This window comes from Pteronotus mesoamericanus, unplaced genomic scaffold, assembly GCF_021234165.1.
Source record: "Pteronotus mesoamericanus isolate MK-2021 breed Mesoamerican mustached bat unplaced genomic scaffold, CSHL_Meso_final scaffold_167, whole genome shotgun sequence".
In the NCBI taxonomy this organism is placed as follows: domain Eukaryota; kingdom Metazoa; phylum Chordata; class Mammalia; order Chiroptera; family Mormoopidae; genus Pteronotus; species Pteronotus mesoamericanus.
In genome coordinates this window covers 36,580,063-36,652,151 of record NW_026555308.1, presented here as the reverse complement: position 1 = coordinate 36,652,151, position 72,089 = coordinate 36,580,063, and the positions used below count along the sequence as shown (strand labels likewise).

Sequence of the window (72,089 nt, the reverse complement as noted above, 5' to 3'; positions counted from 1 at the left end):
CATCCTGCAAAGCAAAAGGTCACTTGTTCAATTCCCGGTCAAGGCAAACGTGTGGGTTGCGGGTTTGGTCTCTGGTTGGGGAGCATAGGACAGGCAACCAATGAATGTTTCTATCTCATGTCAATGTTTCTCTCCCCTCTTTCTCCTCTCCTTTCTCCTCTCTCTAAAAATAAACAAAATCTTTTTTAAAAAGTTATCAAATGATACGATAGGCACAAAACTAAAGATGACAAGATTAGAATATGAATTGAGACCTCAAAGACATTAGACTTGAACGGAAGAGAAGATAGCAACAATTTAGATGTAAGATGCTGAGATGTAGTGTGTGTAAACACGTAGATGGTATTTTGTATCAACCACTCCACGAGTACTTGTCAATGCTTTAAAAAATAAATAAATAAAAAATAAGAAACAGATAATTGCTATGGTATTGGTGATAACAAATTTCTCTAAAACTTAATTCTACCCGAAGGAGAAGATTTTCCAGAGGACACACATTTTGGCTTTATGTTTGTTTGCTTTGCTTTGTTTTAATTTTCTGCAAAAACTTTAGTCTTTGGGGGGGAGGAAGTTCAAGATTTTTTAAAATTTATTTTTCAGTTACAGTTGGTGTACATTATTATATTTGTTTAAGGTATACAATATAGTGACTAGACACTTACATACTTTATGAAGTGATCATCCCAATAAGTCTAGTACCCACCTGGTGCCATACATAGTTCTTACAGTATTATTGACAATAATCCCTATGCTGTACTTTACAGTCATAAAAAGAATGAAATCTTATCATTTGCAACAACATGAATGGACCTAGACAGCATTATGTTAAGTGAAGTAAGCCAGATAAAGAAAAATACCATATGATTTCAGTTCTGCATAGGCGATGCCTTTTGATTTCGTTTGTTTTTGCTGTTTTATTTTATTGTATTTTTCCATTACCATTTAGTCCTCTTATGTCCCCTTCCCCTCAGCGATCACCATGCTGTTGTCCATGCCCTGAGTCCTTTTTCCTTTTTGCTCAATCCCTCCACCCCCTCACCACCACCCCCGCCCTAGCTGTCATCTGCTATCCATCTATGAGTCTGTCTCTATTTTCCTTGTTCAGGTTGCTTATTAGATTCCACATGCAAGTGAAATCATTGAAGGGAGGTTTAAAGAGCATTCAGAGCAGAACCAGTGCCACCTCCTGGAGGCCCAGGCCGTCCAGCGCACCACACACCCTGCCCCTGGTGAGGCTGCCCTTTAAAGCCGCAGTGGCCTTGACAAAGGCTTTGAAATAAAGTCAACAACAAATGATTGTATAGGGCAAAGCGATGCTCTCGCTGACATGTTACCCTGAAAAGAGAGGCTGACAGTTTGAGGGGGAGGGGGAGGAGGTGGGCGTGGAGAGGAAGCAGGCTGATGAGTGGCCTCCTACTTGCTCCTTCTCTTGGCCCTGCCATCCTCACCTTTCCCTTGCTTAAACAAACCAAAAAACTCTCACCTGAGAAAATTGGGCCGATTTTCCAACCACCCAGCAGAAGCAAAGACAATTCGTAAAGAGCCTCAGGAGCTTAGAGGAGAGGTATATGCTTGGCATTGCCCTTTCTTTTGCTAGCTTCGTTGCTCATCTTTTATTCATGTCTCCACTACAGTAAGGCAAGCCTTTGATTTTTATTTTGATGTACCTCCATGTCCCACACACCAAGAACATGCTTTCTAGCAAAATGCTAGGTCTAATACATTACCATTAACACCAAACAAATTATTTGATAGCACCCCTTACAAAGGAATTTTATGTGCATATAGAAGCACTTGCCTCCCAATCATCTAACTGGGGTCTTACCTGAGAAAAATATCACCATTTCAGGTATTCCTGGGAAATTTTGAGAATTAAGTTTCTCTGCAGTGGGGAATCCCATGAACATTTTGGTTCTGTTACATTTCTACTGTAATGTTACTTGTGCCGTTTTTAGATCTCTGTGGAACTGTGAGCCCCTTTTCAGAAGAGACGATGTTTTATTCATGGTGAAAAAGCAGTAAGTATTGATAGAAATAGAGAAACATAAAGCAAATGTTCAGGTGTCTTGTGCCAATGACCTCAGCCCACGATGTAGGGCACCTGTAGGTGGTTCTTATTCCCGCAGCTGGCTTCTGGCATCTCTGTGCCTGGGGGCTTCTGGCCATGGAAGCATGTCAGCCCACATGTGCACAGGGGCCAAAGTACAAGGAGTAATGTCCCTGTGAGGGAGGAGAGCTGGTGGATAAACATCCTAGCTTTCTGACCCTCAGTGGGACAATTCAGAGCTACACTCCAAACAATTTCTCATGTGGTCCCCAGCAGCAGGGTCTAGCAACATGTTAGAAGCTGCTTTCAAATCAAGATTTTCTTAGGAGTTCACGTATTTTGCAAAGTCAGGAGCTGTGTATGGTCAGATCCATGAAGTCCTAAGGTCAGGTAGGTACAACATATATGCGTGATATAATAGAAATGCTACATTTAGGGTTGGGCCCGAGTAGGTATGGAAGACACAACAAAGGTACACAAAACGATGACCCAGACCTTAAGTTGCCAAACTCTTGTCCTTCACTTATTTTTTTCTATGGCCTTATGAAATATTCTCTAAAGCCAGCTGATGGGAAAGAAGGAAAAAAAACACGCCTGGTTCATGGATGGATCGTGAAAATGGACTGCTACCGTACTGCAGTGCTGCTCAGGAAACCCTCCTGGTGGGGAGAACTCTGGAAGTGCATAGTCATTAAATTTGGGGGCGGGGGGGGGGGGGACGGGGGGGAGTGGCCAGAAGTAAGAATATTCAAGATTTCTAAACGGTGGCAACTGGCCAGGTTGTTTAGTCAAGGGCCGGGAAGGAGCAAGAGAACAATATTTGAAAACAGAGACAAAGAGGTTTGGAGAAGGGTGGATCTTTGTTATTCAGGTCAGTGCCTACCTGACCACCCACTGTGAGAAGTTACACAGAAAGGCTCATCCCATGCATGCCAGCGAGCCCCGTCCTCAGGCGCACCAGCATCTGCAAAATAGGTCCGTGAATGGAGCAGTCATGAGGGATGGGGGCTATGCTTAGGCCCATAGCTTGGGCACCTTCTTATTAAGCCAAGTCTTCTTACTCCCACTACTAAATGTCAGCGGTAGAAACTAATAATGAACTGCCAATATGGTGCATCCCTAAAAAATTCCAGTAAGTCACTTGGTGGCAAGATGATTTCATTGGGTCTCTTCTATTCTAGATGGGACAAAAATTCCTTCTTACTGGTGTTGATCTGTATTCCAAGCATGGGGTTTTCCTTCGTTGCTTACACTGTATGTACCAGCACCACTATTGAAGAGTTCTAGAATATCTGATTTACCAGCATATGCTCCCCTATAACATCTCCTTGGACTAAGCAAGGGACCAACTTAAGCAATGCAATGATGGACGCATTACCACAGGATCCAGGGGTCCTATATCATTTACCACTCCCCTGAGAAGGCGCCAGCCTGAGAGCGTACTGGAATCTCCTCTTAAAGACAGAGCTAAGGTACCAACTTTAGAATAACACCCACAGCGTTCAGGTGCAGCCATTCAAGATGAGCTATAAACGTTGAATCATTAACTACCATGTGGCAGTATCTCCAGTTGTTAGACTACATGTAAGTGTGAGTAACCTCTTGCGCCATCACTTTCAGTGAGCCTCTTGCGTATTTTGGGCTTCCTGTCCTCAGAACTTCAGGTTCTACAGGATCAGAAGTTGTATCCCTGGGAGTGAAATATGTGTACCAGGGCACACGGTGAAGAGCTCTGATGAAGCTGAAGTTACCACAGTGGCCTGATCTGGGAAAAGGAACAGGGAAGTCAGACTCTGCAGGCCCGAAGGTCTGGGTCACCCCATCGGACAGGCAGACTACCATAGAAATGTTAGCCACCGGCAAGGGGACTCACAAAGGAGCAGCCTGTGAGGGAAAGGAAGAGCATCATCCCAGCTTGGGGAACAGCTACAGCAGTGTCACACCAACTGAACTGCTGCTAAATCCTGGAATTAGGGATAAGACCACAAACCATCCTGCAGAAGAAACAGGGCCCGAGTAAATTCAATATAGGGCACAGGGGTGTGCAATATGAAGAATGCACTGTCTAATGTATAAGTATAGTGAATATAGACAATGTTGTCCTATAATTATGGAATGTGATAAACATCACTACAACAGCAATCATATTACAATATATAAGTGTATCAAAGTAATACATTGTACACTAAATTTGTATAATGTTATATGTCAAATTATTCAAGAATAATAAAAATGCACTATAGAAGATGTATTTGTGCTCTCCCATATCTGCCTGACACACCCTAGAGGTCATCTGAAGACCTTCCCGCAAGGCCCATAGGCTTCCTGTATCTGGCTGCCTCACGGCACCTCTGTTCCGGGTGTGTGCTTGGCTCTCACTTGTGGGGCCAGCCAGAAATACCAGGGAGTGACTCTCAACCAGAGAGGGGAGTGGATGGAGAAGTGGATCATGACCCCAGGTTTCTAACGTCTTGGTGAAGAAATTCTGAGTTGTGTTTCATGGTGTTTCTTAGAGGGATGTCAATAAGACTGAGCCCCAGTCACCCCCACAAAGTAACCCATTACCAATGCAGCATAAACCACTTTCTTCCTTTTCTGGTTTCACTTCCCCTTTCCCTCCCAATGCTTGCTGGGATCACTTCCCAAATCACTTCTTACACTCAAATCCTTGACTGAGTTCTACTTTAGGGGAAACCCAGCCAGATTAAGACAAAAAGAAAATGAAAGAAATTTTGGTATATCCAACTTATAGAATAATATGAGGCCAATGAAAATAAGTATACAGGAATATGGAAAGACACATGTGTTACAACGTTAACTGAAAGAAATTAGTTTGTCTCTTCTGATTACAACTACAAGCAACTGAAAGCATCACTTATGAAGGGAATACGTAAGATTGATCTTTGCTTTGTTGGGACTGAGGAAACAAAGTTTTCCAAAGAGGGAGAATAGCATTCAAGGGCTAGAGTTCTAGTAGATTAGGCTGACATTTAACCACAGTATGTTTTGACCTGTGCAGCAGGGTTACTCTCAAAGTTCTCGTCAATCACCATGACAGGCAAAACCACACTCTCCCTGGGGAATGCCAGTCCCTTCCCCCGAAGCTGCTCACTTGCTCACAGAGAAGGCTGGGAAAGTTCCACTGATCCACTGTAGTGGGAGAAAACCCAGAGAGGAGAAGTCAGACAAACAATGTACAATCCATCCAGTTTGAAATGCCTGACTTCACATTGGGATATTCAATAGCAAAACTCATTACCCCAAGGGGTACCGAGCAAGCCTGACCTACTTTAAAAGAGTCTAACAGGATTGAAGGTGCCCAAGCCACAAGAATGACCTCATTATGGCCCCTATCATTGAAAATTTTCTGTTTTTTAAAGTATATTTTATAGATTATGCTATTACAGTTGTCCCATTTCTTTCTCCCCTTTATTCGCCTCTGCACTACAACCCCCTCCCCCCAGCACCCCCTCCCCCTTAGTTCATGTCCATGGGCCATACATATAAGTTCTTTGGTGTCTCCATTTCCTATACTATACTAACCTCCCCACATATATTCTGTATCTACAATTTATGCTTCTTGTTCCCTGTACCTTTTCCCCCATTCTCCTCCCTCTCTCTCCCTGCTGATAATCCTCCATATTATCTCCATTTCTGTGATTATGTTCTTGTTTTAGTTGTTTGTTTAGTTTTTGTTTTTGTGTTGTTTTAGGTTCAGTTGTTGATAGTTGTGAGTTTGTTGTCATTTTACTGTTCATAGTTTTGATGATCTTCTTTTTCTTAGATAAGTCCCTTTAACATTTCATATAATAAGGGCTTGGTGATGATGAACTCCTTTAACTTGACCTTATCTGAGAAGCACTTTTTCTGCCCCTCCATTCTAAATGATAGCTATGTTGAATAGGGTAATCTCGGTTGTAGGTTCTTGTTTTTCATCACTTCGAATACTTCATGTTAGTCCCTTCTAGCCTACAAGTTTTCTTTTGAGAAATCAGCTGATAGTCCTATGGGAACTCCTTTGTAGGTAACCATCTCCTTTTCTCTTGCTGCTTTGAAGATTCTCTCCTTACCTTTAATCTTGGGTAATATAATTATGAGGTGCCTTGGTGTGTGCTTCCTTGGGTCTAACTTCTTTGGGACTCTGAGTTTCCTGGCCTTCCTGGAAATCTATTTATTTTGCCAAGTTGGGGAAGTTCTCCTTCACTATTTGTTAAAATAAGTTTTCAATTTCTTGCTCTTCCTCTTCTCCTTCTGGCACCCCGTGATCTGGATGTTGGAACATTTAAAGTTGTCCCAAAAGTTCCTAAGCCTCTCTTAATTTTTTTTGAATTCTTGTTTTTTCATTCTGTTCTAGTTAAATTGTTTATTTCTTCCTTCTGCTCCAAATCTTTGAGTCCTGGTTTCCTTACCTTCACTATTGGTCCCCTGTATATTTTTCTTTGTTTCACTTTGCATAGCCTTCACTTTTTCCTCTATTTTGTGACCATACTCAACCATTTCTATGAGCATGCTGAGTACCAGTGTTTTGAACTCTGCCTCTCATAGGTTAGCCATCTCTTTATCACTTAGTTGTATATTTTTCTGGAGTTTTGATCTGTTCTTTCTTTGGGCCATATTTCTTTGTCTCTGCATTCCTGTTACGTTGTAAGGGGGGCAGACTTAGGTATTTGCCAGGGCAGGGCCACTCGCATTGCCGTGTTGTGGGGCTCTATGTGGGGGAAGGGTCAGAGAGGGAACAACACCTTTTGCTTGGCTCTCCACCAGCTTTCAGTCACTTTGCCCAACACCCACAAGCAAATTGGGCCCTTCTGGAGCTGATTCCCTTCTGGTGGGTGGATTTGTGTACATTCTAGGACCCTGTGGGTCTCTCCAACGAACTCTCCTATAAGGCTGGGAGTTTCTTCTGCCACCTGAACCCACACAGGTTTTAACCTCCAGAGGTTATGAGGCTTTCTTTTCCCGTGCTGGAACCCTGGGCTGCACAGTCTATCTCACTCCCCAGATGTTCCTCCTGGTTTATCCACACATGAATGTGGGACCGCCTGGTCCTCCAGCTGCTGCCTTGGTGTGTCCTCTCCACCTGCGCTCCCTGCCTGTCTCCACCCCTCCCACCTGTCTGGATGAATGTTTCCTCTTTAACTCTTTGGTTGTCAGACTTCCATACAGTTCAATTTTTTGTCAGTTCTGCTTGTTTTTTGTTTTTAAATTTGTTGCTGTCCTTCTTTTGGTTGTGCAAGGAAGAAAAGTATATCTACCTACACCTCCATCATGGCTGGAAGTTCTGTCATTGAAAATTTTCCTTTTTAACTGAGAGAAAACAGATTAGTGTATGTCATAGGCCAGACCATAAATGAAAAAGATTTAAAGATTTATGACATAAAACATAAAATGTCAGGAAGTAAAATATACTCTAAAAAGAAAGTTGAAAGCTGAATAATAAACTGGAAAAAAACACTTGTATGTGGCAAAGGGTTAATATCCTTCATAAATAAAAACAGGAGACAGATGGTGAATAATCTTTATTCATAAGATTCACCAATATATTTGCCCTGAAAGAGACTGTCAGCTCTCAGCAGATATTTGAAATTCTAGGATGACTTAAGAAAAAAATTTTAATGCTTTAATGGTAGAAAGAAATCAGCATTTATCAATGGCAGTGGAACTGCTAGAAATTGGGGAGGAACGACGAAAATGCCTGGGCTTGCTTGCCGTGGTTTTACATCAGACAAAATCAGGAAAAGGAAGTGTTACACTGGGTAGAAGGGGCATATTTAAATATAGGACATCCTAAAAGTTAGTCCTTTCCTATGGGGAAAACAAGTAATAGAGGAATCATTCAATAATAGCTCCATCTTTAATAAGCTAATGTTTTGACAGGTCTACAGATCTGTTTGTTTTGGCAAGCTTGGAAATGATCACAAAATAAAATACAAGGTAATTATTGATAAAAAATAAAAACAACAGCACAACCCAAGAACAAAGGACATCAATACCTCATGCTCCTCAGGGACTGCTAACCACGTGGAAGCAGATTACCAACACTGTTACTGGGGATCCCGGGAAGGTTCCAGAGGATCTCATTAGCTTAATATCCCCCACTGAAATTCAACATTGGAAATGGAATTCATTGGATCTCAAAGGCCTTTGGTTTCTTATGCAAATAGCGACAAAGCTATTAATCTGGAGACATTTCCAATGATCACCTTTTAGGGAGAGTGTTTTTCAATTTATCATCAGGCCCCAAGAAGAACTGAGACTGGAGAGGTAAGGCCCCTCAGAGGGGAAGACCTGGGAGAGCAAATGCACATTTCTATCAATTCCGGTTGTGTCAGCAATCGTTCTTCCTGGGCATGCGTACCTACAGGCATGTCTGAAAAGCATGCAGCTAGAAAGAAAACGTCTCCAGATTCCAGAGTTAGTTGACTGCTGGAATATGATTTGCTGGCTTGGATTAAGACCCACCTGAGGACATAAGGTCCAGCTGAGACAAAAAATAGACAGGCACAGGATGTCTTAAGAGAGCCCCTCCCACCAGCCTCCCCAGCCTCCCCAGAATTTCACAAACCCACTGTTTTAAAGAAGCTTCCCCCAGATGAATCACCTGCCCCTGAGGAGGGTTTCCACGTTCAGCGCAGCCACTGCACACCCTTCTCTTCATTTGCCTACCATGCTGGCTTTTAACAGTGAAAACTGTTGGTCACAAATGAGTGAGCTCCTTAGGAAAAGCAAGAAAGCTTTTCTGAGGAAAGAAAAAGAGAAAGCTTGCAGAGCCTCCAGAGGCTGAATGCCTCAAAAGACGTGCTCTGCACTGCTTTGAACTGAGCCTCCTAAGCAAGTGAGCATCTTCCTCACATTAAACCACCTCCCACCAGCCAAGGAATAGTCACTGTCTTCTGGGGATATCCCCGCAGTTCCAAAACCAACAACACTCATTCTTTACCACCTACCAGTGTCAGGCACTGTGCAAGGTGACTTACATGCATTTAATCTCAATTTACCTCTATGTTGGGTGTGGGCGTAATTGCCACTATTTCACCGAAGAAGGAGCTGGTGTTCCTAGAACTCGAGCCTCTGCCCAAAGTCAGCAAATGGGGTGGAGCCAAATGACGAAGGGGAAAAAAAGCGAACTGACACTAAAGCTGGGGCCTCTTCCATTTTATCACTGTACTCTTAGGTTCATGAGTGTGAAAAAAGATGCACCTAAACTGGGCTATGCTCCACAAAGTCAACTTCATAGAGAAACTAAGTTTACTTGTGAAATCCTTGCCAGAGGAAAAAAGAGAGACGAGAAGCGGTTTCTCCACTAACTCGATACCATCACTACATCCATTCATTTGACAAGTATTTATCAAGTTCCTACTATGTGCTAAAGACTACCCTAGGTGCCAGGGACAGCCTGGATGGGGATAGGCAAAATTCCTAACCTTATAGAGTTTATATTTTATTAAGGGAGAGAGATCACACACACACAAAATATATCATGACAGGTGACAAGAATGGCTTATTTGTATGGAAAAAAAAACTGACAATAGGGAAAGGAAAGAGGATGAGTGGTTTTGGAAAAAGTGGCCAGGGAAAGCCCTCTTAGGAGACAGTACTTGCACGGCCCTGCTGAAGAGAGCAGGAAGTGCCCACACAGCGAGGGAAGGGCATGCAGACTAAGGAAACACAAGTGCAATGCTTGCGGGGGTTGGGCGGGGGGGTGGCGGGCGGGTTGTCCAGTTCCAGGAGCAGCCAGGCTGGTGAGATAGGAATGAGGTGGGTGAGGGGCGATGTTAGAAGATGACTTCTGGGAAGCAGCCACGAGCCAGGCCGTGTAGCCAGCCTCAGAGTCCCCCAGAGCACATATGAACGCACAGGTAACCGGCCACCCTCGCAGTTTCTGCTTCAGTAGATGGAACCTGAGAAAAATGTGCATTTCTACCAAGTTCCCAGGTAATATGATGCTGCTGGCCTGGGGATCACACTTTGAGAACCACTGACGTGGAGGCTTGCAAGTCATAAGACTTCGAATTATGTTCTAAATGTGACAGGAAGCCCTTGCCGGGCGGGGGTGCCTGAGCAAGGGATAAAGGAAACCTCCCTGGAGCGAGGGTAGAAACAGGGAGCCAGCTGGGGAGCAATGACAGCTCAGGCAGTTAGAGGGATGCTCTTGAATGAGGGTGGCTGGGGGAGTAAAAATGGGCAGATTCAGAATATATTTTGAGGTAGGACTGATAGCACTTGCCAGTGGACAGGTGTGTGTGAGAGGCAAAGAGGGAGAGCAAGCGACGACTCCCCGGTTTTAGACTGACCTCCTGGGTAAACAGCAGAGGCACTGGCTAAAATGGGCAAGACGGGTCTGCGATACGTTTTTTGGTGTGTGGCGTTCATGAGTTATCCAAGCAGAGCGGTGAGCAGAGAAATAACTTACACATCCCAAGCTCAGAGGGAGGCCCAGGCCAGAGGTGTAACTGAGGGAGGCGTCATTTCACAACCAGCACAGCGCATACAGGGATGGGGCTGGATGTGATCACTAGACAGTGAGCGCGGACCCGCAGCAGCCCAGGTACAGGGCCCTGAGGCACGCCAAGCAGACGGAGGGCGAAAAGCCTGTTTTCTAAAAGGAGAAACCCAGGAGCATATGAAGTTGCGGAAACTGAGAGAAAAAAGAGTTTCCCTGAGAGTGACCTGACTGTGGTAAGAGGGTAAGAAAAGGATCACATGTGTCCACTGGATTGGGCAGCCTGCACAGAGGTAGCACTGGGTAGTGGAAGGAAAATGAGGTGTAAAACATAGGAAGCAAGAAACTAGTCCATGCAAAATTGGTAAGTATCAATCAGCAGGATATTCATTCTCATCAACACATTGTCCAAATGGAAGTTCTCTCCTGTCAAGAACATACTTGATAATGCTGTCAATACAATTATTTTTGTTTTTTCTAACACCATTTATCCCCCCATACCTTTTAATATATGCTACTTCTTTCCTTTTTTTTATGAGAAGCTTATGAAATAGAATTTGTCAGTATTCCTAGGCTTGCTGGGTAAAAATCTGAAGCAGTTAATACAAACAATGAGAGTAACTTTGTATAAAGTTGCGTATTTTATGTATACCAATTACCAATAATAAAAAACAAATGTTGATCAACTATGCTAGAAGAACCACTAACTTATATTCTCTCTCTAGACCATATATAGAATTTTGTTATATGAGGAGACAAAGAGCATACTGAAGCAAGGAATGAAGGAGGAACGTTATACAAAGGTATGTCAGACACACTAAAAATATTATTTTTCTGGATTTTGTAATATTTTTGTAATATTTTTTAAAATACTAGCTTTTTTAAATTCATAATCTGTTGTGACACTTCCTCACTCCGTGTATTTATTTTCACTCCCAGAAACATGGAGTGAGGAAATGTCACAACAGATTTTCCTCCCCACAAGGTCCAGGAAGCACACTTCAGTGCAATTCCCATGTTGAAGATGAAGAAACAGAAACTTAGTTACTATTCAGATCTTCCACATCCAGCTCTGACACCCTAGATAGGGCTCTAAAGATTCCCAAAACGTGGCACCCTTTCCAGTGAAGTTGTATTTAAAAGCACAATAGAATGGGCAGAAAATGTTTCCTTCAGGCGGCATTAAAAATCTTCAGCGGGAAGAATCGAGGCTCTACTTCCATGAGAGTGCAGCTGACTCCTAGTGTGCAGCTCCTCTTTTGAGTGGATAGCAATTTGCATCTATACCGTGGCAGTTACATTAAACATTAACTAATGCCAAGTGCCATGGCTGCTGCACAGAGCTCTGCAGTTTATTTACTGAACAGCCTGTACTCAGCTCGGGGGAGGGGGACGAAGTGGGGCCCACAACTCAGCCACTGCCTCTGCCCAGAAGGGGTGCCTTTGTCTAATTTACACAATGGCATCATCTGCTCACCAAGCTGTGTACCTCCCACAAAGCCAGTGTCTGTGAAGAGTAGGATGCATTTTCTAATTCACACAAAAGTACCATATGGGCTTGCTCAGGCCACGGTGGTGAAAATAGTTTATCTTGTTTAATCTCCATTTAATCACTAGAACCCTAGGAGGAGGCTCCTTTCATGCCCATTTCACAGCTGAGGGAATTGCCTTCTTCCAGTTTTGCCATGTTACACAGCTGGTAAGAGGTAAAGCAGGAATCGAACCCAGATCTCTAGTGCCTAAGCCACTACCACCAAGACGTCCAGGTGCGAGTGAAAGCTCTATGGCCACCAAAGTCAGCCTGACCCCACCACATTCACATACAGTCCTAGTGAGAACAATTGCCATGTGATCTTTAGTCCCCAAATGCACCTTCTTCTCCAGCTGTATTCCAAATTAAGTACCTAAAATAAAATCATATAAACTAGAAGACTGTTGCATTAGCTACTTCATTGTGGAATATTATATAGAAGCATACAAAAATGTGTACTTAAGGTCAAGAAGTTACCAGCACCCCAGAAGACACCTTTCCATTAGCTCCTTCTAGTTATAACTTCTCCCCTCATCTCCTGACTTTTATGATAATGGTTTGTCTCTCTATTTTGATACCCCCATTTACACCCCTGAACAATATAGGTAAGGTCACTCACTAACTACTCATTAAGCATCTGGTATGTGCTAGGTGCTGTTCCAGGCACTTGAAACAATAATAAAGATCCTTCCCCTCATGGGGCTTACGTTTTAGCAAATTTGTGTCTGTTTTTGAACTTATAACTATCATACAGACATATAGCACAGCATTTATTCTGCACATTGTGAGATTAATTCACTTTGTTGCATGTAGTTGTAATTCATTTTCATTGCCCTCTATAGTAGCCCATTATGTAAATGCTTTATAATTTATTTCTTCATTCTATTATTGATGATCACCCAGGTTGCTTCCAGGTTGAAAGTATGAATTTTCTTGTACATGATCCAGATGGACATGACCATGAAATCTCTAAACCATACATCTATGAGTAGGATTACTAGGTCACTGAATGTGCAAATCTTCAAATTTTCTACAAAATAAACTATTATCTGAAAATAGTTGTAACAATCTATCCTCCCACCAGCTATGTATGAGTTCCTATTGATCCTTACAAATACTTGGTATTTGTTAGACTTTAAAATATTTGCCAATTTGATGTGTTAGCAGTATCTCAATGCAATTTTATTTTATCTATCTCCAAACATATATTGGTCTTTTGGATTTCCTCTTTTGCGATGTGCCGGTTTCAAGATTTTTCCTCCTTGACAGCCGAGGGGTTGGGTGTGATTGTGGAAGCACATGAGCAAAGCTAATCGTGAATATCTGTCTGATGCTCCTAAGGACTCCCAGTGTACAGGTTAAGAGTCATTAAAACTTTGTTAACGTTGACATTATGACAATTGTACCATAGGGTGATCAGGCATAGAATCTGCTGAGCACCTACCATAAGCCAGACACTTTATCCCCAGCAAGCTACAGAGTGAACTCACTTCCAAAGGGAATTCCAAGGTAACTGTTAATAGAAGCAATACACGCAGCTAAGGGCATCTTGTTATATCTGATCCAAGGTACTGGTCTAGCTCAAAAAATGAAATTGTTAAATTACCAGGAAAAGAAAACAGAAGAAAAATCGTATTTCCTCAATCTAACAAGATCAAAAGAGATACTCATGTAATGGAAAGGAACCAACATGTAAATTCCATTGGGTGAGAATCATAAAGAAACCTCAGGGCTTCTAGAGAAACGGGAACCTTAGGGTTGTTCTGTTTGTGAAGGTGGGAGGGGATCAACTTTGCCGAGGTTACTTCCTAGTAAGTGGCAGATCTGCGACTTGAATTCAAATCTACCCTCTACTGCATTCTTCACTTTGTATCCCAAACCCTAGGCCGTGGATTCAAAAACCATGCCAAGTGAGAACTTGGTTGGCAAAAGCCAGGAGAGCAACTCAGCCAGAATCTAAGTGACACTGACAAGAGTCGGGGAGGCGGGGAGAACTTACCATGGAAGCCATCATTCCCCATCAGTGACTTAGGAGACTTTCAGAAGTTGTGGGGCAAACTGCTGACGATTTTCTGGTGCACTCTGCTGAATGACTGAGCATAAGCAAAAGGATCCTCTAAATTATGTCTCTGACCCACCATTCTTTTAAAAGATTTTTAATAGCTCTTCTTTTAATATGAATTGACTAGTTAGCAAGGTCAAAGTGCTCTGGGAAATTGCAGTTTAACTTTTAAGGTACCATTGAGGCACCCACGTGTCCATATAAGGGTTCTTCTACCCCATTTCAATGTGTGTGTAGGGTGGGGGACACATAGTCAAGCACTTCTCTAGGTACCAGCTGGGTGTCCTACAACTGAACTCAACTCTGATGCTGTCTACCTGGACCCCGACCAACCCCTCATTTCAGAGGCCAATCAAAAGTCCACATTGTCACCTGTGCTTCTGACTGGCCATAAACCAGAGGTTCCCACAACCCTCTCCTTGGGTACAATTAATTTGCTGGAGTGGCTCACAGAACTCAGAGAAATAGTTTACTTCCCAGATCACCAGTTTACTGAAAAAGGATATAAAACAAGAACGGCCAGATGGAAGAGACACATAGGGCAGGGTATGGGGCAAGGGCATGGGTGCTTCCAAGCTCTTTGCCCACAACGCTCCCCCCAAGTCTCCACATGTTCACCAACCCAAAAGCTCTCCAAACTCACTCCTTTTGGGTTTTTAGGGATCCTGCATTATGCAGGCCATGGCTGATTAAATCACTGGCCATTGGAGACTGATTCCAGCCCCTCTCCTCCCTAGAGGTCAGGCTTGGGATGGAAAGTCCTGATCCTCAAATTACATGGTTGCTCCATTAGCAACCAGCACCTACCCTTAGGTGACCTAGGGGTTTTCCAAAAGTAACATCATTAACACTACAGAAGACACCTTTATTGCACCTAGGAAATTTGGAGAACTGTAGGAGCGCCATGTCAGAAATGCAGACTGAGACCAAATATATATTTATTAAAAATCACAGTATTACACCACACCAAGCAGCAGTTACATAAACAGGTTTGGGGCTCAGAGAACAAATCTAGGCTGGAGATAATGAACTACAGGGCCACTGGCAAATAGGTGGTTACTGAAGTCACGTGCAAAGGTGAAAGTGCCTCAAGGATCAGGATAATGTTCGAGTCAGAGTGCCACATGGTTGGTAGTGTTAGGTAATGGACTGAAATGACAGAATCCTAAGACCCCAAAAGCAAATACAGATGGTCTAAAATTACTCAATATCCTCTCCCAGAATGTATGAGACAAATGTAATGATCTACATTCTCTAATCTTCCTCTAAAAATTAACTAATTTGTTTTAAGAGATCCAACTGTAACTATTTTTCTCACGCTTTCAATCCCATCTCTTAGTAAAAGACCAGGATGGCCAGCCTAAATTCATTTAGTATTTCAATGTACATAAGAATTTGATCTTTTAGTCTGAGTGGGGTTTTTCCTTTTTTTGGTTTTGTTGTTTTGTTTTTGTCATACTGCACTCGTCTCTTCTATTAATGAAAGTATAGATTCCTCAGACGTCTAGATCCAAACCAACAGGTATCTAAATTTAAAGGTTGTCTAATGTCCTCATTCACAGGGTATCTAGACTGGAAAAACTTAAGAGTGCTAGAAAAATGGCCAAGTGGGGGAAAAAAGGTCAAATTCATGGGTCACCATAATCTAAGAATATTAAAGTACATAAATTAGGTCTTAGTCAGACAATAACATCTCTACATTCATTAGGAGCTGACATAATTGATTCAAATAATTGAATTCAATTCTTTTATCTCCACCATCAAAATATTTTGTACCAAGTACAATGTGCTTTCTTTTAAATCAATGCTCCTTCCATTTCCATTACCCCTAAACCAAACTATACATAAGTGAAATGCGGAGATACGGAGAGGTCAATACACACTGAAAACCCTTTTGGTTCCATAAATAACCTCTTAAAGTATAAAGTAATTTTAGTTCTCCAACTACATACAAAAGAACTGTAAACAGGCTGAAAAACAAGAGGGGTTACTGTGGCTCCTGGTTCCATTAAAACTATTGAAGCAAAAAAGTCTTGGGGGGAGTTCGGGAGACTATCTCAAATAGAATTAAAATGAGACTATTCACACATTAAATTAACATCTTTTCTGAAACAACTATTTTAGGGTAAAGGAAGAAGGTGCAAAGTACTATAAACTATGAATGTCAGATTTGGGGCACCATCACCAAGTACACACATCTCTGCTAGTAACTAGAGAAGGTGCTACCTAGAACAATTCTGCACTTGGTAGATAACAGGGTTTTCCCTAACTGGAATATAGTAACTCCATCCATTTTAGAATAGACCTAAATCTGTATACTGCCGACGAATATGAGCTCTTACCACCAGAATCCTTGTCAAACCATCTGTATTGTCAACTTCAGTTATAGTTGCCTTTGAAACTATTTAAAAGCAGAATCTAGTAAAGCTATTTTTTAAAAATGAAAACTTCTCATCTTCCCAATTCCCTATACATCTCTTCAAAACTCTCTGTGAATCTTGAAAAACTCAAAGGCTTTAGAGGCAGGGCAAGTAACAAGGACGTGACGACACCCTGAAACAGTGGAGTGTGTGCCCTGCCCAAGGACAGAGAAGCATTCAATGGTCTTGTGAATTAAAAAGCAGCAGGCACCGTGGAGCAGCGCTTCAAAAGTGTTAACGTGCAAGAGTCACCTGAACGTTTTGGTTTTTCACAAGATAGGTATTTTTGCATTGACTGATGAGGAAACAAAACACACACATTCCTCCTGGAGTGGCCCCTTTTAAACCCCTTACCAAGGACATTCTTTGAAGCACTGCTTGTAAGAGCAAAGACTAGCAAATCTAACTATCCAAAGTGAAACTCGATGCAGTCATTAAAAACTTGTTTTTTAAGAATGATAGAAACAGTATTTTATTTGACAAACATTTCTCAGTATTTGAGTTTCATAGGAAGGTTGGTTAATAGTTCAACATTTAGATTTTAGGATCAGTTTTGAGTTCAAATCCCAGCCCTGCCACTAATAAGCTTTGGGACCCACACAGGTTACTTAATCTCTTTGATGCTCCGTTTCCTCACCTGCGAAATGGGTAAACTCCTCTGTGGAATGAGAATTAAAATAAGCTTAAAAGAAAACATGCCCTGGCTGGTGTTAGCATAGTTCCTGGAGCACAGCAATCAACAAATGGTAAACTTCTGAAATGGTAAATCCTATCTACCAAACCGTTTAGCTAATTGTGGATATATTTTTACCATTAACTCATTTTAGTATTATCAAGGACTAAGGGTCAGGATCAAGCAAATTCTACTCTAGACGCAGTCTGGAAGACATATGCTGAAATTTAAAACCAACCACATCGGTTCGCTGTAACTGGTGGAGGTGCCCTGTACCCCTGCACTGCATTTGGGAGCCTGTGCGCTGTAACTGGTGGAGGCGCCCTGTACCCCTGCACTGCACGTAGGAAGCCCGGACTCTGATGCAGGCAGCCTTCCTTTCATTGCACTGCGCTTTACTGTGCTTCACAGATATGCACTTACAAATTGAAGGCAAGACTCCTCCACTAGCCAAAAGATTATGACTGGCTTTATTGCAACCTCCCTTTATTGCAGTGGTTTGGAACCGAACCCACGATCTCTCTGAGGTACGCCTTATTCATGCAGGGGTGCCCAACCCGCGGCCCGCGGGCCATTGTGGCTCAGGATGGCTATGAACGCAGCCCAACACAAAATCATAAATTTACTAAAAACCTTTTTTTTTTGCTCATCCATTTTCGTTAGTGTTTGTGTGTTTAATGTTTGGCCCAAGACAAATCTTCCTTCTTCCAGCGCGGCCCAGAGACGCCTAAAGTATGGATGACCCTGCTACCTTATGACACAGCATTTCGGAGAATTTCGATTAGAACATTTGCCCCAGCACTCAAGCCGATTCAAAGCTTAAGAGATAATTTTGGCCTTACCTGTAAATATCATGAGGCCTGCTTCAGAGGGTAGTTCCCACTCCAGTTGAGCCTGCTAAATTTTCACTAAAAATGGTTCACACTCTGGTCCTCTTCTCCAGGCTCCCCGCCACACACGCAGGGAGGAACGCTTTGGTTCTCTGAAGCCCAGCTACTCCCTCTGTGATCTGGGATCAGCAGCACTGGCTTCACCTGGAGCTGGTTAGCAATGCAGACTCTCAAGCCCCACCCTCAGCCCTACTGAATTAAATTCTGCATTTTAACAAGATGCCCAGGTGACTCACATGCACGTTAACACTTGAGAAGCACTGCTCCACGGTGCCTGCTGCTTTTTAATGAACAAGACCATCAGCAGGTTTCAGGAGCCAAGGAGGAAACCTATCACGGCCCAAGTTAACCTGAGGCTGACGCTTGACGTGGGCCATGTTAAGTCCTTTCCGTGCACATTTTATGAGCTCTTGCTCATTGTTAGATAATAAGAAATAAACCTGGATTATATTATCTTGATTTTGCAGAAAATTGGATTTAATTTTTATCTGACTGGCTGAATTATACCTCAATTTAATTATTCATCTCTCTCTCCAGTTTGGTTTTGGGCATTATAAGCAAGTAACAGCAGATGAACATTTGACTTATGATTCCCCTAGCACAATTCTGTATTCGCATATATCCCCATCATTTGTGAAAGATCTCTTATAAGATTAAATACTATTTTCAGAAATGCTAGTGATGTATATGTGAAGCCACCATATACTGTTTAACACACCAGGCACTGTGTTGAGTCCTTTATATGCATTATCAAATTTACCTAAAGTACTTAACCACTGGAACTATTTTACAGATAAGATGAAGCTCACATCTTATCTAAGCTCACAACTTGTCTAAGATTACATATCTATCAAGACAAACCTCAGATGTAAATCCAAACCAAAAATCTGCACTAACCATATCTATTATGCCCACGTGTTCCCTACAATGCTCTCGCTGTAAAATGCAGAGTGAAACGGGCACTAAATGCTGAGAGAATTCCTGCAAAAATAAAATACCTGACTTCGCTTAACAGAACATCACCGAGACTTATTTGCTCATATCCTTTCCCCCCAAACCTACAAACCACTGTTAGGTCACCTTTTTGACATGTACTACAATGTACCAACCTTTACTTTTTAAAAATGCTTTTGGAATCCCTTATCACTCAAAAAATATAAGGCATATTAAATAATTCCAGGAAGGAATTCAGATGCTTGCATGACAAATTCATAAGCAGAACCAGTAACTACAACTACTTCCATATTCTCAGAGGTGCTTTGCTTTAAAAAATGAAAGGACCTTCTTGAGTACAAAGAATCCGAAAGGGGAAAATAAATTATGGTGTTACACAGATATTTTGAAAATATACAGATATAACAAATACATAGATATTATTTTGAAAAGATATAAAATATCTTTACAGTCTAACAGTCTAACAGTCCTTACCATATGACCAAGGAAAGTTAGAAAATCAGGTTGCTCCAATAGTCTCAAGATTACATGACAGGTATACTATTCCAAAGGATGTTGTCTTAGCAGATCAAGACTTACAAGAAAGGGAAGCAGATGTCTAGAAGCAGTCATACAATCTGGCTGGTCAGCATAGACTCAAACTGCATTTGAATTATGTGCCAGCATAAACACCAAGGAACTTCTACAGGTCCTCTAAAAGCAAGCAGTAGTAATATTTAAAAACTAAAGCACTGAATTCAGATAGATTAGACAAAGATATCTAGAGGAAAATGAATTTTATTTAAAAGTATTTTTTAATTATCCACAGGCAGTCAGACTATTCTCTAATTCATGCACATTTCAATTTATTTTCATTTTGACAGTATTCTACAATCGTACTTTACATGCAGTTATCAGTCTAGTCAGAACTTCAAGGATACTTTTTCTTAACCACAGCACTTAATTAGTATTCTCTTTTCCAAAAGATTTCAAACAGCTGACAAACTTGGAACAGAAGCAACTCTATTAGCCCCAGATTATCAGAGCACAGAATGGCCAACCAGGAAGAGAAATACCAGTAAGCTAAAAAGGTCAAGATGCACAGCTTGCTAAGTCTTCTTTCTGAACGTGTTTTAACATTTCCAAATAGTATAAATACCCTTATTTAAGCAGTCAGCAAATTGGTGAATAGCCTCCCTTCCCCCTTAAATACACCAAACTCCTTCCCACTTGTGCTGGTTATTCTCCATTTATGCCACCCCACAACCACCACCAGGTCTCTCCTTTGCCCATCTCTGCCCCAGGAAGGTGACCCCTGTTCTCTGCATCTGTAGAAAGCCCTTCCTGGCTGGTTTCCAGTTGGGTGTGGTCAATAGGCTGCACTGGCAGATCAGATCAGGTGGAGGGTATCTCTGACTCTCTCCCAGTCTTGGCACCACGTCTCTGGAAATAGTTGCCTCCCATGACAACCCCAGCTCCCACCAATTGACCCATCCTTTTTTAAAAATATATTTATTGATTATGTCATTATAGTTCTCCCAATTTTTCCCCTTTGTCCCCCTCCACCCAGTACCCACCTTCCCTACAGCAATCCTCATCCCTCTTAGTTCATGTCCATGGTCATGGATATAAGTTCTTTGGCTTCTCCATTTCCTATACTGTTCTTAACCTCCCCGTCTATTCTGTACCTACCAATTTGTACTTCTTAATCTCTGTGTCTTTCCTCCCATTCTCTGCCTTCCCCCTCCCAAATGATAATCCTTCAAATGATCTCCATATCTATGATTCTATTTCTGTTCTGCTTGTTTGCTTAGTTTGGTTTTTTATATTCAATTGTTGATAGTTGTGAATTTATTGCCATTTTAATGTTCATAGTTTTGATCTTCTTTTCCTTAAATAAGCTCCTTTAACATTTCATATGAAGAAAAAAGAATCCAAAAAAAATTAAAAACCAAACAAGGACATGGTAAGGAGCCTCTGGGACTTCAAATGTACCCACATTCAAATCATAGGGATGCCAGAAGAAGAAGAAGAGAAAGAGCAAGAAATTGAAAACTTACTTAAAAAAACAATGAAACTTCCCTAATTTGGTGAAGGAAATGGACATACAAGTTCGGGAAGCACAAAGAGTCCCAAGCAAGATGGACGCAAAGACGACCAAACCAAGATATATCACAATTAGCACACCAAAAGTTAAAGAGAGAATCTTAAAAGCAGCAAGAGAAAAGCAGAGAGTTATCTACAAAGAAGTTCCCATAAGACTATCAGCTGAATTCTCAAAAGAAACTTTGCAGGCAAGAAGGGACTGGCAAGAAGTATTCAAAGTGTTGAAAAGCAAAGACCTACAACCAAGATTATACTCTACCCAGCAAAGCTATCATTTAGAATTGAAAGGTAGAAAAAGTGCTTCCCAGACAAGGTAAAGCTAAAGGAGTTCATCATCACCAAGCAACCAGTTCTTAACGTTCTCACTCTCCCTGAGACCTAGTCACTCTTTCCCCTTGTCCTCTGCACTCTAATGGCAGTAAGCGCTTCAGGCTATGGCTAGTCTTTCCACAGCTCACCATTGCTTTTTCTTCCTGAAAGGTTGTCCTTATCTCTAAGCAATCCTTTCATTAACTTCTTTTTAGTTGAAGCATCCATGGTGAATTCTCTTTCCTGCCAGAACTCTAACCAATTCACTATCTCATTTTATGTTCAATCAACTGCAATCAGGTGTCAAAATTGTATCATCTCCTCAACGGGGCTTCTCTGTTCACCAAATCTGTTAGCTCCCACCTCAAATGTTCGATGGTCCCTTCCATTTTTATCTCTCCTTCTTAGAAATTAAGCTCCTAAAAAACAGGAGCCTAGCTAGACTTACTTGTTCATTTTATATTCAATTCACAGCACAGTGTCTCATAAATAGCAAGAGTTAAAAACTTTTTGTGAAATGATATAGTTCCTAATCAAACTTTAGAAACTATTATTCCTTCAGGTTTATTTGTTAAAGCAAGAGAGTCCCAAGAAAAACCCCGAGTCTCAGGATGTTATTCCCATAAACACCTTTAAAATGAACGCAAATTTATCTGGCAGAACATAACTTCTTAAGAGCATTCTTGCCCAAAACACTAGTTCTCAATTGTTTTCTGTAGCAATACAACTGATTATGTTTCCACATGGCACACACTCTCAAAGTCTAATCAGATGATGATCTATGCAAAAGATTTCACAGGACCAGATTGTTTTCAATCCCCAGGAGTCAGCTCTGGCTCTTACAACTTTCGAGAAAAGCAACAGTAAAAAAGAGAAGTTGTTATACAGTATCCTAGGAATAGCCTTCAATCTCCTTTTATTTATCTTTTTAAATTAAGACCCATCAAGCATTAATAACACTCCACTGTGGACCACAACTACCAGAGAGCCCCATAACCCAAGATTGTAAATGTGAACTAAAGAGCCACTCATCTGATCAAAATTTGATCTATTATGAATCAGAAAAATTAAACAAAATGATAAATAGAAGTAAATTAGTTTCATGTTAAATTTTTCTAATGATCACTTCCTTAAGAATTAAAGCTAATAATTAAATGCCCAAAATAACTTTATCTAAAACTTTAGCTCTAAGTTAATATATTCAGCTAAACATCTTTTCATAAATAATTTGCTTCCATTTTCCATATAAACAGACTGAGAATTCCTAGAATAAAGATTTCAATAACTACACTTGATGTAATTCTAACTTTTATTAAAAATGAAAGACATCAAGAACAATTTATATACAAATATACAATGTTTTAAACAGCTTTCCTATTCCTACTAAAGCCTTATATTTAAAATGTCTACATGATGTGTGCTTACCCAGGCTTGAGACTATCAAGCTTTACTTCACATGTGACTTTAGCAGTTTTATTGCACAATGATCCACATAACACTGCATATTTGTTTAGTTTAGCCTATGTCATAAAGTGCTCTTCATTAGCGGGGAAGTAACACAGCCTACGAAACACTGAAATTCTCCATGATATTTTCTATTTTGGGGGGGGGTGTGTGAGAGAGAAAGAGGGCGGGGAGGAGAGGACTAATTTTGTGCTACCAACCTGAATAAAATATTTCTATTAAAAAATATATAGGAAAAAAGGCCTAAGAGTGTTTGTTAGTCTATTAAGATGTCAAAAGCATTCCAAAATGATGAGGACTAAAATGCGTAAGTCTAGTTTCTAATATTTTTACTTCAAAAAAGCAAACCAGTTTAAATACAAGCTAAGAAAAAAACAGGTCTCAAAAATGAACATAAAATTTAGATTAAGCAATTCTTCAAATTAAGATACACAGTCATTATGACTTTAGTTATTACTCCTAAACAATTAAATTTGTATTTTTACTTGCTTATTATTACCAATGTTCATTACCAATCAATGAGCCCCAGAAAATGCCATACAGCTGACCCATTAAGTTATTCCACATCTTACGATATATTTAATTACACTAAAAATATATCGTGAACTTTTTAAATATGTAAACATAAACCAGGACAATCAGATATGCAATATTTGTGCCCAAAAAATGAAAATCATAAGGGGATAAAAAACCAAATATGACAAATATCCATGTATCTTCACTAATATTTATGAAAAATAATTAAAGCGCAAATATTTTCATAGAGCAACTAAGAAAACTGAAGACAAGTTTTTCTGGAAAAAAATTATATAAAATGAAGAGCTTAATGTGTTAACCACTAACTTCGTGTTTCCTGCAAGAAACTATGTTTACTGTACATATACAAATGGGCATCACAGCTAAGAAAATGTTTTTAATTGTCTTCAAGAATACAATTTGTCTTTAAAAAAAAAAGTATTCATTTTCCAGGCAATACACCCTTAATATTCATTACACATCTCAAAATACATAATTTTCCATTTAAATATATTACCATTTCTATGGTCTTTTCTTTTTCCCTATCTATACCTTTGTTTTCCTTTTAAAAACAAATGCAAGATACAATGCTTAATACTAATTTTTATCCATAAGGCATTTTAAAAACATCCTAGGACATAAACATGATATAAAAATTAAAAACCAAACACAAAAGAAGCTTAATAAATACATTTGTATGCATTCCCCCAAAAAAGGAATGGAAACATTAGCAACACCAGCTAATACAAATAAATTAGATTTCCTGTTCATAGAAAAGAAAAACATGTCAGTGTTAACTATCTGTGAAAGGCAGAAAGAAAAGTGACACGGAAGAGGTAAGGCTGTTTAGGTTTTCTGTGTTTGAAGAAGAAACATACACAAATGACAAGTGTGGCGACCGAATACTTAGATGATATGTAATTAGTTACGAAGGTTAATACCAAGGCATTATTTTGCTTACATTTTTCATTCTAAGTCACATCAGATGCTTAAATTACACGTCCTCTTGGTATTCTAGGTATTTTGCTGTGATGAGTTCTTCAAGTTGTATTCCTCCACTGCCCATTAATGCAAATGCTGGATACATCGTATGCGAACAGTCCACTTGGCGCTCAAAAAGGCATTTCATGTGATCCATGTCATAGAAACTTACTTTGCCTTTATCATAGTCAAGGAAAATCCCTACACTTGTTGGCATGGGAAGAACTCTATTTTCTGGTTCATTAGAAGAAGTAGGTGACTTGGGTATAAAAAATTTCTTCATGCCTATAGTAACTAATGTAAAGGGCTGTGAAGAATCAAAAGAGGCATCTTCACTTCCACTGTCATGCCCGCTGTCTTGCTCATATCTGAAACACAACACAGAGGAGAATCTTATCTGTATCATTATCCACAGGCCTTCAAGTTTCGCTGAAACATTTTACAAGACAATATACACTGATTTAAAATTAAAATAAATTATATAGCAAAAGCTTTCTATTAAAACAAAAACATAAGGATTACTCATTGTCATTCAGAATTATAACAACACACTCGCCCCCAAATTCTGTCTTAGAACATTATCCACTTTTACCTAGATGTGTATACACAGAGGAGAACCTAAAAAGTAACTTTGACCTATCAAAAATAAAGCAGTAGGGCAAGGACTGAATGACTCGTCAAAGATTAAATATTTACAGCATACAATCATATGTAAGGAAATACGAAACCAAAATGTGTGCCCTAATCCAAGGAATTACACACTAAATAAATAGCCCTGGCCAGGTAGCTCAGTTGGCTGAAGCATCACCCCATACACCAAAAGGTTGCAGGTTCAATCCCCAGTTGGGGCACATACGGGAGGCAACCAATCAATTTTTTTCTCTCTCTCTCAAATCAACAAACATATCCTCAGGTGAGGCTTAAAAGTAATAAATAGATACTGCATAATAATACAGAAGAAAAAAAGCATGTTTCATTCTCTTCCAAAGAATTTTATCTCCCAGTTGAAATTTCTACATGGATCTATAATGTTAGCAAATATTATGAAGGGGGTTCCCCCCATAGTATAAAACAGTAGCAGCTTATAGATAATTTTGATATCAAGTTCCTTCCATTTTTTCTATGCATTTTTTTATATATTTGTGATCCTATAACATCAACCATTTTAGTGTTTTATACTTCTAACATTCCACATGTTACACAGTTTTTAAATATAATTAGTACGAATAATAGTCTATCAAGTGGACATGCCACTAGGTTTAATTAACCTTTTCTCTAACACAACTTTCATTGTTATGTCAATTTCCCATCTTTGTGCAAAAATTTTTCCTATCACTCACATTAACCTGGAATTCCGTTCATGTAAGTGGTCAAAAATTATTTGTCTGAGTTAGTTCACCTTATACCATCTAAAAAAATTAAACCACACATTCTCCATTAAATAATCTTTTAAAAAATTGAAATTTTCTGCTGTGGAAACATGTTTGCCACGACCTAACTTTGTAAAGGATTGATGGGACGTTTAAAGATACTGTGCCCCAAAACAAAAGAACAATGTGTATCAATTGTGAAGTGTGGCAATTAGAGGCATTTCACTATATAGGTGAGTAATTTTTATCACAAAATTAAGGTAACTGATAGGACTTTCAAAACTTAAAACTGCAAAGCCCTATCATAATCAAGAGGCATCCAAAACATGGTATCATGAATTAACTGCTAAATCTCATTATTTCCCTGAGTGAATAAAGGAGCCTGACTTATTTTCTTAGCCAACTACATAAACATAGCCCAAACTCCTGAATCTAAAAAATGTACTGGAAATGTAATGAGTAAATCCAGGTCTATTTTTCAAGCTTATCATGCTAAATGAGGATGTTTACTTTTCAAAGAATTATCAAGTTCTATATGAATAAAAAAAAATGTACCTTGGACTAACTGCATCCCGGGGAGAACGGAGCCATTCTTGCAGTTTCTCACTGGAAGCAACTCCCGCTTTTACCAGGTATGAGTACGGTTCCACACGAAAGGCCCAGAAGTGCTTTCCTTTTGTAATTCCGACATCTCCGATGATGTAGTCTAAACTTGTGTAACAACCCACTTGGATACGTTCCGCAGCAAGCAGAAGATTAAATCCAGCTCTACTCTCTACACGGTCTCTCTTCAAGTTCAACAAGAGGTGTTCATTATTATAGCCACATTTTTCATCAAAGAGAAAACTGAACACTGTAGATAAAGCTTAAAATTAGTCTGAGAAATATTTATTAGCATTTTTATAATTTACAGTTTTTTCAAAGAGAAATTACTGAAAAGAGACAAGATATATGTACGACCCAAGACCAAACTATGACAACCAAAACCCCAACTCAGAAATAACTTCCAGTAAATTCTCTACACCTAAAAATCTTCAGAAACCGCAAAGGTAGAAGAAAATATTTTAAATATGAGAAAATTTATGAATGTGGTTGCTTGGAATAGATAGCAAATCTAGCCTAAGCATTTCACACTACTGTGTCTGTCTTTTACCACTAAAATAAAGGGGTATACATTTTAGTATTTTTTATTTACTCCAAATTTTATAAATTTGAAAAATAAAAGCCATTTTAATAATGTGTTTTCCTTATTCATCAATATGGCCGATGTGACAGTGTACCGTATAAAAAAAGAAAACACAGGCTTTCTGTGTTTTCACAGAAACACCTGTCAGAGAGACATGGAGGTAACACCACTTCTCATAAGTCTCTATCAACTCAAATCCATTAAGTGTAACACTGGCTGCCAGCCCAAAACTGGGGGCAATCCAAATGTCCATCAGCAGATGAATGGATAAAGGAAATGCAGGCTATACATGTACAATGGAATATTATTCAGCCTAAAAAAAGGAAGAAAATTCTGATACATGCTACAACATGGATGACCCTTGAAATCTGCCAGTCACACAAGGATTACATGAACCTACTTATATGAAATACCTAGAATAGGCACATTCATAGAGGCAGAAGGTAGAAGAGAGGTTACCAGGCTCTGCAGGGAGGGAGAATGGGGAGCTACTGTTTAATGGGCAGAGAGTTTCAGTTTGGAAGAAATAAAAAATTCTGGAGATGTGAGTGGTGGCTGTTGCACGACACTGTCACTGTACTCGATGCTACTGACCTATGCACCACTGGGCTGTACATGTGAAACTAATATAATAATGTATGTCAGCTGCAATTGAAAAATTTTTAAACAACTGTTAAAATGGCAAATTTTAACTTTATTATACCACATCTTTCAAAACTGTCTACTAACTAAAAGCATTCTCCATATGTAGCTGACCATTCTTCCTGGTAATGTCTATTGTCCCAACATGGTAAGTCATGCTTCCTTTTGGTCTCAAAAGTCTCCTAGTCTGCAAAAATAAATATATATGGTCACCATATTCATAATGGCTTCTCTCAGAGAAAAGGAAGACAGCTTTTTACACTTCCTTTCCTCCTTCCCCCTCTACTATGTTACTGAAAACAGCAGCTAGTTCAGGTTTCTTTTTTCTTCTACTTTCAGTCAGAGACTGAAAAAGACAGCTGAAACTGTGTAAACTATAAAATATTTATTTTGTACCTGCAAATCCATCCTAAAACTCTCTATTGGGTTTTACTAAGATTCAAGAAAACTAATTTTAACCCTCCCTATTTATTTACATCCTAATTTTTTTTAGTTAGCCACAATGTGTATGAAAAACAAATAGTGGATATGTACACTTGGAACAAAAAGAGGAGGACGGACAGACTGCAAAAAATATGGATAGATAAGCCACTAAAAATGGGCAAGAGCAATGCGGTCTAAAAATCAATGGACAGAAACTCTAAGGCAGTGACCAATAAGAAAAAATGTTTTCCTGCAAACCACAATGAGCACAACCTGTTATAAGTGTCTCTTGTCCATGCAGACATTGTAGTGAATGTCAACTACGCTATAAATCATTCCCATTCTATAAAAATTTAAAGACACTGTGTAAGTAGCATCAGTGGGTTTTAACTTGAAAGGCGGAGGGAGGGTAGCTGGGCAGGAGGAGTCTTAACATGGAAAGAAAACTATCCACATGGTTCTAAAAGACCCCCATGTGCATGTCCTCCTATAAATCTCTGCATTAGAAAATTCAGACAAGTCTAAATTAATGTAATCAAGATTATGTTTCATATTATACCCATAAATTTTTAAAATATCTACCTAGATCCTATGTTCTAGAGATTTCTATAAACTGAGATTTCAAAAATCTAATATTCTCTTCAGCCTACACGGTGAAATTCATGTAATCAGTCTATTTCTAAATCATTGTAGGTCTACATAGAGACATTAATTAGTTTGTTTTTTTAATCAAGTTCTCTTCCAACACTATGCTCTATTTATTCCCAATGGTAACAATACCTGGAGCTGGAGGAGTATGAAGAATCAATTCTCTGCTGCAAGGACTGCACATTGAACCCTTGTAGGCTCTTACTCTGAAAGCATATTTACAGTTACTCTCAAGTTCTGAAATAACTTTACTTGTGCCACAAACTTCTATCTCATTCCAAGACAACATTTCTTCATCTCTATTAATCTTCCGATATTCGAGGATATAGCTATCAGCTTCATCCTTTTCTGGATGGTGCCAATTTATCAAAGCGCTGTTATAAACTTTGCTCTGTTCCTCATTGATCTCTGGCACATCTATGCCTGAAAAATATTATGAAATAGAAAACAATGTTAAAATATCATTAAAGAACCTATATTTTTCCTTAATGAAAATGATGTATTGACAATACTTAAATGATTTCTGTACTATCCAATTTTCTAAATTTACAATTCTGCGTATGAGAAAAAGAATAATTCCTGCATGTGCTACAACATGGACGGACACTGCAGACATGACAAGTGAAATAAGCCAGACACAGAAAGACAAATACTGACTGCACGATCACGGTATCTAGAAGAGTCAAATTCATAAAATCAAAGACTTACAATGGTGCTTACCAGGGGCCGGGGGCCGGGGAGGAGGAATAAATGGGCAGTTACTAATCAACAGGCATGAAGTTCCAGTTAAACAAGATGAATAATCTCTAAAGATCTGCACTACAACAGTGGACCTAGTCAACTACGGTATCCCACACTTAAAATATGCTAAAAGGATAGATTGCCATGGTAAGTGTTCTTATCACAAAATTTTTCACAAACAATAAAACAGAGATTTAAAAAAGTGTATGTAGCTTCTGGCCAAGATGAAGGCATAGGTAGAAATGCTTTGCTTCCCCACACAACCAAAAAGAGATGATAACCAATTCAAAAACAAAAACCAACCAGAACTGCCAGAAAATCAGTGTATGGAAGTCCAACAACCAAGAAGTTAAAGAAAAACATTCATCCAGACTGGTAGGAGGGGCAGAGATGGGCAGCCCTGGGCAGAGAGGACACTCAGCAAGGCAGGAGCTGGTGGACCAGGTGGTCCCACATTCACGTGCAGATAAACAGGGAAAACAACTGGGGATTGAAATAGGCCATGCAATCCAAGGTTCCAGCGTGGGAAAAGAAAGCCTCAAAACCTCTGGCTATAAATACCTATTGGGGTTGTGGTGCGGGAGAAACTGCCAGTCTCTCAGGAGAGTCCACTGGATAGGTCCATGGGGTCCTCGAAGGTACACAATCCCACCCACCTAGGAATCAGCACCTGAAAGGGCACAATCCTCCTGTGGGAAGTGAGGGAACTGATGGAAATTGGGGTGAGAGCCGAGCCAAGCAAGCAAACAGCATTATTCCTTCCTTGGCCCCTCCCCCACAGGCAACACCACAACACAGCCAAGTGGGATGCACTGCCCTGGTAAATACCTAAGGTTTCACCCCTTACAACATAACAGGTGAGATTAAACAAAGAAATATGGCCCAAATGAAAGAAAAGATCAAAACTCCAGAAAAAGAACTAAGCGATGAGGAGATAGCCAACCTATAAGATGCAAAATTCAAAACACTGGTAAATCAGGATGCTCACAGAAATGACTAAGTACAGTCAAAAAATAAAGGAAGAAGTGGAGGCTATACAAAGTGAGATAAATAAAAATATACAGGGAGCTAACAGTGAAGAGAAGAAAACCAGGATGCAAATGAACAATTTGGGATGGAAGGAAGAAATAAACATTCAGCTAGAACAGAATGAAGAAACAAGAATTCAAAAAAATGAGGAAAGGTTTAGGAACCTCTGGGACAACTTTAAACATTCCAACATCCAAATCATAAGGGTGCCAGAAGGAGAAGAGGAAGAGGAAGGAAGAGGAAGAGAAAGAGGAAGGAAGACGAAGAGAAGAGGAAAACTTATTTGAAAAAATAATGGAGAACTTTGCCAATCTGGCAAAGGAAATGGACCTGCAAGGCTAACAAGTTGGATCCAAGGAGGAACACACCAAGACACATCATAATTAAATTACCCAAGATTAAGGATAAGGAATCTTAAAATCAGCAAGAGAAAATAAGAAAGTTATCTACAAAAGAAAATTCCCATACTATTATCAGCTGATTTCTCAAAAGAAACCTTACAGGCAAGAAGGGGCTGGAAAGTAGTATTCAAAGTCATGAAACGCAAAGACCTACATCCAAGATTGCTCTATCCAGCAAAGCTATCATTTAGAATGGAAAGGCAGATAAAGTGCTTCTCAGATAAGGTCAAGTTAAAGGAGTTCATCATCACCAAGACCGTATTATATGAAATGTTAAAGGGATTTATCTAAGAAAAAGATGTTCAAAACTATGAACAGTAAAATGACAACAAACTCACAACTATCAACAACTGAACCTAAGGGGAAAAAAATTAGCAAACTAGAACAGGAATAGAGTCACAGAAATGGGGATCACATGGAGGGTTATCAGCAGGGAGGAAGAAGGGAGGGAATGGGGGAAAAAGTACAGGGAATAAGAAGCATAAATGACAGGTACAAAATAGACGGGGAGGTTAAGAATAGTATAGGAAATGGAGAAGCCAAAGAAAGAACTTATACGTACAACCCATGGACATGAACTAAGGGCGTGGGGAATGCTGGTGGGAGGGAGGTGCAGGGTGGAGGGGGATAAAGGGGGGAAAAAAATTTGACAACTGTAACAACATAATCAGTAAAATATACTTAAAAAATAAAATTAAAAGGCATATTTATGTTTATAACTGAAAAAAGAATGAAAAATAAGACAAAAATTGAAGACTCAAATTCTGCAACACCATAAAACATGCAAAAAATTTAACTCAAAGATAATCACTACAATAATTTTGTGTAGATCCTGCCAATATTTTTCTCTCAGTAGCATTCCACTGTATGGATGTATCAACGTTAACTGTTTTCAGAAACATGCTTCTAATTTTTCACTAAAGATATGGTTAAAATATATTACAGCTAAATCATTGTGCAGATCCATAATCCTTTCCATACACTGAATTTCAATAAGTTTACCTATTTGGGTCATATGGTAAAAATATGCTATAGAAGTTATACATGTACACACACACACTTATAAACGAACATACACTTTTATCAAATCACAGAGAAGTATATGAAATGGAACAGGAGGAGTGTCCTTTTCTCTTTATCCCACAGCTACATGTAGCAATGTATAGGCATTTCTGGGTATGATGCATTTATGCAACCATAATGAGATCTAGGAAGTCATCCAAAACATATTTTAAAGTGAAAAGAATGAAAACACTAGTTACAAAATCACATGACTAGTATGACCCACCAGATATCCCTTTCTTTTTTTGAAACATGGCTTACTAAAAATATATGCATGCAGGAAAAAATGAGGAGACATCCATCAGCCAGAAGTTGGGTGCCAACTTTCCACTGCTATATCCTGGATAACCCAAGATTACCCACCTTCCACCTTATCTTTTCAATGACTGTTTTGGGATCCCCAGGGGAAGTAGGATCTTGTACTACTAAGTAAACTAGCGTATGTGAAAACCAATTCAAGTACACCTTTTGGGAAAAAAGAGAGTACAGGATATGAAGTAGAATCACATTTGAAAGAGTAACAAATATGTATCTGGAAAAGCAAGACAGTCAATAATAAACAAGATGAGACAGTCATAATAAACAAGATGGGTATGTATCTGAAAGGAGACTCAGGTATAGACTGGAAAAGAAAGGAGGTCACAGAAATGATCCTTCAGAGTTTTTAACTTTTAACAAGACAAATTTTCTTTGATTGATTGAATATACAAATCCAAACACGTATACCTATATAGTAATTAGACTGTAAATGTACCCTTCTAAGGACTGTAATTGTTCACCGTCACTAGAAGAGAAATCTAAGAGGGATGAAAAGGTGAGAAAAAAAGAGGAAAGGAAGAACTCCTTGCTGGGGAGCAGCAAAACACAAACATAATTAAGTCTCATGGGCTGAATTGTGCTCCCTCCAAAAAAATTCATGTGAAGTTCTGATCCTTAGCACCTCAAAATGTTACTTTATTGGAGATAAGTTCTTTAAAAAGATAAACTAAGTTAGAATGAGGTCATTAGAGGGGCCCTAATCCAATATGACTAACATGACTAGTGTCCTGATAAAAAAAATTTGGACACATGTATAGAGAGACGACCACGTGAAGACACAGGCAGATGATCATTTGCAAGCCCAAAAAGAAGAAACCAACCCTGCCAACATCTTGATCTCAGACTTCTAGCCTCCAAAATTGTAAGAAAATAAATTTCTGTTATTTAAGGCACCCAACTCTAGATATTTTATTTTGGCAGCCCGAGCAAACTAATGTAGCAAGGTAAACAGTGAATCATCTTAAGAGTCACTTTGAAGCTGAATATATCTAGGTTTCTGCCCCAGAGAAACTCACATACACATACAACCACTGTAGAAGATGTTCAATACAACACTGTTTACAATAAGAGAAAAAACAGAAACAATTGTCTCCCAGTAGGGAAAAGATTTACAAAATGAAATAATATAAACAATTAAAATATAGCTTTAAACCAGAATTTTGTGTGTTATCATATATTTATCTTAAGCCCTGCCTGGTGTGGCTAAGTGGATTGAGTGCCAGCCAGTGAACCAAAGGATCGCTGGTTTGATTCCCAGTCAGGGCACATGCCTGGGTTGCAGGCCAGGATTCCAGTAGGGAGCGCTGAAGAGGCAACACATATTGATGTTTCTCTCCCTCTTTCTCCCTCCCTTCCCTTCTCTCTAAAAATAAATAAATAAAATCTTTAAAAAATATATTTATCTTAATTTTTTATAAAAGCAACTTACAAAAAGGATACATACAATTTGATGTCATCTACACAATGTTTAAAAACACAAACCAAAGGAATATGGTTTTTGTGTATAAAAAATTTTAAACACATAAATACAATATGATTTTAAGATACAATGGTTCTGAGCAACTGAGATGCTGCTTCATAATGTCCAACTGAAGAGAATTTGTTTTTTCTACACAATGCAAACGCAGACAAAAAAGACTGGTTTTGCTGTTATTAAAACTCACCACTAGAGAAAAAGGACAATTCTCCAAGAACTTCTGTTTGTTTAGATGTATCAACAACATAATCTTCAAAAGAAGTCTGAGCCGCAGGTCTAAAGCTTTTCAAAGATTCCGTAGCTTTCTGGATTCTGTATTCAAACAGATATAATTTACATAACAATGCTTCAGTGAAAAGGAAAATTAGACTAAATATCTGCAATGTGATAAACAAAAGAAAACCACTCAACATTGAGAGTGAAGCAAGAGGTGCTTCACATAACGAACTCCATTATAAACAAACCACTCAGGGCTAATGTGGAACATAGAGCAGTATTTAATGACATTGCTAAGGAGATTCTAGGTTAAAAGTAAAATACCTGAGGTGGAGCTGTTTGGCTGTCTGCACGAAGCAGGACTGATCTGTCTCCTTAAGCACTTCTTGAGCATATCCCACAAGTCCGTTGTTCTCTAGAAGCCCCTGATATTCTTCCATCTGAGTCTGAAATTTGTCTAATCTGAGTTTCTTTGAAGCATCAATTGCTTTCAAAACAGATGATTTCCTCTCTTCTAGAATTTCAAAGAGCTTTTCAAAATGTGTAATTGCATCTTCTTTAGCCCTCTCTCCATTACACTATTATAAAACAAGCAAAGCATTAACAGTCTTTCCATAAAATAACCAAAATTCAATAAAACAAACTCAAATATTGTAAAGAAAATAAATTTTGTCTGATTCTGAAACTTGGCATCAAGGAATGATCGGCAAGGAATGATCAGTAACTTTTATTTAGACATACATTGTAATTTTATTATATTGTACCTTCCTTAAGCTTTTAATCTTCAAAGTTCAGCAATAAATGTATTTAATTAAATAAGAAAATAACCGCCAATTTGTATGCAAAGAAAATTGAGGCAGAAATTAACTGACTTAACCAAAGACATGGGAAAATACAATTCTGGATATGTTGATTCATTTCTAATTAAAGAAATTTTTTTTTTACCATTTCCACCCTATTCTAATTTTTTTAAAAAAAGTAAACCACAGCCACAAAACTCAGTAAAATGACACCCTTTACTAAGTTATAAAGCTCACCACAATGCCACATACCGTTAATAAACATTATTTTCACTGTACAACATAAGTATTCCTTTATGTTGTCCAAAAACATGATCCTATCTGTAGTGCTTATTAAACCTTTTTAATGTCAATGAAATCAGAGATCAACTTGATTTTGAAAATACGACCGTCAAAGCACTCGTAAGCACTCATCGTAAGAGACCCTCGGCAGCAGCCAGCAGGAAAAAGGTCTCCAAGAACATTCTTAAAAGCTCATTATATTATACATTATAAATATATTCTAGAGGTGCACTGTGCATTTTCCAATGACTTCTGGCCAATATGTATAATGAGAGAAAAAACTTTCCAGATTCCCTTCTCTGTTTCCCCACGCCAACAGCCAAGCTATTTTTAAACGGGGGTGATGGGAGGAGACGGAGTGCGGTGACAGGGGGCAGTATTTCCATGACCTATCAGGACATTAAACTAGAAATACCATTATCTGCAGCTAAAAAGGAGATTTTTTTCCAGCTAAATATAATTATAGGTTTAAAAAGGACAGTATCACAATCACCACTGAGTAAAAGTCAAGAATAGAGACAAATTCTCTACTGTAAAAAATCCTTACTGATACGATTACAAATACTGCTTAGGTCGAAGGCACAAAAAGAAACGACGTGTATAATGTGCACTTTTATGCCCAGATTTTTGAGGGAAAAATAAGGTTGCACATTATAAATGGCTAGTATTAATTCTATATCTATGGAAGTGTTTTTAATTATTTTATTTATGTTTGCGTTAAAACTGTTAACTCTAGAAAGCAATAACGATATCCATATGCAAAATAATACCCTGGAATATAGTAATTGATTTTATCTATAAATAAAAAATTGAATTAAAAATTTAAAATGAAAGATTTTTTTTCCTGAAAATTGGGCCAAAAACATGGGTGCACATTATACACGGGAGTGCATTCTACACAGCAAATACAGCAAACAATTTCTCCAGACTCCCATGGAATCTGTGTCTACATGAATACTTGATGCCTGCGTTCCTCGATTTTCACTATACTAAATGAAAAACTCCAGAACATGTATTGAGTCTCCCTTATTTCTGAAGGACAGCATGACTGAGAAGTAACGGAGTAAAATCAACCTAAAATGACCAAAGAGACAATCCCTGAGGCAACCTAATAATCTGGGAGCGAGGTGGTAACTTGCTATGTGTTGATTATACCAATCAGACAAAAATACAAAAATAAAGCTCCATCTTTAAATTACATAGAAAAACAACTTCCTTAGAGTGGTAAATGCAATTAGTGAATATTAGAAAAAGTATTAAAAACAAGCAACACTGGTAATTTAGTGTGAATTCACATAATTTCTCAATAATTTTAACCCATCTTTGAAAAAAATTTTTAAGAAATAACAGTCTCATACTATTCAGGATACTTTTTGAATTATAACTTTTAAAGTGATAAGGAGTAATGGTTCTCCAATTTATTTTACAAAGACAAAAGAAACAGGCATTAAATTAATGAATATTTGGAATTTTAAACAAATCTGGTCCTATCCATACGTAAGTACACTTTTTTCCCATCATATTGTGATTCTCCTGTGCACACATATTGATTTTTTTTCCTGTTAACCTAGTCTTGTGTCAATTTTATTGTTTTATTATTATTCCAGTCAGAAGAGCTAAAGCAGGATAGAGAGGGGGAAATTTTCCTCCCAAATTCAAAAGATAAAAAAGGCATAAAAGTAAACCCCAATGCTTATAACTTCAAGCTGCCTAGTTTCCTTCACTGATGGCAACCACTGTCACTGATTTCTTAGGTGTCTTTCCAGACATATTTTGTAATATCTGTGTTTACAAATATATAGACATACATCTGCTGAACCCTATGAAATTGCCATTTTTGAAGTTTAAAAAAATCAACATTTACATGAGATTCAACCTAATATATATGTACATTGCATAGAATTTTTAATCACACTAATGGTAGCATGCTATACACAATGTGCATTTTGATTTCTCACTTAACAAAAAATCTCGAGATCTTCCCATATCCGTAAGCACAGATCCACCTCGTTCTTTTATTTTTCCATACATAGTACATTTTTCAAATATGATCTGTTAATTGTGTAAAATATAGATAATTGCAAAAGCTATCATTTCTATACATTACTACTTTTGAGACCTTAATTGTCACATAAAAAGTTTGTCATTCTTTCCTGTGTTCCAGTATGATTTAATCACTCACCTCTATCCTATCAGTGATCACACAGCATTATAATTTATATTTTATATTTGTTGTCCTAGTCACAGAAAACCAGAAGTGAAATGTAATTTTGTACTCCCATCTCATATACTAGCCCTCAAATTTTATATATTAAAAAATAATTATCTAGATGAAAATACAAACTAGTTTATCACTTACCTCTGTTTCTTTCATTAACAAATTTAGTTCAGAAATTTGCCTCTTCACCTGGCTCTCCTTGCCAATAAGGTAATCAATATCCTTTGAAAGCTTTTCCTGATGGAACATATTAGTAACACAAATAAACAGAAATAGAATTTTAACACAGGCCTTGCAAAATCTTTTTTTTTTACACAGTACTTCTTTAGCCTATGATGAACAGACTATGGCAATTATAGTTATTAACCCAGGGCAAACAGTTTCTGGCCTTTAGGACAGAGACCCAAATATATGTAAGAGATTAGAAGCAGGCTGGAAAAAAGAGCAATGTAGTAATGTTCATATGAATTAAAAATCCTAAATACACAAATAGTACAATTTTGATAGCTCTTTTCACTTCTAGAAGTCTTCCTCCTAAGGCTTCTATTCTAAGTAAAGGGAAGAGCAGCAATTTGAACTTTGTGACTTACTGCCAGACTTTATATTCCCTTGCACACACACATACCCCGCCCACGCCCACACCCACACCGCAAATAGTAACAAAGACCCTTCCAAGATAATCTTCAAAGCCTATCTCAGCCTGGGTATTCATTAAATAATTACATAATACATAATAATGCAAATACAGATTTATAAAAAATAGAGCTGATAAAACTTCCAGAGCTTACTGAGTAACTTGTTTATAAGGTAGCCATTTTGAAGTGAGTATAGTTTATTATAAATATCATGTCATAGGTTTTGGGGAGATCCCCAGTCCATCCCAGAAAAAAATAATATGTAATATGCCTGAAGTGTATTAAAAAACAATACAAGAAAACCCTGAAGCACCATGGTACAAAGTTAAAACAGACAAATGCATTCAATCTAAATAAGAATAAGAACATTCTGAAAACACTTTCCAAACTACAGCATTTATAGGATCTGAGCATTTCTTGGTCACTGATGAAGATATGAATGAAAAGGGTGAGAAACAAATAAAAAGAGACGGAAATCCAACTTTCAGGAATTTAAGAAGTTAGTCTCCTACATATTCCATCTTCCTTTTTTTTACTCAGACTATGCAACAAGGGAACGTATGCAGAAATCAAAGTGACAGGTGCCATCTTTAATTCTTTGGAACACCCAGAAATCAGACACAGTGCGTTTTCTTGATGGCTCACTGGAGAGACAGAGAAAGAACCTATCTGGTAAAGGAACGAGATTTCTGAGGACTAAAAGCAAGATGGGTCCAAGAAAGAAACTAGGATGATAAGAACAAAAGAGAGAGAAAACCTTGCAGCATTTTACAGAGGAGGAAACCAAAGCTCACTGGGTACAAACTTCACAGTCAGTAACTGAACTAAAACCTCCTCACTGCACAGTTCCTCCTATATGTCCCTGTCGAACGCACCATGGCACAAAGATACTTGAAGTATCAGGTGCAGATGGTGGCACTCTTTTTAGCTACAGTAACAAGGAGAAGAATTTGGCCATCTAAATCGAAGTAGGTTGGGTTCTAAAACAGCTTAAGTTAGAAATACAAGAAAGGCTAGAGAAGAATAGATGACAGAATTCAGAAATATGGTCTAAGGTCTAAGAGCAGTAGGGGTCACTCTCAGTGAGCGGTAACGCTTAAAGTCTCCGGCCAATGACAGCCTGAAAGTGACGGCTCCAGTCTTCCCTGTCCCCTCAGACCTACGCAGTCTGTGTTAGATTAGATCTATTTTAACCAAAAAGCAGTGTCTACTTATTCATAGGTCTCCAAAAAGTTTAAGCACCAGAAGTGAGGATAAAGTAAAATGTAAAGTGCCCCCCCCCCAAAAAAAACCCCACCATGGATCCTATCTTCAAGAAGTTCATTTAATGGGGGAAGCAGTTTTAAATCCTTTAGATACATTAGGGCCACAGTTCTCTAGGATCTGATCAGAGGCTGACTGCTCAAGGACCCCAAAATTGCTCAAAAGCTTTCCTCTAGAGCAGTGGTTCTCAAGTGCTGTGTGCATCAGCCTCTGACAACTAATACAGAGTACAGGGGCCTGAGCTCATTGAAGTGGGAGAGGACTTGGTGTCTGTAGTTTTACCAAGTGTTCCAAGCGATTCTAATACCCATCGAAGTTTGAGAACCACTGCCTCCCTATTTAATCAGGTCCTGGGATGAAAGGTACCCAAAGAAACATTAGAGTGAACAAAACAAAGGAGAAGGAAGAGAGAGAATTTCATTCAACGATTTCTCTGAATACCTTTTATATGAGCAGGCTAGGAGAAGAGTATATAACCAATATGGTCCCTTGCTCTCATGGGTTATATAATTTTAAAGGTGATATCAGCTTTGCTATGTATCTGAAATGTTCAGAATAAAGTGTTGGGAGGAAAAGGTATATCATGATACACTTTAGTCAAGTGTCAAATTATGTCAGCAAACATGACAATACTATTCACAACAAATTTCACATATCCTAAGGTACAAAAGCTATATTACTTTCTCATTCAATGGGGACTATTTCTAGGGATGTTTACATTTTCTACTTTGCTAGGTCCTACTTTCTAATCATTTGCCTAAAATCACAAACCCAGAGGAAATAACAGTACCTGAACAAGATTCTCAGCGCCCTTCTAGAAATTTATAGGAATGAAGGAAAATAAAAATAGCAAAAATTCCTTAGGAAATATTCCTCCATAAAATGTTAACTACTGTAAATATAACTATAGAGTGGACAAATGAAGATGAGCTAACCACCAACTCTCCTTAATGAGAAACTGCACAGCTGTGTGAGAAGTTGAAAAGAATCCTAGAAAATCCACTGACAGAGAAGTAGGAGAGGCACGGTCTTGAGGTGTGGCCAGACTGATGAAAGACAGAGAATACTCAACTGCAGCCCCCTTTGCACGGTTGAACAGAATTCATAAGCCTTAACGGTGCAAGGTGGTCAGAGGAAAGAGTAAACTGGGTTCCCAATGGAGGGAGGTGGGAAGATCTCTGTATCGGTCCCTCTTATGGAAGAACAAGTCAATAAGCAAAGGCAAGCTATAAAAAAGATGGAACTGCTCTATTTTGAATGTTTATGTTTACACACTTCTGTATGTCTGGAAATTAACAGGAGAGATGATTATATGGAAGGAAAAAAACAAATACAGGTGTCACCTAACAGAAGACTACCAGTAGTAGCACTTACTCCTCTCAGTTATTAACTATTTAGGCCAGTTCACCCAAAAGTAATAGCACTTTCCAGAATTGAAAGGGCACCATCCACAGAACAACTTGGTAATAACCCTGAGAGGCCATACACTCCAACACAGTCTACCTGCATGCGAAGCCAGGTCAGATAGAGGTAGATAGGGAGCCTGGCCCCTGCTTCAACAGTTACAACAAGCAGCAGACAAATCACAGAGATAAAGCTATACAGTATGATACCCATTTATTTCTCTTCTCTCTTTGCAACACTTCAGTGAGTAAAAGTGAACATGATAATATAGACTGTATCATGTAGCTTCCAGCTTAAAAATCTAAAACCAAGTGAAAAGGAAGACAATATAAGGCAATCTGATTACTACTTTTGGAAACTGAAAAATCTATTATGAAGTCTATTTTTTAAAAAGTCTTAACATATATGAGAGAAATAAAAGAATGTAAGGACTAACTTAAGTGTATATTATTGTCAAAGATTTCACTCCAGGTAAAATAATTTTTGGACAACTAATATAAGATCAAACCAATAAGCAACAAACAAAAAAGGTGTCCAAATTAAATTTAATTAGCAAACACTGGTACTACCACTGGAGGGCATAATAAGAGTAGCAATGATCGGAATTTCTCTCCCACTTGAAAAAAATTTAAAGGGCCATCAGAAAATATGAAAGAGCTCTCAAGACACTGGACATCAAGAAACAAAGAACTCTGAGAGATGGTACACAAGATAAGCCTATGATTGCCCCCAGCGTACTGTCTGGAGAAGGTTTCCAAGGCCAGGTGCAAAGAAGAACTCAGATGGATCCAGGACTCCAATGAGTTGAAAAGATGAAGCTGAGAATCCGGGTAGGCCAAAGTTTGTAAAGTGTGATTCTTAAGAACAGGGCTACAGAAGGAACTCCAGAGATGGTCAAGGGTTCCCCTTATTTAGTCAAGAGAGTACTGATCAATCCATAGTGGGAGAAAACTGCCAGAAGCCAGGGAAAGAATCACCCAAAAGGATTAGAGGGAACAGCTCCAGGACCTCACACAACACTGGCATAGTGCCTGTTTACTACCAGCCAGACTAAATTCATGGGGCACTGGGAAGAGTAAAGAAAGGTTCCTTACATCAACAGTTCTGTTAAAATTAGCCCTAGAACTAAGTGTTGCTCTGCTCTACCTAACAAAGCTTAAAAGCAAGGCCCAAGAGGAACAACTGTTTCCAAGTAAGCAACTTAATCACATATCAGAAGAAAACTCAAGAATCTGTAGGGCACAAAAATATCCAGCACCTAACAAGGAAAAATTACAGTACCTGGCAGCCAATCAAAAACTGCCAGGCGCGCGAAGGAGTGAGGGATACAAATCAAAATGAGAAGAAATATCAATCAAAATTGACCTAGTAATGCCCTGGCTAGGTCGCTCAATTGGTTGGAGACATCGTAAAGGGTTGCAGGTTCCATCCCTGGACCAGGCACATTACCTAGGCTGTGGATTCAATACCAGCTGGAAGCGCATATGGGAGGCAACTGGTCAATGTTTCTCTCCCATATCGATGTTTCTCTTATTGATGTTTCTCTCTCTCTCTCTCTTTCCCCTCACCCTCCCTCCTTCCTTCCCCACCTCCTTCCTCTCTCTTTCAAATCAATAAACATCCTCAGGTGAGCATTAAAAAAAAAACTGACCCAGTAATGACACAGATGACAGAAGTAATATACAATGACAATAAAACAATTATACCTGTAATCCACATACTCAATGTAAAAGATTGAGCATAATAGACATATAAAAATGCAAAATATAAAACTGTATGTATAAATAAAAATTAAATATAGCTCAAAATTCACATACATATTATTAGAAAAGAAACAAAAGTTAAAATGGATGGTAGATTTATACACTGATTTCATTCCTTTTTAAAATATTGCTTAAAATAAAAAAGAATGAAACAAAAAAAAACAGCATTACACCACTGCCTACCTTGCTATTTTAAAAAGGCCATGTATAAGCTTAAAAGACAGGAAGTTACTCATTTGGAGCGAGCAAGGGTCTCACCAGAATAAACAAAATTCTATAGACAAGTAACAAGGATTAAATGTCTTAAAATAGTTAACTGTCCTTTAAAGGGTGACATTCCCATACACACAATGTCACAGGCACTGGGCTCACTTGTGGATTATATAATGAAGTGTCCTTCATCCCTGTCTCTTTCCCCAGAGTTCAGAACTAGTACGTCAGTATGACAAAGAACTGCCTAACAATCTCTATCAGTAGACCATTAATTAACAATTTACATTGTTAACTCATTTCAGTAAAACAGACCACAAAACAAGTCTTGATTTTATAAAGAAAAAGTTAAAGGCATAAAGTAAAATAAAGTTGTAAAGAATCAAAATTTAGTTTCAAAAATAAACAAGTCCTACCTTTAAGGTTTTGTAGGCACTGCTCATGGTTGTTACACGGTGATTGGAATGATTACCACCCAGCTTACAGAGATGGCAAACTGGCCTCCTACATAATTCACAGTACATGTTTATTCTCTCTGTTTCATGCTCTGGGCACATTAAAATCTATTGAGCAAAGAATAAAAGTGTGATTAAGGGCCATCATAGCTTGCAGGACACTCCAAGTCCAAAAATAAAAAAGATCTGCTTTAGATAATCACTAAATCAAGCCATTTAAATGAATAAAGTATAAAAAGAAAAGCATTTGGGTTTATCATATGAAAATTCTCTATATTAGAACTACCACTGCTCAATTTCAAAGTATATTAAATATGGCGATGTTACTGCCCCTACACTTGGTGATAAGATGGTGAAAATTTAATTCCTTTTAGACCTAAGCAGAATGTCTAACCAGGCTCTCACAACACTGACTAAGGCAACTGTTAATGATTATAATCAATATTTTTATAAGGTACCGTAAGAAATAACTTATAAGAACCCAGGCCTTACTATCCTCAAAAGAAATCTGCTACTAGGAGAGTTGTGGAACACTTTATGATATAAGCTTCCAGATGTGTTTGCTTTTACATATTAATTGCACACACACTCACCAAATTTAGAATTGTGTTTTTCTTACTTAAATTTTTACCTTTTACTCAGTAAACTATCATCAGAAGTACATTTGAAGATTTACATAAATAGAACGATTTTCATTTGGGAAGGGAGATTCCTTTAGACTAGCATGTTAATGAAATCAAAAAGTTATCCATGATTCCAACAGTTCAAATTTTAAGCAATTACAACTGCTCTGATAATTTATAAAGAAAAAAATACGTCCAATTTGAAAGTCCCAATACTAACATGAAGGTCCTGGAGAAAAATAACTGGAAAAGATTTCAAATTTTTTAGTATGTCCAAGATCCTACATCCTCAAAGCCCCTACATTTAAAGTAATATATAAAGTTTAGCTTTCTGCAAGGAATGATTATAAGAACTCAAAGCTATAGGCAAATATTCTATAGAATAACCTTTTTAGAATTTTACTATATTGAATAACACTAACAACTTAGGAGAAAAAAGATTTTTCTCAATATAATCTAATCTTATTTCTTTAGTTCTCTCATTACTCTTTTATTTTAAACAGAAAAAATAAGTCTGCAATTTATACTCAAAATTTTTACTCAAAATTTCATGAATTCTTAACTCATAAAACCCAAGCCTAGTATAATTTATTTAATAATCATAGACTCTTTCATGATGAAATTTATCAACATTTTATTTAAAAAAAAAAAGTAAACACCAAGTTGAAGTCATAAATTTTTAAAAGTCTCTGACCTTGAGCATTTAAAATGACACAGGAATATGACAGAGGATTGAAAGGTATTTAATAAATCTTACTACACCGACATAGTTTGAAAAAAGAGTCATTCAGAACATGGAAGCATAGATTTTGTTTTAATCTACCAGTATACTACACTATTTAATATGATGTAAATACTCAACTCATAATTTCAAGACTTTGGGGATTTTTTTCCCCTATTTTTCTATTACAAATTTAAGGTTTTATGCTCAACAATATAGATTTTAATACACAGTAACTAGGTTATAAGGAATAAGAACTTTAACTGAGAATCTACATAAATCAGAAAGCAGTATAAGTGAAGATACCCAAAAACCATTCTTTCAGTCACAGAGAAGGACTAGCAATACATAATACATAAACAATACATAATAATACATAAAGTTCGTTTGAGCATTATTATAGAAATTACCCATAATATTTAAGAAATGCAAATTCTACGTCAGATACTAGGTAGTATATCACAAACTTCAGAATATTAGGCTGTAATTACACCTATTTATTCATAGCACAATTTTAGCTAACTTTTAGACAATTATGCAAATATCATATTAAAACACAGGCGCTTTTCAACTTTAACCATTTTAATCATAAAGAGTACATATGAGATCACCTTCCTTCTATTCCTCAGAGTTATCATTATGAGCATTGCTGTATGGTGTTGTAGTACGTTGTACTTCTAACCCGGGGGGACATTTAGCAGCACACTAAATATCTCCACCTACTAGGCCTTAATTTCTTGTACAGGCTTTTAAAGTTATTTCTTCTTACTGTCAAACTCTAGACTTGCAGTAATTCCTTTTATAATACTAAGTTTACTATTCTAATAAAACTTCACTTACCTTGGGTCTAAAATTAGTGGTTGGGCCCACATATTCATGCTGAGCTTTGACAGTACCCCACGGGTGATAAATTTTGAAGCATTCATTGCAGTAGCTTGCACTACAGTCCATGCAACTTTTTGTGGACTCTTGAGGTGGTGGCTTACAAAGATCACACATAATGGCTGTGGCTGCCCTGGCTGCCTGCCGATATTTCTCAACAATGGTTTCCAAAGTAAAATTTCGAAAGAGACCATTGATTCCTCGCTCTCCAAGATCCACGTCATGCTCACAGCCAGGGCAAGGAAAAGTAGTTGTCCTAGGGGTCAATGAATTGCGCTTCCAGCCTGTGTAAGTAGTAAGTCCTTGTTTAGTTACATCAGTAGGAGAATGAAGGAAAAAAAGAGTGATGTTTTGGAACAATATATATCTACAAATATAGTCCAAAACTTGAATGCTCAAAGTGGCTCCCTTTGAATCAATTTGTTTTCTGAAAATACTTTTTAAAAAAATATTTTCCCTTGGTAAGTAAAAGACAGACCCAAGTTATTGAACAATTATTGAAACCAAAGAGGAAAATATTCTACAGTAAATCCCATATAAAAACCATTTTAAATCAAACAGATATATGGGCCAAATATAAAGGGTCCAGCAGAAGTAACGCATGCTTGAGTGTGGTTGGCAGGGTAGTAATATGGGTGTAATAATTTATAGTTTTAATATGAACATTTCACCTAAAATGTCACATGGTGTGCTTGAGCATGATATCGTTGTGTTACAGAACTACATGCTTATGATTCTGTAATAAAAGATTTTGTAATAAAAAAGGGGCGTTATTTGTGCTGGACGCCCCCCCCCCCCGTATAATACAATACTACACAGGGTCAGGATCTTTGAAATTATATAATTAACATTTATACTTATTTTTATATATCATATCCAAAGGAATTTGACTTCCATTTAAATGAACACAATACTCACTGTGTGATTAAAAAGTGATTCATACATAAAAAAACAGGAGTCCTTAGCCTGGGGCTCCACAACTAGGTTCCAATCAAGAGCTCAAACTATTTGAACTGTATGCAAATTTTGCATATTTATACCTATGCATATTTTCTGGTTACATAATCCATATCTTTTATCAGATTCTCAAAGAAACATGTGACCACAAAATTGTAAAGAACCACTGCAATAGAGGGTTTCCCACGGTAGTATTGTTTTATCTGGGAAAATTCAGTAGGCAAAATCATTAGCTAATTGAGTGCAATCAGTAAAAGAGTGAAAAGCTCATTCATAGACCTAGAATCTAGCGACTAACTATAAGAGAGACCAACCATTTAGTATCTTCTTATGACCTGAAAAATAGAATCATTAAGGTTACTTCATTCAGTAAGCCAAAAGTTACCCAAGAAGTATTACAAATAATTTTGTAACATATACACAGTACAATGAATTACCTTAAACATCACACTTCAGTTCAGTATTATTCTGATTTTAACAAACAAGAAACCAAGACATGACAATCCTTACCCACAGGCTCACAAGAATCCAGGGTTGTCCGTTTAACATAAGTGCATGCTTACCACAGTCCCTCCTCTCATTTATAAATCTATTCTTAGAGTATGTAATCTTAGTTACCCACAAAAGAACTACCTAAAAATAAACACAAACTTCTTAAACTACAGCCTTCTTTAATACTGCCATGTATCCAGTATTAAAAGTGAATGGTTAAATTTAGTATACCACATTTAGAAAAGATCTTTAAGCAGCTATACATAATAATTGCCTTGGCCATTAACATCACCACTGAAAAGAATTTCTTAAAAAATGCCTGGCATGATATACGTGCAGGTAAAATCTGGCAATCAGCTCAATACTATTCCTTTAAATTGACTTTATAACATGCAAGATGGCATTAGGCCCTGAAAGCTACTTATGGAACACATATGCAGAATATTTTTAATACCTCCAGTAAAGATATTTTAACCTTTACATTTTTAAACACACACGAAAAAGCTGCCCCATAAAAATCTGAAAATCCTACAAAAAAATATATTCTTGTACTAATTCTAAAAACATGCAATACAGTCCAAGATGTTTGACAACATAGCAAGCATATAATTAAATGAGCAGCAAAGCTGTTTTTAAAACACATGCCAATGAAAATTTCATTTAGTGAAAAAACAAGCCAAATGATTCTAGAAGTGATACAGTGCAGTGGTCAAGTTTAAACAAATGAAAATTCACATTTAATTGCATGCTTTCATACATGAACTAGGTGACAGAAAGTAAAATGGTTAACTAATCTCAACAGTCAATGTATATTTTTTAAATGGGTTATTATTGGTTTTATGAATTGAAGGTTGTGATCAATTGAGTAATGGGAAAAAAAAAATTAAATCATGCTTTAACATGTACACTAGTGACGCCCAGGTTTTGGCATTCATGTTCAGAAGTTTAAAAAAGTTTCATCCCTTTTCTGTAAACCTCTTGTAACTTATATTTATAATAAAAAAATAAGGCATAAAGCATCATACTAAACTTCTTAAATCAAACAAATATTAAATCAATACCTATTTTTCTGAACAGATTTTAAAAGCTCAATTTTTTTTCAAATGATAAATAACTGATACATTATATTTCAGCTCTTTGACTTCTACCATTGTTTTCATTTAAAAAGAAAACAGGATATATGTTCATGGCAATTAGGAAAACAGGACACATCTAAGGATATTCTGGGAAGTAAATCTAATGAGAAAAATCAAGGAGTGGAACTAAGAATAAAATGTAATAGAATCAACTTTTCACTCTCTATAGCTGTGCTGTCCAACATAGTTAGTAACCATTAGCCAAATGTGGCTACTGAAATTAGATTTAATTCAAATTAAATTAAAAATTCAATTCCTTGGTTGCACCAGCCACATTTCTAATTCTCAAGAGCCACGTGCAGCTAGTGGCTACCATACTGTACTGCGCAGGGTCAAACATTTCCACGACTGTAGAAAGTTCCACTGGATAATACTTCTCAATAGCATAATATGATGAAAAAAAAGTAATAATGGCTTAGAAAGGTAAGGAAGCAATAACGTAGGCCAAGCAATCCAACTTTAAGTCAAACTATATTTGTGGGGCCAACAACGTACACAAATGATATGAATACTGTGGTCCTGCAGAATCAATTCTTTTCCCCATATAACTTTAGTTCAAAAAGAAAATTTAGTTAAATCAAGTACAAATCAATAATTTAAAAAATGAAGACTCCAAAATATCTTCAAATTGGTTTATGGCAAATTCCCCCAAAAGTCAGCTTTCAGTCATATTTTTTACCCTTTAAATATGAAAGAGATAAGAAAGTATTCAAAACAAAGAGAGTCAATACATGTCAGCTTCAAAAACTCTGCTAGCTGCATCTCTCTCCAACATTCTGGCTAGAAACACCTTCCCCACGGTACCACCTGGCAGTCAGTGGACTCTCTCTCCCCACACGGGATGTTCATGTCGGGCTTTTCGGTGTTTGGCAATGGGTTGGTGTTTATGCTGCCCCACTAATGTTTCTTTTACACACTCTAACCATCTGATTCCTACCAGTTATGTTTACTTACTGAGTATTATTAGTATTTTCAACTTGCAATACCTTTTTCTCAACTACTACCATAATCAAAAAAAGGTAAGAAGCAATGCACTTTTAAAAAGTAAATTGCTCCTACCTATCCTCCTAAGTGCTGTCTTTCAATATTTAAAATTGTCTGAGACTCACTAAAGCCTGTAAGAGAAAAGATCACATGTGGCTTCTAGCAGTGGCTATTAGATTTTAAAATCAAGGCATGTAGAGGAAGATAAGGAAGACAGAAAAGGGATGGCATTCCAGATATTTATTTTCTCCAATAAGATACAAGGTATCACCAGCATTTCACCAAAAAAAAAAAAAAAAAAAAAAAACCAATTTTACTTTAAAGGTCAACTGGAGTAAAAAAAACCTTTTTTTTTTTTTTTTAAATAAGATAGGTTAGCTCATCTTTTATATAGAAACAAATAATACTTCACAAAGCCTTAAAAAGCAGTATACATTATTTACCCGCAAATGGGTAGGACCTCAATGTTACAACTCAAATATTTTAAAACATTAATAAAGACACCATATGCATAAAACAAGCAAAGATTGTTTTTAACTACAAAAATTTGAAACATCTTTAAGCAAATTTTTAAGTACAGAAGAAAGTACTGGCTTATTTAACCTCACCAAGGTAGCAATATGACAGTTAACATAAATATTGTTCCAGTAAGTAAATGTAAAGGATTTTTAAATTAACATTATTTTAAAAGATAACAGAGGTATGTCATTTTCTTTAAAAATATCTTGTCATGTATATTGACAAAATTGCATGCACTAATAATCAGTGCTCTCCTTTAAAAACATCAGAACTTGTTTGGAAATTTAGTCCTGTTGACCTTTAAGTCATTTCAGCCCAATTTGCTCACTTCCTACAAAATTTTGAAGACTTGACCACTGATGTTTAAAACCTTATTTATACAAGGTTATTTAATTTAAATCTAACACTATACTGCCTGCGGCCACACAAGCAATAAAGCATTCTACCTCTCCACCCCAAAGATCTCCGCTGCGATGCTGTGAACAATGAACAGAAAGCTGGATTTAGAATTTAATTTCAAAGAGAAGATTCACAAATTGTTAACAAAAGATAAAGCAGTAACTGTGTCCTGCACGTAACACAATTATTGAATTAACAGGAAAAAAACATGTTCTTCCTGGTACACATGGTATTTATGAAGCCATCAAACCTATCTTAGAACTCAGAATTAATCATTATTGATGCAGCTTTTAAAAGATCTACACTTTATCTTATAGATTTGTATCTTTAAACAATGATTTCTAGTAACCATTGCAAATACAAAGTAAAATCAAGCATATCTTATTTTTTTACTGATGTAAATAAATATTACTAAAACTATACCTTTGTGACAAAAGGAAATATAAAATAGGTGAAAAACTTGCATATATATGACCAAACATGTTCAGGAATATAAATCTTTTATTTTTACATAATTTAATATGCTATTTTTATACACACCATAATTCCTTTCAAAGCACCTTTTTTTAAAATTCTGTCAAATGTCCAATGCAATATTATACAAAGGAATATGTGAGCCAAAAGTGTAAGCCACATATGTCATTTTAAATTTCAGAATAGCCAAATTTCAAAAAACAGGTGATATTCATTTTAATAACATGTGTTATTTAACCCAATATATCCAAAATACTATCATTTCAAAATGTAATCAATATAAAAATTATGAAGAGAGCCTTGGCTGGTGTGGCTTAGTTGACTAATAGCCAGTCTGTGAACCAAAGGGTCGCCAGTTCGATTCCCAGTCGGGGCACATGCCTGGGTCGCAGGCCAGGTCCCAGGTAGTGGATGCATGAGAGGCAACCACACAGTGCTGTATGTATCTCTCCCTCTCTTTCTCCCTCCCTTCCCCTCTCTCTAAAAACAAATAAAATTTTTAAAAAATTTTTAAGAGATATTTTATATTCCTCTTTTATTTCTAGGTGTTCAAAATCCAGTGTGTGTTTACACTTACAGCACATCTCAATTCACACTAGCATATTTCAGTGCTAATCAGCCAGCCACATGTGTCTAGTAGCTACTGTACTGGACAGTCCAGATATAATTCACCCCTTAATTACCACTGGCAAAACTAATTTTTAGAATTCTATTACTCCCACACCAAGTACTCAGAACAGGGACTCTGATTTCCTTCTCAAGCATGTCAAAATGCTGAAATACTAAACTTAAAAAAAAAAAAAAACCTGCGAGACAAAAAGGGAAAATTACCCATGAACTTATGTTTGAACTATCCAAAGAAACTGACTTCTACTATTTTAAAACTGGTGATCGTGGGATAGGAAATGCTAAAATTTGCATTCATTTGCTAAAAACCTCCAGGATTTACTACTATACTTGGAGTCTCCTCACCCTCTGAATACTCTATCTGTATCTGTTAACTTACTTTATATGCTTTTGATGAAGCGCAGTGTTCTTAATTGTTACATCTCTTATGAAGCTCTATGTACAATATTAGGCTATGTGCTTCTTTAAAAAAAAAAGAGGGATGGGATCTATCTTTTTCATTACTCTTCAACATTTAGCCACGTCTCGTAACTAGCAGGTAACAAATAATTGGCAAATGAATGAATGCAACTGGTACTCAAAAAGTCACAGTACTTCAGGGATGGAGAATACATAGAAGATGACATAACAACTGGTTTGACCCACTACCCAAGGCAGAAATGACCTCCATGATATCTGCAAAAGATGGTCACTCATCCATTGTATAAAACAAAGACTCCAAACATCGATGGCCCCAAGGCTGGATGGGTCAGAGTCAGAGATGTGTTTTGGTTGCCCTGACCCTATACTGAGTTGGTGTGCTGTTTTTAAATAATTTGAATTGACTACCCATATTTAAAAAACAGATTTTGTATCAAAACCACTCTCAGGCTTTTGTTGGGGGGGGAAACATTAAATCTGATAATCTGGGGCCCCCAAACCCATATGATAATTCACTAGTGCCAAGGGGCTACGGTCCCCATAGAGAAGGCATCCACTCTAGTCTCCACAATCCAAACTACGCCTACTGTCTCCAACAGGGTCAGCCTGGAGTCAGCTGGCTGCTGACATGGGGGCTGCTGGTTTTCTTACAGTAGTTGAGTTAATGAGAAAAAGAAATATTTACTGTTGTCCTACGCTGAGATCAAAGAAGCAAAATGATAGAGGGTCCTGTATTTATTTTTCTGGGGCCTGTTTCATTAATATACTTATTTTGCCCCGGAGGCATCTAAATTTGACCTCTAAACGCTTCTAGCGATAGTGACCTGACAAAATTAGGCAGCCCATTTCATTTTTGGACAGCCTTAAGTGTTTGCTTTCTCTCATGTTAAATTGTAATCTGCCTTTCTATTTCATCTATCCAGTGATCTGGAACCTTTGCCACAAAGATACCCAATGTACTATTGTCTTCCACAAAACAGTCATCATATTCTGCACTCATCCCTCCTGCAAGTTAAATATTCTTATTTCCTGCAACTGTTGTTCACAGTAAAGTTTTCTAACTTCCTCCCTCAGGCCATAACCCAAGCAATAAAGTTCTTTCAAAGAAGAGGGAGGAACATCTCCGTAATTTTATTTTTGATCTAGACAGAATAAAGTGTGCTGGACTAGGTCTCCTGTTCTGGAAATTACTGAATATAAGCCGTTACAGCAAGCTTTGAACAAATCTTGCAGCAGAGGTTTGCCATTTAACACCTGCTCAACACATATTTATTAAACATCTACTGAGTACTGTGCCAGGTAAGTTCCTGAAAACAGAAACAGTTAACTATATTTCATCTGCATTTCTTTCCTACTTGATATTAATCACATGTAAAACTAAACAAATCTTAAGGCCAGAAGCCTACCTAAAATACAGGATTTCATAAAATACATCTGTGAGCTCAATCTAATTAGAAATACTAGTACACAACTAAAATTTCTTTCAATGGTCTGTGCTAAACATTAATATATAAATAAAAAGTGAATTTTCCTTGGTCAAGCAAGCAAGGGTCCCTAATTAGCCAATGAGGATCTACAATGTCAAGTTTTATCTGGTAGGATGATTTCAGGCTGTTACTGTGTTTCTATTTGCCAGTTTGTGGGCAGGGAGGGAAAGTTAAGAGTAATGACTTCAATATGAGCATAACCCTCTCCAACCTCATACTCTCTACACTCCCAGTTACCTAATGCTCCTTTTTTTGTATACAGTCGCGCACTGCATAATGACATTATGGTCAAGGACAGACCCCTTATACAACAGTGGTCCCATGAGATTATGAATCTCTATTGCCTAATGACATCATAGCCACCCGAACGTTGTAGCACAATGCATTACGTATTTGTGGTGATGCTGGTACAACCAAACCTATTGCACTGCCAGTCATGTAAAAGTACAGCACCTACAATTATGTACAGGACATAATACTTGATAATAATATAAATGACTATGCTACTCATAATTATGTACAGGACATAATACTTGATAATAATATAAATGACTATGTTACTCATTTATGTACTTATTGTACTATACTTTTTACCGTCATTTTAGACGGTGTAGTCTTTCTGCTTATAAAGTTTCCGGTAAAACAGTATGCCATGTTTTACTAGCAGCAGCCGCACACATCTCATGTTTCCCATGTCTCTTGATTGTAACATCATCTCTTGCACTTGATTTAATCGTGTTGTTTTGTACAGCGACATGTTGTACAGGCCTGTAGCCTAGGAGTAATAAGCTCTACCACACAGCCCAGGTGTGTAATAGGCTTGCATATGTGCACTCTTATGCTGTTCACACAACCACTACATGAGGGGTGTCAGAATACAGCCCCGTCATCAGGTGGCACATGACTATATACGTGTAATTTTTTATCGGCAGAGGATCTTCCAAGTAATTAGTTGTTACCATTTAAAGAAAAATACATGTTTTTAAAATAGCATAATATTAGTCTTAGAGCAAATCTACTCTTATCCACTCTCTGATGGAGCTCAAAGACAAACATCATCCAAGGAGATTCCGTATCACAGCATGGATCAAAACAGGTGACATTCTCTAAAATGTAAATTAGGAGAGATGCTTTTCTGCTAAGTGTTTTGTTAACAAGATTTAAAGTTACTCCTATACTGTAGGAGGAAAAAATAGAGTGGCGGAAAAGAGTAAACTATAAACCTATAAGCCCAAATTGGGCAGAGCTGAAGCCCTGAAGCCTGATGCTTATTACAGCCACTGAAGCACTGTCCATACAAAGACCTGCCTAACATGACACTGTGGTATTTCTACCCAACCTAGACTTCCCCTTGGTCCTCACTGCTGATACTGACCCTTAATTTTTTAGTGGCCCTATTCCCAGTGATTTCAAACTAATTTAGACCTATATTAATCCTACTATGGATGTCCAGAAAAAAGTAACACTACCCCAACAGGAAACTATTCAAACATTGGCTATATAATAAAGGTAAAGTATGTGTGCTATACAACTCACGAGATCTACTTCTATCACTACCACAGAATTCCACTACTATTTAATTGATGTTCAAAGTCCTTATTTTTAAAAAATGGATTAAAAATGGCTGAAGAAGAAAAAATTCTCAGGTAGAATAAAATGATACCAAATAATTCCTCTAAAAAAAGCCTTTGGGACTATTCACTATGTAGTCTCTTCCCTTAATTCTTCATATTTATTTACATATTACCATATATAGATGTTTCCCTAGTAAGTACTCCAGTAATCCATCACTCATCCCTCATGTAAAGGATGTCATAGAGCAGAACACCTTCCTAAAATAGACAGTTAATAAGGGATTTAACACAAAGTTTAAGTGAATACCAAACTTTGTATGGGGTTTAACACAAACGTTAAGTGCGTACCAAAAGTCAGCAAGAGTTTGTTTTGACATTTTAAAGCAGGGAAGGGTCCCTGTATAACTACAGTTTTATTTCATTCATCTGGAAAGATTAACCCTGAAAATGACAAAAATCATTTCCTTTCCACAGTTATCAATGAAACTCCCTGACCCCAATATTCTACCACATACCTGGTCGGTTAATCCTGTCAACTTTATCCAAGCTAGGGGAATGCAGCCAAAGTCGAGGACTGCTCTGATTGGAGTTGTCTGATCCCACGTCATTGAATGAGTCATCAAGTGTCAGTAAGAGTTCTTTCACACACTTATGACAAATACTATGTTGACAAGGGAGGATCAACGGGTGGGTAAACAGCTCCTTGCATGCTGGGCAAATGAGCTCTCTTTCGATATTCTTAATGGTAACCTTAAATTGAAAAAAAAAAAAAGAGAAATCAAAATCAAAGGCTCTTAGTAGGTAAATATATTAACATGCTTATACATCTTGTAAAAATACATGTGTTTACCTTTCCAAAAGATTTAAGAAACACTTTTTTTTTAAATATGAAGTTCCTTTTTGGCTATGAAATACTATACCATCAACCCCCCTCTCAGTACCTAATAGCTTAGATCTGAAGTGTCATGAGATGGTAAAAATTGAAGTATGAGAAAAATTAGCAGAAAATATTAGGGGACCATAATATTTCATCAATTATGAAGTTATTCAAGCCATGACTAATTTACTGATTTAGGACTTCAGGGAAATCCTTAAAGCAAATTACTTCAATAAAAATTAAGAATATAGCACTAAGAATGAGACTGTTTTTCTATTTAGGGCATTAATTCTGTGAGTAGCAAATTACAAGAGTTGGTCATACTAGGTTAGCCAGTATATTCATGGAACCCTACTTGAAATGTATTGACAAGCTGAACTACTAGCAATTTCCTACATTAAATGTGACCATTTTTCATATGCTACAACTGTAATGCAGGTAAAATGCTTGAGGATCCCATGCTGCAATATCAAAGCAGTTATCTTAAAAGCACTTTATAAATATTGAAAGAGTGTAGAGGATTAGAAGATACCATTATAAGAGCTTGTGATACTACAAGCTTGCATTATTTTCAATGAGAAACACTTAAAGACTCTTATCACAACTAAAAAGGTTTGATAACCTCATACCAGTTTCCCCACGTGGTTTTTTCCCATTGTGCACCAAACTTCAAGGGTTCAAACTTTCCCATTGTGTATCAAACTTTCAAGCGTTATGAATCCCTGAAATTTTAGTGATAGTCCAACTTTAAAGTACTCATAATCTTGTGCATTTATTTCTACTACCAGAAATACAAAGAACATTACAATTGAATTAAGCCACTTATTTTAATTAAATAAAACTGTATGCTATTCTATTCCCCCTAAAGTGACACAAAGTTCTTTAATAATTCCTGACAACAGCACTACAGCCAACTGGCTAAATGAGTCTTTGCAGTGTTTCCTGCTGCATCACTCAATAAATATTTAATAAAAGCCCACAACACATCACAATTTTAGTAAATTTGGAAGACAGCCACACCTCACAGTTTACATCAAGGAATACAGACCATTTTCATCCTATCTCATTTTACAAGAAAACTGATACTTGATTCAAAGAAAAATATTGTCCTGAATGTTTAAAATAGGTTCTCACACCCCATTTTATGGGAAGTTTACTCCCCACTGGAAGATCTAAATTCATTTCCATTTTTCTTGTACATAAAGCAGTACGTAAGTTTTTTAAGCACGATGGATATAAAGTAATTTTTACCCAAAAGGTAAATTAGTGTTCATTTTACATTCATTGAGGGAAAACAATAATGATTAAGAGAAATGTGATGTGGTGGCTCCACAATTAAGCTGTTTCAAACTAAATAAGGTTCAACAGAAAACTTAAGTTCTTAGGAACTGACTATCCCGTTTCAAGCAAAACCACTCCAACCGCAACAGCTGCCAGAGCCAGCCCGCAGGGGTCCGAACGGAACTCGAGCGCCGACGCCACCGCACTTCCAGACAAAGGGCAGCGGGACACGCGCCGCGCAGCGAAGGGCACAAGACTCCCTAAAGCGAATTAATTCTACAACTTAAACCCCATTAAAGAGCCCCGCCCAGACTGCCCCAGGGGCTTAGATGGGCGATAACCGCACCCGAGCAGTGCTCTCTTCCGGACCCAGAGGACCTGGAGTCCAAACCTCCGAGGGTTAGAAAGGGGCGCACCGAGGGGTAGAAAGGGGGCGCACCGGGTTGCGGAACCCGGCCATGAACGGGGAAGACGAAGAGGAAGCGATGCAACCACAGGGCAGCCTACGCTCCTCGGGAGGAGTGGCTCCCTCCCAGCTGAGCTGTAAGGGAAGAGAGACCCAGGGGCCCCGGCGCGCCGCCATCCAAGAGTGGACCACTTCTCTGCCCCGCTCACCAGCGAGTCTGAACCATCCCCCTCCATGAAGCCTTTTTGCAGGTGTCATCAACGGCAGGGTCCAAACGGGCAGCCGAGAGCCGGGCAGGCTCTGGTGGGCGCGTCCCAGCGGCTGCCGCGGAGCCTCGGCTGGGAGCTGGAAGGCGAGCTGGTCAGCCGGACCCGTCCAGCGGACCGACGCGGCGAGAGGCCAGGGCGAATGACAGCACGGGCGCAGAGAGAAACTTCGCTCCCTGCGACGGCCCCGGAAACTCAGCCCGCGGCCGGCTGCGGCGGCGGCTACTGCGGACTGCGGCTGGGCAGGCGGCAGAACGGAGACCCGGGCGCGGGCGTCGCGGGGGGCGGGGCCCGGGTGGGGCGGGGCCGTCACCAGGGCAACAGCGCCCTCCGCACAAAGAGGGAGGGGCAACGGACGGTGTTTTGGGGGACTACCCCCAGGCATCAGGGCAGGGGTGTGGTGCGCTCTGGGGTCCCGCCCCTACGCCCTCACCCCTACCCTGGCCTCTGCCTTCGCCCCTTGCGGGGTTCGGAAGCCCAGGAGGGGAGAAGATGAGGGCGCGGCGGAGGCTGAGGGCAGCCTCGGGGTGGGGCTGGCCAGGCCGGTACGGGGTCGGCTTTCGGCGGTGCGGCAGTCTGCAGATCGGGCCTCCGGCCCCGGCAGCCTCCTTTGCTTCATTTTGCTTTCCCTGGCCTTTGGTAAAGCGCAGTACCAATCATCACAGACAAGTCACATTTCCTGACTCTAGACGGGTCGCCAAGGCATGGGCGGGCCTGTGCCGTCGCACTGAATACCGCAGAACCCCGTGCTGCGGAGGCGACGAGGGCAGGAGCCCAACCACCCCACCCACCCCACGCACCCCACCCCTGCCCGGGCCGGGGCTACCCTAGTGAGTCCCTGTCTCTGCCCCGCTCTCTTCCTTCTCTTCCGGCCCGATTCACCGGGTGAACTTAACATTCCCTGACTGGTCAACAACTATTCATATTCTGCTTTTTTTGCTTCTACTTTTCCACACGCACGTGTTGTACGTCTCGCCAAGTGGTACGAAGGCAGACCACATAGCAGGGGTCCCTTTTCCTGGCTCTGAACAGTAATTCAATGCAAGAGATGGCACCAAGGGAGGGCCCGCCCCGCCTGGGGTCAGCGCCCTGCCTTCGCCCCGGCAGCTGCTCTTTGGTTTTCCCCATCCCGGTCAGAAGGCGCGGGGAAATCGGGTCAGCTGGACTGGAGCCGCTCCGGCACCCAGGTACCCACGTGGTGATCGCCGGCCGAGGCTGTTAAGGTGCGTCTCCGACACACCCGGGAGTAGGATTGTAAAATGCACCTGCCACAGCTTTAGCGCGTTTCTTCTTCCTTGTTTTAAAGGCAGGTGGGAAAAAATTAACTTGGGACTGTGGGGAGCCGTATTATTAGAGCATGTTTACATATAGACTGAGAAAACAGGCGCTCTAAACAGCTAGGTGAAAGGGCCACAGAACTGGAGCGCGGCATCGCCTTTAGGTTTTGGAAGGCTGATCACTTGTATGCATTTGGGAGGAGTCTCTAGTTGTGCAAAGTCCTGTCTTCCCGCAGCATTGTTAGCACTGGTAGCTTCTTCTCCAGCCCGTCAATTAAATAACGGTGTAGCAGTATAGAATTAAGAACAGCAAGGGACCATAGCAACGGTCTTTAATGGAAACCCTCAATTTACAGATGAGGTGCAGAGAGGATGAATGCCCTGCCAAACAATGACTCAACTTTTCTGATCTGCATTAAGGCTTGTTGCGTGGCCCCACACGCTCGGGTTGAAGCGGCTTGCTTCCCACAGGTTCTGAGGCATCCTAACCAGGAGAAAAATAATGCATGCCTGCGAAATTTAGTTACATATACTATATGTATATGTACTATAAGTACTATACCATGTTCTCACATAGATTTTTAAAAATTCAACCATTAAAAAGCACTATGAATCAGTTTCTGTGTTTCATACTGCTCACTGGGTCAAATAATTCCCCTCTGGCTGTTATCTCACATCAGCACACTTAAATTGCACTTTGATCCAAACTAATAGCAAACAGAGTAAAAGAGATTAGAAGGCTTCATTAACACGAGCTAAAGATAAAACCTGTGTAGACAGTATTTGGCTGAACAGAAATTTAAAAGCCCTTCCATATGGACATCAAACATCAGTGAGATATCATTTTCCACCTGATTCTCGAAGTTCAAGAATTATGTTAACACACTTGGCAAGAATGTAGGGAACTAGGCACTTTGAAACTTTTTTTTTGTGACCATGTAGATTGGCACAGCTTATTTGAAGGGAAATTTTGCAAGTCCTATCAAAAATTGTAAATGCTTATACCTTGTCTAAGCAATTCTAATAAGAATTTTCCCACTGAAAGACTTGCATGTATGCACAAGAACATGTGTACAATGATCTTAATTGAAACTTTATTTATAAAAACTAAATATATTTCTATCATCTGTAATGTACATCCATACCATGGACTCTTATGCAGCAGTTAAAGTGAATGTAGTGATGAGAAAGGATTTCTAAAGTTACAGTAATTTTAAAAAGTACAAAATCAGATGAATAATGTATGTTGCCATTGACAAGATAAGACAGGCACATATGCTTATATAGGCAAATAAGTAACAAAAAATAAGATTTTAAAATATTGAGCACACACACAAAAAAATGATAATGGTATTGCTGAGTAGTAAGGGAAAGGGGTCCAGTGTGGAAGACAGTTTTCACTCACATTGCACTGTATTGTTTCCACTTCATAACATACTTTACTTCCAGAAACTTTTTAATGTAATTTAATCCATACACTTTTAAAAGCAAAAGGGCGAGGAGGGATATTGCTAAAAAGACAGCAAATATGAAAATCACCATTCTACACCATTACTCTTCCTCTCCCCTAGTCATTTCTAGCCCCCTTGGCTGCCATGCTTTGGGTCACCTCAGCCGTTTCTCTCAATATCCATACATCCCCAGCCTTCGAGTTATCAAAGATGCAAGATCCTTCCCAGCTCCTCCAGTTAAAATCTTGTAGGGATTTCTTTAATCCTTTTCTCTCCTTCCCCCTGTACCTCTGGTCAGCCTTCAAATGCTTGTTTCTACTGAGATCCTGCCCTTTCTGAAACAGCCTATCAATTAGTTTTCTACAGATGACTTTCCATATGTATAAGTTACTACTCTTACAGGTCCATTTGCACAGGGGCAGATAAATCTATGGCCCTGGACCACAAGCAACTTTGTGTAGGAATATAACAGGGAGGGATTATATGTGCATGTGAGCATATTTAAATGTTCAGCAGGGGGTAGGGGACAGAGAGGTAAACTTATAATAACACAAAATAAGTCTACTATAGTATGGAGGGCCTGGAATACCATGCTTCTTTTCCATAGATGTTGGGAATCTTGAAGGCTTGTAAGTGGGAATGGTGTGAAAAATCTGTACTGTTTTCTTTTAAATCATTATTCTTCTAATGTGCATTGCACATGCTATCCCTTGGTGCCTACCCCTCTTTAGTTTGGAATATCCTAGCACCTCTTTTTCCATTAGTTTCTTTTAAAATATGGGTCAAAATTCAACACAGGGAAGCCTATTCTACACCTAACACACCCATGCCAAGTCTACAACCCTTTAGTACCCTTGCCTATACTGTGATGTCTTACACTCGTGGATGTAACTGAATTGCTCTTCTGTCACCTGTCTCACGTCTACTACTCCATGAAGTCTAAGGTCAAGGAAGGATGTCATCAATTTTTTCCTACTTCACCTGCCAAGAACTGCCACTCCCCAAACACACATACACACACACACACCATTCAGTTTTGGTAAAACAGAAACTCAATAAATGTTCCTTACCTGACATTAAAATATAAACTTGTTACCCTTTAGGCTATACACTACTCAGTAAACTGACCAGGTCTCTTTCCACACTGATGCCGAACGAAAGATTAATACTGAACAAAAGATTAAATTACTGGCAGAGTCAAGTCCTAGTGACCATGGTGCATATTTCAGTAAGTGCTGTGAGGCACTACTGGTTCTTAATCGGTCTGGTCTGAAATCAAACAACCAGAGTCTCATATTGTTAGTATATCCTGAACAAGAAATAACAAGGTGATATGGCCACATACACCTAAGCCTTGCCCCTTGTTGGGAACTGTTAGTCATTGAACAACCTGGGTAAAAATTTAGAGAGTTCTGAACTTAGGGGAAATAAGGAAGATGGCAATGAAGTAAATCACTGTGTTTCACAGTGACTGGCATGCGCTCTGTATATGTTGCTGGGAATCAGGAGTTACAGGTGAAGGGACAATAAATGGCATTTATCAATTATTGACCCAAGCCTCTGACGGGCCAAGCTCACCTGTCAAAGTGTTTCTATGGGAACAACTGCAGGGGAGGGAATCCAGTGAACCACAAGGCTCAGATTTCCATTGCCTAGCCAAATCCTACTCGCCTTTCAAGCTGCAGATATAGAGCCTCCGTCCTCATTAGTCTAGCTTTCATTGATTAGGTCCCATACTCTAAACTCTTTTAGCACTTAGAGTCTTATTACTCAGCTTAACATGATTCGATACTCTCATTTTGGACACTAATATTTAACATTTGTAAGCCTTATCTTCCTGTGCATTTAAACTTTGGTTTGTTTTAAGAGAAAATCCAGTAGGCATTTATCTGCTAAATGGTAGTGCCAGACCAACAATTTGAAATTAGATACAAGGAACACAGCACTGCTCTGGCAGACATTTTTCCATCAACGGCTGGAGTGTACTGGCTGGTTGACTGGTGGGCAAAGGAGTCTCCTGGTCACCTTGAGGTCAACAGAGCTGGGAATATTTGGAGGTTATTACCAAGTCTCTTCTGACCATATCTTACTATTCCTACACTAAAGGTAGCTAGGTTTAGCAAATAAAAACAGGATAGACACCCTGTTAAATTTCATTTTCAGATACATAATGAAGTTTTTTTTAGTATAAGTATGTCCCAGATATTGAATGGGACATATTTATACTAAAAAAAAAATTATTTGTTGTTTATCTGAAATTCAAATTTAACTCTAATCCCTGTATTTTATCTGTCAGCTCTGCCTCCACTTGTTAATGATCACAGTTTGGAAATAAGGTGTCTCAAGTCCCCACCCTGCAGCCATAGTAGCCAGGTGTAATAGCTTTCACTTATTGAGGGCCTACTATGTGCCAGTAACAGTATCAGGAACTTTGCATAAAAGATTCATCTAAACCGTGCAATAACCCTGTGAAATAGGGATAATTCCCTTCAGAGGGAACAGGTAACAACCACAACTCCTACCCACCCCCACTCTCAGATTAAGTAAATCGCATGATTAGATAGGATCCCATAAAGGCAGTTTCAAGACAGGATGTCACTCTAGCATCTCTACCGCACTACCCACAGCTAAGTATAAAACATGAAATTTTCAATTTCATCAAAAATCTCACTTAAACATTCTCTTACAAAGTAGCTTAAGAGATACATTTTTCAAGTTATCTTTCGAACAATGTAGTAAAAACATCAGAGGAAAATTATAATGTTTATGAAACCAGCTATTTTCTAATGATACTGCTTCAATCTAAATCTTCTGTTTGCCTTCCATACCCCCCATAACACACACATTTTACCCAATCTCAAGATATAAAAAAATATATTTTTTAAAGAATACTTTGCAATGAACACAACTTCAGTATTATCACCCAGTTTAGATTTGTTTTGTCAGCAGCTACCTATTGAACTTTCTGAAACAAATCATTTCATGGTATTTTGTTTTTGATCCCAGGAGATGTTTAAGACTTCATATTGGTCTAGATTTGAGGATTTTATAAACCTAATTATTTCAGGGTATAAGTATCTTCTGGTTCTAAAGTAAATTTTAGACTTACAAAGTTTTTAAATTTTTTGTGCCTAAAAAATGTTCAAAGTTAAAAGTAATAATTCACCAAGTAATGGAATTATTGCCTGTTTCTCTATCAAAATTAAATGTAACATCCCAAAGCCTCTTTTATTTTGCTCAAACTCTTGTACTCTTTGAAAGTATCTGAACAGTAATTATTGAACTATGAGAAATAAGTACTTTCTAGCTATTTATACATAAATATAAATATGTTAAATACTCTATAAAGAGGTATACTAAATTTAAATTCTTCAATATTTTTGTCATTGCATCTTTATTGTATGATTTCAGAAGTGCGTACAATGATGTGAAGGGAAGAGGTGTATGAACATAATTAAAAAATTAGCAAGGCAAATTATTCTAGAGACCAATAGATGTTGACCTTTGTGAGAGCTTTGGAAAGCTCTCGTTTAGTCCAAAGACACATGTTAAAACAGAAACAAAAAAGCAGCTTCCAGAATCACAAATTTCTCTGATAATGAAATATTAGGAATTCCATTTACATTGATTTTTAAACCTCTTGAGAATTATAGTAGGTTTTAACTATGGAGTGTATTTTTTGCTGAGCAGAAAGACCACACTTGTAGAGATGGCTGTGTACTTTAAATATTAAAGTAATCATCACAATAGAGTAAAATAAGCCCATCAAGTTTCTCATGTGGGTTTTAGGTTACCCTAAGATGAAAGGCTCACCTCCCACATTCAAAGAACAAACAATAAGCTAATATAATTTAAAATAGACACAGCAAACTGCTGCCATCGGGGGAGGCAGTGAACTGGAGGTGGGAGGGAAGTTCAACCTTTTTTTAATCTGTAAAATTTTCTGGAAAGATTAAATGTTTTGAACAAGCATATATTTACTTTGTAAAATGTTAATGCCATCAGAGAAAAGTGAAAGAACTTATAATGATGGTCAACCCACTGGTCTCAACTTGAAAGGAAAGGAAGGAAAAAGGGGCAAGAGGATGACTGGCCTCTGCTCTCCATTAACTCAGCCAACTTGGTCTCCTCATTAGACCAGTTTCACCTTATTCATTACATGCAAACCTGAACTACCAAGTGCAACCTATCTCCTCAAAGGAAAATAAAGCAAGTAAATCTCAAAGGTCTGTTATTCCATGGCTAATACTCAGAGAGGTAGGTATTCGGTGTTCACTGTGTAATCATACACAAAGTGAGGGTTTTAAATGGAGTTAGAGGTTAGGGGTGGTGACGAGAGTGGGCAGGGAATAAGCCTGAGTCAAAATGGTTAGAGGCCACTCCTGACACACTCTCTCTCTCTCTCTCTCTCTCTCTCTCTCTCTCACACACACACACACACACACACACACACACACACACACCACTATTACCAAGGGGGTAAAAAAAGTCAGAGGAAGGAACTGCCCCAAGTTCTTACTGTGAGAGCAGCGTGCTTCCCAAACTCATGAGATTTCACAGGGACACCCAGCCTCTATAACTTTGGAAGTCTGCAGAGCATGCCCTGTGTTTGCTGCAGGCCCCTTGCTGAATCCTAAATAGAGAGTGAGGCAGAGAAGTTCAGTAGATGAAACCAGAGTTATGTTGCTTTTGCTTTTTCATTATAGTGAGCATACTGTGATAAACACATTGCTAATTCTGAGGTTTATTTTTGTTTACTCAACTTAATCATAAGAAATTTAGAGTTCAGTAATGGTTCTGTCCTACTCCCCCATTACGGGAAATTTACCTGTGTGCTTTATAATCACCTGGGGTGTTAACACGCAGATCCCTGGATCCCAATCCTGAACTACTGTCTCAGAATGTAAAGCTTTGCCTGCTGAAGGTAAGTATTAGTCAACTGATACAATTCTGGCTTACCCTGAAGAATGTCTGAGAACCACAGGCCTAGATTCACCTCTCAATTGAGAGTGGTCCATTTATTCTGTAATCAACAAATAGCAAACTTCTTTCCTCCGCCCCTCCCAGCCCCCATCCCTCCAGGGCTCCTGTGCACCAGGGTTCTGCTGTTCGCTTTTGAGGGTCGAATCCGGGCCATCTGACTAGGCGCCTCCACACTCAGAACCAGCACTTCCTCCTGGACTTCTCTCTCCTGGGTAGGTCGTGCAGAGGATGGAGCAGGCTGTGGTATGCACCCTAGGCCTGCGGGTGGCCATTGGGAGACTCTTGGTGGCGACAAAGTGCTTGGAAGTGCTGGCCAGGGTGTCTCCAGGCATGAGTGGGATGCCCCTCGAGGTGCAGGATGGAGCCCAGGGTAGGAAGAAAAGTGGAACAAGGGTCTTCTACTTGCACTTCTGGACCAGAGCTGTAAGGCTGTAATTGCTAGGGGCCGCCCCACCTTCAAAATGTTAGTAAGTATTCTATTTCAGATGAGTAAATTCCGTGTTGGCAAAACAGGAGAGTCCCGGGAGGCACACGGTTCGCCCAGGACACTTAGGCCTGTAAGTATATTAAACTGGCTCCCCAGCCGCAAGACTACCTGGCCTGATGCTAAAACCACTCCAGACTTTGTATCTGCGGAGTTGGGATGAGTGAGGTATGAGACTCAAGTTTCAGGTGCTCACACCAGGTCTTCAGAATCATCCTTCTTCTTTCTGATGAGCTTAGGCAGGGAGTCTTTTTTTTTTTTTCCCTCTGTGCCATTGCCTCTTCTCAAACTCCAGGTGCAGAGGGCAAACGCAGATCCCACTTCTCACTTTCTCCGTGCTTACAAATCCCCGAGGACCACGCACCGGGTGGCCTTTGATTTTCCCCGTCGCCTCCCTTCTACAAACCACTTAGGCGCCTCTCTGGGCAGTTTTTCGCACGCTGCGCGGGGACAAGTCTTCCTGCAAGGCTTTCTGCCCAGGCGCGGCGCCACCCGGCCGGGCCGAGGGTGTGGTCAGGAGGCGCCACCAACAGAGCCAGCCTGGATTTGGAAAGGGCTCCAGGACAGGTGCGGGACTGAAATCCGGCTCTTTATCATCTCACCCCTCCCCACCAAAAGAAGTCAGCTTGAAAGGTTTCCAGCCTGGGGCAGCGGGTAAGGACCTACTAGAAGGAAGGCTGAAAATGCCTAGGCGGGGCGATCAAAGGCTCTACCCTGTTTATCAGCCACACAGTCGGACTTCACGCTCACACCGATCCCGCCCTCCCTGCGTGGTAACCAGCTGCTGGGACCCTCCCCCCACCATTTGGTGTCTGGACAGGCGAGGTTACCCACTCCCACGCCCAGGCAGCCCTAGGTGCTTCCAGGAGCGCCCCCTTGGCCAACACCCGGCCCTCCTACCCATCTACGCACGCAGAGCGCTCGCCCCTTGTCCCGCGAGCATCTCCTGTCGCCCAGCTGGCCCCAAACGCTCGGGAAAGCTCCAGTTGGCTCATTTCAGAGGTGCCGCGTAATAAAGAAAAGGCGGCTACTTTGCATTCTGCAGCTGCTGGGACGCCCGAGCTGAGAGCGAGAACCGGGGATCCCAGCCCCCGCCCTGAAATGGAGCAGGGCACCCACAGCTACTGGCCAGGTAGTACCCGAAGTGGGGGCCCAGGCCGCCAAACCGCGCGCCCCAACACTTACCTTTCCTCTGGCTAGCAATTCCATGATGTAGCCAAATTCACTTATCTCCGCCGACTCAGACATGGTTACGGCCCCTCACAAACTCTGGAGGACCAAGGCAGGTGCGTCCAATTTGTTTTTGTTCTTCTCTGCTTTTTAGTTTGAGTTTTGCCTTGAGCTGCGCCCGTGTGTTGTTAACGAGGAGAAAATGAGAAAGCGGGGAAACAAGCAAAAAGCGGGATTTGGTAGGAGGAAGGCCATAGAGGACTCTTGGGTATCCCGTGCTGGTGTGCTTCGCTCTGGGTGAAGCGGTCCCAGCCGGCGATGTAACGGAACAAACCAGGGCGGCGGTGGCAGCGGTGAAATCCTCACCAGGCGGAGCCCCGAGGCCCCGCCTCCTCGGGGGTCGCGGCCGGCGCCTCCCGCCGGGGTTCCACCGCTGCCGAGACAAACACCAACACAAAAGCAGGGCTGCTCCGGCCAGGCGCGGACCCAGCCCCGACACCCACTGAATGGTTAAAGCGGTGCTTTATCCGATGCCCGGGAAGGTGGACGTCCGGAGCTCCCAGTGGGAGGCCCAGGAAAAACCCCCATCACACTGTCTGGAGGTGCGAGGACAGGAGAATGAATGCAGAGGAGGCACAACAAAGGATCTGGCTGCCAGCGCCGGAAAAAAGAAAAAAAAAAAAAAATAACTGAGGGCCCAGGAAATGGCAACGCTGCATCTCAAGTCAGCCTTCCTGAAATCCAATAGGTAACAAAGACCAAGCCCAGCGCTTCTGAGATGAGAACAAACGCAAGGATTGTATTTTAAACACTCTAAGTGTGTAAGGTCGATTTTATCTCTATATCCTCTTGATACTCAACCTTCCCCTAATTAAAAAAAAATTAGAATACATTCCTGCCAGCAAGGTTCCTGGACAAACACTCTCACTCACCCTCACGACTAACTCACTTTCCAGTTACTCATTTCATTGATTGAGTTAAACATTCAGTGCATGTTCCTCACATTTTACACTTCTTTTTAAAATAGCAGCTCCCCTAGGAGGCTGCAGCTGAAATGGCCTCTCAGTCTTCCTGCTTCATTCATACCTGACAATCTTTGCTTCTTTTGAAAAGAAAACTTGGCTGAACAAAGTTCTAGTCTATTACTCCTCTGTAGGCAGTCTTACCTTTCTTGAAAAGGTGGAAAGAGAAAAGGACTTGAGGTTTTTCTACTAAAAAAAAAGAAAATCTACTGTTGATGATTAGATTAGACACAAATACAAAATTTACTACAATAGTGAACCACTTTCCTTAGGCAGGTTGGCAGAGTTGCCCTGGGCTCAGCATCAGTGGCAGGGTGCGGCGTGGAAATGACCTAATTTGGAGCAAAGGAGTTTGCTTGCTAGATGAGACCGGCGTTTTTCTTGTTTACCTCTTCTTTTGGTGGTTTTGAAATTTCTCCTCTCTAGGTCAGAAGTCCGAAAGTATATAATTTTATTTCCTGTACATCTCTTCTTAAGTGTCCAGTGATCTCTCCTTGACCGTACTTCTACCAGTACTTGGCTCCTCCTCTTAATGTGCTGCATTCCTTCTGCCTTGGTCCTGATAGCCTATTAGAGCAAGCAGCAAAACTGAATGTGCTGAGTGTTCATCTGTGGGGGCTAAGTAGGAGGTAAGATACAATGAGAATGCATTTTGCTTTGAAGCTGTTTGTCCTACTCAAGGTCTTTGCTTTCATAAGGAAAAATAGCAGAATTCAGATGTCTGTAGCCAGGAATGGATTCCTCCCTAATATTAGCAATACTTGACAGATTGCTCTAAAAGTGAAAGTTTTTCATGCCCAGAATGGCTTCTGGCACATGATAGCAATCAGTGTTAGAGCTGAACAAATAACCTTATGTCTGCTTTACAAGGAGGAAGGAGGAAAGTAGAGAAAAAGGGGCTTACAAGCCAAATGTTTCCCCTAAAAACTTTCCCCAAACCCCATCCAGTGACCTCCACTTACATCTCCTTTGTGAGAAATGGGTCGCATGCCCACCCCTAGCTGCAAGGAAAGCCAGGAAGTGATTATTTTACACCGGGAACATTGATTGCTACTCTAAACAATATCAAGGGTTTGTTATAAGGAAAGGGAGAGCAATACAGGGTGGGAAACTGATAGTTTCTGCTACCCTTGGCATAGGTCCATTCAATTTCCTGAGTTTCATTTTTATCTTCTGTAAAATGACTGGTTTTTAATGAAATGGTGTCTAACCCTTCCTGCTCTTAATGCTAAGATCTCCAGGATCCCTTTTCCCCTGAAAAAGTTGATATTATAAAAGGTCTGTCCACCTGATCACTTGCTACCAGGAAATACTCCACGCAAAATATCCTTATCAGTTGCTTGGATTCCTATCCAAGGCCAGGATGGGGGTAGGGTTATAGATCTTAGAATCAGCTGCTGCAGTGGCAGGGAGCAGGACTGCCCGGGGCCAGATCAGTGTCCAGAAGTTAGAACCTGGATTGGGTCCTGAGCATTTACTCAGAGGCCTGCTGCCTTTTTCCACTCTGTATTGTTGTCAGTGTGCACAGAGCACTGTGGAGCAGTAAAGTCCTTCCATAGATGACAGGCACACAAAATGAAGACCACATTAAAATTTCTCCTGAAATTCTATGCATGGACTTAAAAGGCACAGGGTCAGACAGTTAATAGGTAACAAACATAAGTTGCTTTATTATTTCTCACTTCTAAGAACAAAATAAGATTAGTATTATACAGACTAATGTCAAAGTTAATTCCCCAAAGGAAACAACATTGAAAAAAATTCATATTTCTCATAAATCATGAAATTAACATGACAGATACACAGGGAACTTCCCCACCAAAGAAAAAGATACTTAATAACAGGATTATGTGATACATGAATTTCTCACAATGAGAAAAGCAGCAAACAATATTAAAGGGTCGCATGCTATGCAAAATCTGCTAATTTCCAACTTCCATCTAACAGAGAAAACTCTTCGGTATTTCAACTGCTCTATTGCCATGTCCATTATTGAAATAATTGTACCCTGATCCACAGCTTTTGACTTCATTTTTATCCACAACACCCTATTTTCTCCATCTAATGGTAATCAACACAACATAGAATGTTTTCAATAAATAATATTTATGAAATATACATTCTAAGTTTTTTTAACTGTGAACACAGATAATAATTGCATCTGTGAAGGTTTAGAAGTTGAAATCTCTAATGATTAATATTTAGCAGTTTAGAGTTAGAGACTAGAATAATCTAAAAAGATCTTTGTTTTAATAAACCCTCATATTTACTTCAATAGTTTTTATTTCAACAGTGCAAGCATAAAATGTAGCTGACAAAAATGCATCCTTGCGCCTGAACCCAGAATATTCATTTAAAATGTCATTAAAAAAAAAAAAGCTTTATTGAGGTATGATTTATATGCTGCAAAACCCACCAATTGTAAGTGTACAGTTTAGTGATTTTTATTACATTATGGAGTTATGCAGTCATCTCATAATCTAGTTTTAAAACATTTAGAGCATTCTTCCATTTACTGAGATTTTTAAAATTTTTTCTTAGCTCTATAGCTTTTAGTGTTTGGATGTATTGCTTTTTTTGTTGTTGTTGTTAAGTGTATTGCTAAGTATTTTATTACTGTGAATGAAATTGATTTCTTAATTTAATCTTTGGGTTGTTCATTGCTTGTATATAGAAATACAACTAATAACTGTATAATGAGCTATATCTTGCAATATTGCAAAATTCATTTATTCCATAGATTTTATTTATAGATTCCTTATCATATTACAGATATACCTCAACTTACAATGGGGCTCTGTCCGGATAAACCCATTGTAAGTTGAAACTCTTTTAAGTTGGAAATGCATTATATACTACACTAGAGTTTGTGTTGTTTATCTGCACAACCAGGTGGCTGACTGAGAGCTGTGGCTCGCTGACACTGCCCGTCATCACGAAAGAGTATCATACCACACACTGCTGGCCCAGGAAAAGATCAAAATTAAAAATTTGAAGTCTGGTTTCCACTGAAAGCTTTTGCATCATTGTTAAGTCAAAAAATCATAAGTCAGGGACAATCTGTATCTGTAATTTAAGAAGTTTTAATTTTTCCTTTCTAATTTGCATGCTTTGAATTTCTTTTTCTTGCCATATCACTCTGGTTAGAACCTCCACTACAATACTGAAAAAAAGTGACAGGAATGGATACCCTCACCTTGTTCCCAATCATACAGGAGAAGCCTTCAGTCTTTAACTATCAAGTATTAGGTTCACTACATTCCATAAATTTTGATATGCTGTCTTTTTGTTTTCATTCAGTTAGAAATATTTTCAAACTTCTTGTAATTTGACATGAGTTATTTTGAAATATATTGTTTAATTTTCCAAAGTATTCCAAATTTCTAAATATTTCAGATTTCCCATTTCTTGTGTGTTGATGTCTAATCTAATTCTGTTTTGAACAGAGACCATCTTTTTAATGATTTCAGTGTTGCAGTGCTGGTACCTCAATAGTGTTAAGAACAGAGTTTGCTTTTCAAGTCCCCTTCCCCTTGAGGTGAAAAGTGCATTGTATCTTCTAATAGTTTCTTTTCTTCAGAAGTTTATCACACAGAATCTCTGTTTTAGATCCTTGTCTTACAGTTTCCCAAATGGCAAAGTTGGAACAGTGTGCACACAACCTAACTCCTTCATTTTCCAAGACAAGTTATTTCTCTGGCAAGCAAGACCCTGCCCAGGAGGAAGGCTACAATGGCCAACTGGGGTTATCAAAGAAGCCCGCAGTCCCCTAACAGGCTGCTGAGCACAGAGTATTTAGAGCTTGAATCCCAAATCCGTTCACTGAATCCCAATATGCCACAACATTCATTTATTTATTCAATATGACTGACCACCTACTATGGGCCTTGCAGTGTTCTGGGGGTGCAGACTGAGCAGTAAACAAGATAAACAGAATTCTTAAAATATAAATGTTCTTCTAATCCCATGCTATGTTTTGAAAGCTTCAATTTTGCATTCGGTTTTTTGATGCTGAGGTAATATGATCCTGGTAAGGGAGGGCAGGGCCTTTTTTCCTGCAGGGCACACTGTGAAATGATATACCATTTCTTTCCTAGGAAATGAGATATGCAGAGAGATCATCAGTTTGTTTGTCATTAGATATCGTAGCACTATATTGTATAACCAGTCTTTTCTTCCCTAAGACCCTGACCAGTAACCCACCTCATACCCTTTTCACATTGGGGCATAATTCTTTGGGGACAACAACTTCTTAAGTTATGGGGAAGGTAGGGTTAAGAGAGAAACTCCCTCTGATCAATACAGCTGCAGCATCATTATAAATAATTCAACCACATACTCCGTTTTTAGTTTCTTTGATCTGCTTCTCTCATCATGTCTGGTTGTGTTTCTGTCACAAAGTTTGCTCTTTGCCAGGCTGAAGAACCTCCCCTCAGTATTTGAGTCATTGTCTTGGTGCAAAGGTCCACCTGGAATTTACCTCCTGCCTCATAGCTAAGCATCCATGTGTCTGACTGTCCTGAAAGATCTTGAGTGCATTATTGCTGTGAGGTGCTGTAAGCCAGAGATCAAGGGAGTTACTTATTAGTGCTGGTAATGAGATAAATGGCCTAGCTCTCAGAGCCATCTTCCTGTTGTTCCTTACTTGTTTTAGAGGGT

General features: G+C 39.0%; 1 protein-coding gene across 2 annotated transcripts; it reads right to left on the bottom strand.

The window, feature by feature from the left end:
• Positions 1-24,388: 24,388 nt before the first annotated feature.
• TRIM36 (tripartite motif containing 36) lies at positions 24,389-66,486 on the bottom strand. Of its 2 annotated transcripts, XM_054589329.1 has the most exons (11): positions 66,424-66,486; positions 54,729-54,963; positions 46,416-46,436; positions 45,103-45,428; positions 42,880-43,026; positions 37,330-37,425; positions 34,213-34,466; positions 33,860-33,984; positions 28,777-29,067; positions 26,301-26,598; positions 24,389-24,743 (listed from the first exon to the last, which is right to left on the bottom strand). In XM_054589329.1, exons 1-11 carry the CDS (start codon positions 66,484-66,486, stop codon positions 24,389-24,391), a joined length of 2,211 nt encoding a protein of 736 aa, XP_054445304.1. The 2 variants fall into 2 exon arrangements, with proteins under 2 accessions (XP_054445304.1, XP_054445305.1); XM_054589330.1 differs by lacking the exon at positions 46,416-46,436.
• Between the last annotated feature and the right edge of the window lie 5,603 nt (positions 66,487-72,089).

Bases quoted from the DNA above. Each gene is read 5' to 3' on its own strand.
- TRIM36 (XM_054589329.1), bottom strand. From the start codon at position 66,486: ATGTCTGAGTCGGCGGAGATAAGTGAATTTGGCTACATCATGGAATTG. The intron at 54,964-66,423 runs GTAAGTGTTGGG...TTTCAATTTAAG, and splicing joins AATTGCTAGCCAGAGGAAAG to GTTACCATTAAGAATATCGA. The intron at 37,426-42,879 runs GTAGGACTTGTT...ATGTTCCATCAG, and splicing joins GTGCCTACAAAACCTTAAAG to GAAAAGCTTTCAAAGGATAT.